This window comes from Ylistrum balloti, unplaced genomic scaffold (assembly GCF_031769215.1).
Source record: "Ylistrum balloti isolate Yb309-2 unplaced genomic scaffold, AGI_CSIRO_Ybal_v1 Utg370432, whole genome shotgun sequence".
NCBI lineage: Eukaryota > Metazoa > Mollusca > Bivalvia > Pectinida > Pectinidae > Ylistrum > Ylistrum balloti.
In genome coordinates, this window is record NW_026782290.1 from 309,600 (window position 1) to 381,688 (window position 72,089).

The 72,089-nt window shown below is 33.8% G+C and overlaps 3 protein-coding genes across 4 annotated transcripts in view; 1 reads left to right on the forward strand and 2 right to left on the reverse strand.

The window, feature by feature from the left end:
- LOC132554710 (interleukin-17 receptor D-like) overlaps positions 1 to 4,705 on the forward strand; it is a 7,569-nt gene extending 2,864 nt beyond the window's left edge. Inside the window, exons 3-6 of the mRNA XM_060219022.1 lie at positions 334 to 399; positions 1,495 to 1,659; positions 1,920 to 1,961; positions 2,469 to 4,705. Of these exons, the coding sequence (XP_060075005.1) occupies positions 348 to 399; positions 1,495 to 1,659; positions 1,920 to 1,961; positions 2,469 to 3,973 (1,764 nt within the window). The 5' untranslated portion in view covers positions 334 to 347 and the 3' untranslated portion in view covers positions 3,974 to 4,705. The remainder of the gene's footprint in view (positions 1 to 333; positions 400 to 1,494; positions 1,660 to 1,919; positions 1,962 to 2,468) is intronic.
- Positions 4,706 to 15,304: 10,599 nt separating this feature from the next.
- LOC132554703 (uncharacterized) lies at positions 15,305 to 16,225 on the reverse strand. The gene has a single exon (XM_060219013.1). It carries the CDS (start codon positions 16,223 to 16,225, stop codon positions 15,305 to 15,307), a length of 921 nt encoding a protein of 306 aa, XP_060074996.1.
- A 4,226-nt stretch (positions 16,226 to 20,451) lies between these two features.
- On the reverse strand, positions 20,452 to 49,404 carry LOC132554707 (protein rolling stone-like). Of its 2 annotated transcripts, XM_060219018.1 has the most exons (5): positions 49,155 to 49,404; positions 30,921 to 31,149; positions 25,112 to 25,150; positions 23,052 to 23,180; positions 20,452 to 22,706 (listed from the first exon to the last, which is right to left on the reverse strand). In XM_060219018.1, the coding sequence occupies exons 1-5, from the start codon at positions 49,245 to 49,247 to the stop codon at positions 22,261 to 22,263; spliced, it is 936 nt and encodes a 311-aa protein (XP_060075001.1). In that variant the 5' UTR covers positions 49,248 to 49,404; the 3' UTR covers positions 20,452 to 22,260. The 2 variants fall into 2 exon arrangements, with proteins under 2 accessions (XP_060075001.1, XP_060075002.1); XM_060219019.1 differs by lacking the exon at positions 25,112 to 25,150.
- Positions 49,405 to 72,089: the final 22,685 nt, after the last annotated feature.

Sequence of the window (72,089 nt, forward strand, 5' to 3'; positions counted from 1 at the left end):
ATTTCTTGCTTTTTAATGTTATATTTGTTATATGATGACAATATCTAAATGCCCTCTCCTCTCTCAATCATCCCACTCCCCTTTAATTTCTACTTATATTGTAATTTAATCACTTGTACCAGCATTTGATTTGTCTATAGAAAATTACATTAACAAAAGTTCCCTCTTACAAGACAAAAAAATTGGGAGTGTGAACATGATAATTAAGTAAAATGTGAGTTTATAATTCAATTATAAATAAAATTGCAGAGATATATTGCATAGTATACATTCATGTATTAATCATACATTTCGATGTCAAATACTTGAATTGTTTTCTTATATCTAACTCAGGAAAAAGTACTGGGATGTCAACACCAACTTTACCAATGAGTGGAGGCGGTGGTCACACAGGGGGAGGTAATTAAAATTGATTTCGTGTTAATTAATTAAGAAACAAGTGATATGTTAATAATATCAAAGAAAATCTATTTTTATGATTTTCCCGACTCATAGAGGTAAGGGCAACTGTACAGTTTTAGAGGTAAAACACTGTAATTGTGCTGAGGCAAGAAAGTCATTACATTAAAAAAAACAGACCGTTAACTGACATATTCAAAATGCAACAAGTTCTCGCCAATAAACAATAAGCTGAGGTTGCTGAGCATTCTGAGATGAAGGGCTACAAATTTTGTTCAAATGAATAACTGTGACAGATTTTCAAAGTCACATGGCTTAATGTGTTGGAGCTTTCAATCTCCTTCTTTTCAATAACCTATTAGCCGTTGGTCATGATATTTGTGAAGTGGTAGGTTTAGGGAAAGTGATTTTAAGTTAACAGAAATCAACTTTATTAATGAACTGGTAGTCTTCTTGATAAACTGCAGAACAGTGAGAGATTTTTAGGCCCATTGGACCTATTTTGGTACATTCAAAATTTCTTATTTAATGAAGAAAATGTAATTAAATGAAAGCCATATATAGTGAAGTATTTCTGTTTCATTTTACTTAATGAATAATTCTTTCTTTTTTTGAATAAAAATACTGACATTTTGTTTCGTAAATACAAATGATTAAAGCCCCATATATACAATGCATCTTTAGCAAATTAACCTGATTAGAAAGTTTCGGAGAAAAATCTGCCTGATAATTATGCAAAGATAACACTAAAACATACGTAATCCGAGTGGCATCTATTGAAAAGAAAATTCATGGGGATATTGAAAAAAAACATAAATAAAAGTTGGTCCCACTGGAAATTCAAAAAGTGATGTTTTACAGAGCTCCCAAGGCTGCCAAAACAAAAAGAAATGTGACCAATTTGCATACTTGGTATGAACAGAAATAAATTTACATGTGTTTGTAGTGAGGGTGTTAACAGGTGAACTGCAATGTCACACATGCTGTGCACATTTCGTGACATCATATCACAGTAGAACTTGGGTCATTTTAGGGCATTCCGTGTGGTCTGACTAGAGCCTATACATGTTTATAGCAAATACTATTGTTTTCTAGCGGATGACGTGAGTGTTAAGGAACCAGACAATTCTGAATACCAGAAGTCTGTACAGATTGTCCTAGGGACTGTGTGTGGTGTTTTTGGGTTCCTTGGCCTCCTACTGGTTATATCCCTTCTCTATCGCCTCTACAAACGACGCCGGGCACAGAACTATACCACAGGTACAGTATTTGGGGACATTTTTAGTACTCTTGTGACAAATTAAACTATAAAACTAAAGTGTGTAGTCATGAGATCACATTCACAATATATTACACAACAAAGAAATATTTGAAATGAATTTGCCTAGCTAATTTTTTAACCAATTATTGTCATATAAACACACATTGTTAATCTTTATTTATGTGTTAAAAATCTTTGAATTTAAAACACATGTAGATTTTAAGAAAAATGCACTCATATTCAGATCACTTTTTTTCAGGATCAAGGGAACAGAATGAACTGAACAGTTCTATAACCCTAGGTATGTAGCTTATATAAGACTGAGAATCATTACAAAGCACACAGAGGCTATAGCAAATTTATACTTTCAGCTGTAACAGAGATTTAAATTCAAAAGATACTTTAGTGGACTGATAAAGTTGGACATCAAGTTATATTCACAGCAAGGAAATCAAACATGATACATTATTCTATATCTATTAATATAAAAAATAGATTGTCTGAATTTATTTTTAGAAAATGATTAAATTAGTTACTTCTGAATAAATATCTTTATTAGATATCAAGATAAACTTTACTTACTTGTAGTTATAAGTTGATGTTTCCAATGTTTAACAAAAAATGTTAATTTTTCTTGCTTTCAAATAACATATGTAACTGAAACTTAATAGAACATATGTACTTATTAGTTTGTATTGATTCTACTAGGCTTAACAATGACATTTAATTGTTAGGTAAATTTCTTTTCTAAACTTTAAAAATCACAGTGATTTCTCTCCACTTATGATTGTTTTTTGGATGTTTACAGATCTTGAACAGAAGCAGATACCATCTGTGCTACTCCTGTATGCCTATGACTGTGCGGCCCATGAGAAAGTTGTGTCTGCACTAGCAGGCTACCTCATAGAGACTTGTAATTGTAACGTCCATCTTGATCTATTTGAGGATCAGATAATTTTTGAGCGTGGTTTAGACGACTGGCTGGTAGATCGTCTACAGGAAGTAGATTACATCATTGTGTTGTGTTCAGTGGGTGCAAGACTCAGGTGCACAAAAAAACGTGTGAGATTCAAATTTGATCCATGCAGAAAGATTCCAGATTATTTTGCAGTGGCTGTAGACTATGTAGCGGAGAAGATGAGAGTAGAGCGATCTAAAGGCCTAGCCATGTCTAAATATGCTGTGGTTTACATGGACTATTCCACAGCAAGTGACATTCCTCATCAGTTGGAGACTGGTGCAAAGTTTTGTCTGATGAGGGACATCTTACCACTGTTCTGCCATTTACATGGGACAAGTACAGAGCAAACAAAAAATGGAAATGTATGCCTTGGAATATCAGACAAAACTTATGACAGCTCAGAACTGGGAACAGAACTTAGAGTTGCTATTGAATCTGCAAAAGAATTTTTTCGTTGTAATCCCAATTGGGTGGAGGATAGCATGGAATTCATTCCTCCACCAAGTAAGTCAAAATCTCGCCACACACGCAAAAGCTCCTTGGAACCTTTATTAGGGGATCTGAAAGTGGGTATTCCAGAGACTGATGACCTTCAGCAAGCGAATACATTGGTTGACATTCACAGCCAAACCTTGCCACGTAGCACCAAACAAACACATTTGAACATGGTGGGAACTTTACAGAATCGTCAGAATTCACTGCCCTCTTCACTTTCCAGCCATCAGACTTTGTCTACTCCACCAAACCACACTTCCAAGTCATGTGACAGCTTCCAGTCACCATCGCTTTACAGTGGCCTAGAACAGATGTCGTGCCTAGTTTGTGGAAAAGAAGGGGATCACCTCCCCAGCACACGCTGTAAGGGACGACGGCTTGCTCGGCAGCCTACACAAGACAGTGAGGATGATATGTCTACTTATAGGAACAAGAGTAAGTCAATGCCTACTGTGTGTGATTCTAGCATCCACAGCTCTCAGACAGTGTTCCAAGCAGATGTTCACAAGGAATGGGATGAGCATGGGGCCAAAATGTCTGGCTCTGATTCACAAGATTCTGGGTCAAACAAAGACTTTGCAATGGAGGACCTTGAAAAAGATCTGCAGTCCATAAGGATGCCCTCTAGTCTAAAAATGGGTTCTTTTCATTACGACATCCCACCTATTGGAGTTCGACCCATTCCTAAGGTTACCCACAGCATACAGACTTCTTCCCCCTCATCCCACCTACCGACTGCGACTGATGCAGCCTTGCTCCTTCAGCCGCTCAAACAAACATTCCCCAATGTTGACAAGTCGTCCAGTGTGATGTCTCTGGAAGAGCAAATTTTTCAACTGCAGGATATCAGGTTGTGATTTTGTGATCTTCTGATCTTCGTTACAGATGGAACACAACTTTGTGACCCTGTGTATTAAAGGGAACACAAGTTAATTACCCTCTGTATAAATGGGAGCTCCAGTGTGTAGATTTGACCTGATCAATCCATTTCTTTAAGCATGCTATATTTTACAAATACATGCATTAAATCTAGGATGATTCTGAAACTTTGTCTTTTTTATACAAGGTAAAACATTTGCAAAACATTTTCCAATTTGTGACATGCTGGAGATCATTTAACCATTGTTAATATAATGTAAAATATTCATTTAAATTGTTTGAATTGCAAACATGTGAAAACAGGAGTTTGGTATAGACATAGGTTTTGTTCATATTACGGACAACATGTATTTAAGAAAATTGCACAATGAACTTTTCCATATTGGGAAAAATCGTCTCAAGGTTTGTGACCACCATTTCTACATAGGCATTCAATGTCGGTAAGATACCATCAAATTATGATATTTTATGTAGCATATACCAAACGCAATGCAATTTAAAGAGTTACAATGACTTGAAATTGGAGTAATTAAAACAAAAATGATACAGCTAAGGAGAGTTTCAAATTACTCCCTGGATACCTGTTGAATAGTTGTGTTTCGTTTATTGACCTTTCAAAAAAATAAAGAAGAAAAATGGATCTGACCAAGTCATAGTACATACTGGTGTCTTCTATATACAGCAGGAAATCTCTCTTACAAATAGTTAAAGGTGCTTTGCATTTTGTGAATATAAAACTCATTATATATATATATATACATATACATATATATATATATATATATGTAGTTCTACCTTTATATATATATATATCAGTTATTGCTATAGAAAACCCAAATTGTGATATCCATCCATTATGTATTGTCATTAGTATTTTCTAACCAGACTTTGCTTGATAACATTATTTTGTAAGTGTTTCACTTGTACATATAAACTAAACTCATCATGGTCAGTCGACTGAGATGTCAGTGTTGTATTTGTACCCCCCCAAAAAAAGTAAATTGATCAATTTCAGTAAAACAAAATGTCTGTTGTACATATATTTATCAATACATTGTTTTCGCAAGTCAAAAACTTACTGTATATTCAAAATTGTGATATTTGTATACATATGTTGTCATGTTTATTTCATACCTTCTGTTGTCTGATTTCTCTGCCATTCAAATGAAGTTATTACAGTGTGTACATAATAATTAGATAACTGTTGTAAATATTTTGAAAACAGTTAAGTATCCCTGTGATATATTATTGGACTACGATAATTTGTATTAAATCTGTGTTTGATTTCTGACTGAAAGATAGTTTTTCTAGAGTTTCAATATTTCAGGATTTGATTGAATTTTTCATGCATTTGTTTTGCTATATATTAATATCATATACGTATATTTAGCTATGTTTGTATGTAGGTATATTGTAACTGATTGTGGATAGATCTTGTCTGAGAAGTAAATTGGTTACTAATGATTTGGTAACAGGGCGATATCAGTGATTATAAAGATGTTTTTGTGCAATATCAATGAGTTTTGAATAATTATTAATTTCTCTGGTGAATCATGAATAAGTCATGCCTTTTCAGGACATTTCAATAGTGTTAGGTTGATTTATTGTATGTGTTATCTTGGACTTAGATTTAAATTCAAGTGAAATTTTTTTTGGCAATAAATAATGTTATTAATAATCAAAATACCAATGTACATTTTAGTTTTAATTCAGATAAGTTGATACATTTTTTCAGTTTTAAATTCTACTTATTGAAAATGTGGTATTATATGTTTTTGAAGCTTTGTCGTCAGTTTTGATAAAATTTATATAGTTTAAATCAGAAAGAAATGATCCTATTATTTGTTTTGATTATCAAATGAAGGTGTGTACTCATATCATATAATTGGAACAAGATTTTTATTTTGTTTATATAAAGTGAGTATTCTGGTATAATATAAAGGTCAGGTCAATTAAGGGAATGGTTCGGTCCTTTATTTCTACAAAGATTGGATAGAAGGTCCCAATTGTTTACTAACATCAGCTGGTAATGTATTATCCATCAATATACATTGTTGTACTCGATAACATCATAAAATGTGAGAAATTCTGAATTTCTGGTAAAATGAATTTATATTCAAATTAATTTTCACAGTATCAAAGTAAATTGTGTCTGAATTTTTTTTTTTTTTATCGAAGAGAGACCTGCTTAACTCAATTTAATTTGTTGGCAGACAATTATTAAAAATTCATCCCACTTTAACCTGCTCAGTGATAATTCTTACATGACCCAAAGCATTTTGTTTAATAGATATAAGGGCCATTATCTTGCTTATAACACCTCATCCTTGATTGGTTGATGTGGAGAAAGTGTGCAGGGATTTGTATGGTATTTCTTTAGTGTTGTTGTGTAATCCTATGTAATGATTAATGATAGTGTGAATTTTTAATGTACATGAAGCGAATAATGACTCATTAGTGCTTTATCATCATGATTTCTATTGTTTAATTATCTGCATTGTATACATGATTATAAATAGGATGTCCATAGAGTTGATATTGTTTGATATGTGTACTTAATGATGATGCCAATGATATTACAAATTAATGTTTTGTGTTTATATTTATAAGCTAATGCTTCAACTTAAGCTGTCAATTTTGTATGTTTCTTTAATTGTGATCTCATAATTATGAACTCTGTTACTAATCATAAATGAAAAAATACACACAGGATTAATGTAAGAAGGGAAGTAACTCATGTACTTGTTAATCCAGGGGGCCCCATGATAGATATAGAAGAATTATTTAAATTTTACTTTTTTTTTTGCAGTTCTGTATCAAAATATATATTACATAAATGTTTTTCTACTTAAGATTAAGATTCTTGAAATAACTTTTTTCAATCTGTGTTTTAAACATTGACTTATGGCATGACAATATTACCTAAATATTTTTCTACTTAAGATTGTTGAGACAAGTTTTTTGTAATCATCAATTTAAATTTGGACATTTGGCATAATTCTTTTGTGATCAGGATAAAGATAGGAATCAATTTTGTCTGAAATCAAGCTTCTTATGAATTACTGCATGAAATATGTTGAAAAATTATATGGGTCTTTTAAAAGCATGGACATATCTATAAGGTTGTTTCCGAGATGTAACATCTGTTTTTTTGAAGATGTTATATATGAAGTTGTCAGTAAAGTGTTGTCTGATCTGAGTTCAATGGTATATTACATGTACTTAACAGGAACTATGATTCTCATCCCATTGATGGTTTTCAGTTATATGGGGAAAAGCTTGTATGGACACTTCATTCTGTGTGGTAGAAATGACATCTGTTTGCCAGTTATTAACAGTAAGGAAGTAGTGCAATATGGCTGGTCATTCAGCAAGTTAACATTTTGGCTTTAGCACATGTACTTATTTCAGCTAAACATTTTCTTAATCAAGATTTGTAACTAAACGAGAAAGTTTGATTACAATGTAATACAGATCAAATCTTGAATATGATTAAATGATGGGTATGTGATAAAATAAACATGGAGATTTCTAGTTCATAGGATTAAGTTGCAATAACATGTATGGATTAGACATCAGATAGAGAATCCAATCAGGCATCACATTCCTGTATCAATTAAGTATTTGGACTTTACATTGGTTCCTTCTGGATAGTCATCTCGTGTAAATTGTGGATCAAAATGACTGATTCTAGTGTAGGAGTCAAATGAAAGTGCTAACAATTGATCACTGGATGCTGTCTTTGTTTGACTGTAATCAATATACATCAGATTGTAAAGAAAATATATTTGTATGATAGATGTACAGTCAACATATAACTTAATGTAAAGTTTCTGTGTTATTGCATACCCATTTGATGTTTGAAATGCAATAAGATTTTATTTTATTGTCTATTTACCTGAAGTTACCAACATAATTTTTTGAAGTGAAATATCACTGTGGTGATTTAGGGAACTACTCTCTATTCTATAGTTGACTTGACGTACTGAAAACAAAACTATTTCACTTCTTTCTCTTTATAACCTTACATACTTCTCTAAACACATAGCATAAGAGAGGAAGTGTAACTAGGGGTAACCCAAAGGAAAAGACAATAAAACTATAGAATAAGAGAGGAAGTGTAACTAGGGGTAACCCAAAGGAAAAGACAATAAAACTATAGAATAAGAGAGGAAGTGTAACTAGGGGTAACCCAAAGGAAAGACAATAAAACTATAGAATGAGAGAGGAAGTGTAACTAGGGGTAACCCAAAGGAAAAGACAATAAAACTATAGAATGAGAGAGGAAGTGTAGCTAGGGGTAACCCAAAGGAAAAGACAATAAAACTATAGAATGAGAGAGGAAGTGTAACTAGGGGTAACCCAAAGGAAAAGACAATAAAACTATAGAATGAGAGAGGAAGTGTAGCTAGGGGTAACCCAAAGGAAAAGACAATAAAACTATAGAATGAGAGAGGAAGTGTAGCTAGGGGTAACCCAAAGGAAAGACCATGTTTTATTGATATGTGATCGAACAATCAGTTAAGGGTAAAATAAAAATATGATAATAATTAACATGTGATGTTAATTAACATGACAGCGAAATCCAAATGATTAAAACAATCTGAATACAAATGTATATTTGTTTAACTACACAGCCTACTGCATACCTATGATATTTTAGTCCTTAAAGGAAATTTCCAGGGCCAGAGATATACAAAGCCATAGAAAGATCAATTCATTAACCTTTGTAACGGGGAAAATTAATTTTTAAAGAGAAAAAAAGATAAGTTTACTTCAACAGTTAAATGACAAATGGATATTCAGGATGCCTTTAACTATGGCTTAACAGGGGACTGAATTTTGATTTAAACATAATCCTTTCTGTTTCTTTATGTATGATTTCAAATATTATCTTTACAACCCCCACCCCGCAAAAAAGGCAAAAAGCATGCATATTTTCATTTTGTTGTATTTTTACGCAGCAGCAGACTTATTTTATATTTGTTTTTCTACAATTTCAACTAAAATTGATATATATATATATATTCTTCAAGGTACTGTATGTATAAAGTGTCATGCTGTCTATGACTAGGAATTCGGTTGTATCAAATGTCAGCATCCTAAGGGCTCATTTATAGATAACAAAATATGTGTGTATTTCAGTGTCTCTCTAAAGGGGAGACTATATGTTGGTATTCTGGACTTACTGCATTATCTATTTACCAACAGAATTGCTGAGAAATAAGGCTTTGTATGCTTCAGTGTATTTCCTTGTACAAAGTTCTATCCTTGAACATTATCATAAAAACATCACTGAATTAAAATGTACATGTCTTGGAAGTTAGAAATGCAAATTTATCATTTGAATGTTTCACGTGAAGATAATTATTGGAATTTGAACCTACATTCCGTTTTGTCACCTTAAGGTATACAATACAACGTTAATACCTGTTCATTTATAAGACGCTTTAAAATATATTAAAGGAAAGATTCAGGATCATTTCTTTATATTGCAGGAACTTTAAATTAGTACTGGTTTTTGAGGAGAAACTTTTTGAATCCATACACACATGTATATGTACGTGTGTTTGGTATAAGTTATAATCCCATGATATGTTATCGAATGGTTGACCATTGCTACAGCTGAGTCCAGACAGGAAGACACAGTAAATGGTTTGTGTGATAATTGTTAAAGGTAGTAAGCTATTCTGATATCGAATGGTTGACCATTGCTATATCTGAGTCCAGACAGGAAGACACAGTTAATGGTTTGTGTGATAATTGTTTAACTCTGTAATAAGCTATTCTGATTTGTACACGGGTGGTATGTACCCGGGCATTAATCTCTACTCCACATATCAATGACATTCTCAGAAATTTCACCGATACAAAGGGACTGAGTATTCAAATAAATATCTTTACAAGTATTTCTTACTTGTTTGTGTTCATTTGGTGGATGTTATTTTCTTATTCATGAACTTCTTTAAGAATTCATGTCACCTTTGGTATTTAAACGATCAGTATTAAATTCGAGCAATTAACGAGTTGCAACATGTTTTAATCAATCGTGATCTTGTAAATAAAGTAGATGTTTTGAATTCAACTGGATAAGCTGTATTTTATAATCAGTGCACGGTTGCCACAACATCAGAAAACTAACAGAATTAAAACATTCAAATGTTTTGAGAAAGATTTTTACATGTTGCTTATCACAATCGACAGTATAACGGTCTTGCTTTTGTAATATCTATATTTGAGTGTAGTATTTACATTAAGATAATTGTTTGTTCAGATTGAAAGCTGCTTCGCTCTTCACTCCGTTATCCAACAGCTTACTGATCACGATAGTACATATTTTCAGATGTGTTGCCTGTCAACACAATTAGTATACCCACCTGGATAGTCTTTGGCCATCTCAAGTCATCACACAGAAATGGCACTAATGCCATTTACATAGTTTCTGTAATAAATATCCTGGTTGTCAAAGGCAATATACAACACTCTTTTCCTATGGGATCTCTTGTTACTAAACATCGCCACTATTAGTAATGAACGACTAAACAGATCTTGGATGAATTTGGTAAGACGCATCCTTTTTATAAATACTGGTTCTCAGCTCCATGTTGCCTGAGGGTCAGGGCCCAAAAGGGGAAATTGTGCTAGTTCTTTTAAATCCTACTTCATCTGTAGAAATGAATAGATATTGCCCAAATATTGTTTGAAACAACTGTGAGGTGAAGGGGAATAGATTTTGTATAAACGTTAGGTCTCGCCCCTTCCGAAACTTCCTTGTGTGAAGGGAAATAAATTTAATGTAAACGATAGGTCTCTACCACATGGCGCGGACGGAGCAGGACCAGATATTGGAAATAGTGGAAATTATTTAAAATTATACTTTCCTGCCGGAATGATTGTATATTGTTCAAATTTGGTCTGACGCATTCTGCGGTGATGGGTAATCATTTTTTTATAGATGGATGGTCTTGGGTAGGAGGGGCATATCGAAATAGGACAAAAAGAGCAAAGTCACAAAAATCCTACTGCTGTTAGAAACATAAATGTTTTACCTTTTTGGTCTAAAGCATCCTTGGGTGAACAGGAATCATTTTTTTATAGATGGTGGACATTGGCTCCCTGGGGAAGTGTGGGCGACCCCAAACAAGGGAAATAGACCAAATTCTTAAAAATTATCTTGTGGAAAAACCTGGATAATGTCTTGATTTTGTCTGAAGCGTTCTTGGTTGAAGAGGAATCAATTTTGTATAAACGGTGGATCTAACCCCTTGGGGAGGAGGGGCGGAGCCTACGAGAGGAATTAGATACAGGTGATTTAACCACTTTTCCTTTAGTATAAATTAATCAATTTCAGCAAACTAAATAAGGTGAACTATAAGGCCCTTTGGGCCTCTTGTCCAATGTTCATATATTGGTGTCCGTGTATACAGGCATGTAGCATATGTTTCTTATTTTTTGATCGATGTAAAATCAATTTTACGCTATCTTTAGCTAATATGGCAAATGAAATCTTCCGCAATATAACCAAATATGCAATAGATTTCGGATACTGTGGTAATCACTACGATGTCACAAAATATATACGTAGATAATTTCTCCTCGAAATACATAACGAGAGAAATATGCAACATTTATATCATAATAAACGTATCTTAAATTAATTTACACAAACGGTGAATTAATTGATGATTTAAAAACAAGAGAACTACATCTGCCCGGAACATCAAAACTTGTTCAAAACATTTCACATTTATCAAGACAAGTTACATTTATATTGTTAATCTGATAACGTTGATTTGACGTCTTATGTTTATCTCGTTAATCTTCACCTGTTCACTTTACCTCGTAAATCTTAACTGTTCGCTTTACCTTGTTAATCTTCACCTGTTCACTTTACCTCGTTAATCTTCACCTTTACCTCGTAAATTTTAACTGTTCGCTTTACCTCGTTAATCTTCACCTGTTCGCTTTACCTCGTTAATCTTCACCTGTTCGCTTTACCTCGTTAATTTTCACCTGTTCGCTTTTACCTCGTTAATCTTCACCTGATCGCTTTACCTTGTTAATCTTGACTTGTTTGGTTTACCTTGTTAATCTTGACTTGTTTGGTTTACCTTGTTAATCTTGACCTGTTCGCTTTACCTCGTTAATCTTGAACTGTTCGCTTTACCTCGTTAATCTTCACCTGTTCGCTTTACCTCGTTAATCTTCACCTGTTCGCTTTACCTCGTTAATCTTCACCTGATCGCTTTACCTTGTTAATCTTGACTTGTTTGGTTTACCTTGTTAATCTTGACCTGTTCGCTTTACCTCGTTAATCTTCACCTGATCGCTTTACCTCGTTAATCTTCACCTGTTCGCTTTACCTCGTTAATCTTCACCTGATCGCTTTACCTTGTTAATCTTGACTTGTTTGGTTTACCTTGTTAATCTTGACCTGTTCGCTTTACCTCGTTAATCTTCACCTGTTCGCTTTACCTCGTTAATCTTCACCTGTTCGCTTTACCTCGTTAATCTTCACCTGTTCGCTTTACCTCGTTAATCTTCACCTGATCGCTTTCCCTTGTTAATCTTGACTTGTTTGGTTTACCTTGTTAATCTTGACCTGTTCGCTTTACCTCGTTAATCTTAACATGTTCGCGTTACCTCGTTAATCTTTACCTGCTCGCGTTACCTCGTTAGTCTTGACTTGTTCGTTTTACCTCGTTAACCTTTAACTGTTCGCTTTACCTCGTTAACCTTTACCTATTCGCTTTACCTCGTTAACCTTTACCTATTCGTTTTACCTCGTTTATCTTGTCAATTTTGGACTTGTTACATTTCCTCGTTGATTTTAACCTGTTATTTTACCTCGGTAGTTTTAACCTGTTATGTTAACCTCGTTAATTTTAAATTATTATATTTACCTTGTTGATTTAAATGGTTGTATGATTAATTATTGTCTTATTACTCTGAATCTAGGAATAACAAACGGCAGAATAAAACAGAATTGATTATGTAAGAAACTACATGCTTATTTTTGGAGTCGGTTTGTTTTCAAGTTTTATAAGGTTAGTAACCTGGTTGAGTTTGATATGTTGACCACATCAGTCTTGTCTTGCTATGTTGATCTCTTTAATTCTGACTTATGTTGACCTCATTAATTTTGACTTGATGTTTACCTCATTAATTTTAACTTGTGTTTACCTCATTGATTTTTACACGCGTTTACCTCATTAATTTTTTACACGTGTTTACCTCATTAATTCTCACTTAATGTTAACTTTATCGATGTTCATATATTCCCTCGTTAACCCAGGCTTATCATGTTTACCTAGTTGATGGTGACTTTGTCAGCACGCTGATAGTAACTTGCCGATGTTTTACCTCTTTGACCAAAGATCATATGACTCGAATGTCATACTGAACTTTAACCATCCATTGCATTCCGTCCGTCATCACTTCATGTTTCAAACTTCTCTGAGGTTAAAGAGTGAGATTTCATTGAAACTACGTGTACACATACTTTTCAAATTTTACATATAACTAGAATCACACGGCGATTAAGCTACGAAGGAGATAAAGACTAGAAACTTCACTTTTGTCCTCGCTGACTTCAGAAATATACAACCAATATATTGTAGAAAATGTTGGTTGTATTTATACGCCTTTATGTCATCTTTATTATATACGATACGAATTCCTAAATCAAAATCAGTATAAATATATATCATTTATTAAATGTACTGTGTTGAAATGCTTGCATTGAAACATTTATTTCCTTTCTTTTGTCCATTTTCACCAAATAGCGTTATGTGATTTTTAACATGACCTTTTACTTAAGGCGGACAAAGAGATGATTTATTATAAAACCAACATAGAAAAACTATCCCTGTGGTGGTATATTGTGAAATTTCAAAATTAAACGGAAATGATCAATACTTTAATAGCCGTTGTGAGGCGTTAGTTGACTCATGTTGTCCTCGTGGATATTTACTCAACAAGCTGACGTCACAATGCTATTGTCCAATTGTGTAAATATGTTTCGTTTTAAATTGTTTTGTGGTCAAAGTTTTATATGATAATATACGTTCTTAATTAATAGTTTATATGTACAAGCTAAAGCAATGGTTCTGTTTCATCAGACAAAATAAAATAAACTTGTCGTCAATCTAGCTTGTACAACATTTTACTTTTTTCACTCTTTTGTAACTATATGGTGACTTATAATATTAAAATAAGTCTAAATTGGAATTTTTGTTCTTTATGTAACGTGCTTCCTTATATATCAAGATCCCCCAACACCAATCAACATCCTCCTCCTCGTTGTTCTATTATAGCTATTATTGTTAACGCACCGATTCACTTACTTTCTTCTCTTTTATGTTAAAAAAAACGTCTGATTATAGCATGAAACAATTCTGTAAGATTATTTGAGTTAATCTAAGAGACAGATGAACAGACATGAGTTAAACAACTTCAGATGCTACTTAATTTGAAAGTTTCACATAGCCATTCGGACATCATTATCCTGCTAGCAACACTGCAATAAAAGAGACAGGAAGCTGTCCTGCGATCCTAGAATCTGACATTGTATTTGAGAACTGTAATGGAAAGGTATAGGGTCTTTATCTTATGCACATATGTAACACATAATTTTGTGTTTATACTTTTTTTATTTTCATAATACAAAATGCTAAGTTTGTACAAAAGGTATTCACGTGAGCAGCACCTTCTTTTCAAAGTTCAGTATGAAGGACGTGTTGAATATGTCTAAGTATGATACCCTTTCAAGTACAAATATCTTTCATCCTTGACAAAACGCGTTCAATGTTAAATACGTGTATTGTAGTATAGGAGATGAATTTAAATATAAGAATGTTCCTGTCATTCGTTGTAGTGATATACATATTTGTAGGGGGCAATGTTTAGGTCTACTCAGAATGACACCTCCTTTCGTTTGAGGACGAGACAATCCCATGTCATGAAAGGATAGACTCGTTATACAAAAGACAGGTAAATAACACTCTTCAACATAAACTCATTAATAGGTGCTGTATGTAACACACAATGCATAAAACTGCATCAGACAGATGTTTTATCCATATAGGATTCGTCATCAGAGATGGCAGTGTCATTTGGTATAGAAATCTATCAAACTGGGTCATTAGGAAAATCAAGATATTCCTAAAACAGCTCAGATATAGATAAGAAGGTGTCTCTTTCCTCTCGAAACTGATATAATCACTGTACGATTCTATATTTGCCTTTCATTCGTTTTTATGGCTGTACAGAATATTATAGCTTCTTCCCATGACTGTACGAGATGGTGACTAAACAGGTTCTAAAAGAGGCCTGTTGGATTTGTACTCCCTGTAGTGTCGCAGTATAGCTGAAGTCGACTTTGTTCGATCTACAAAAGGTGGAAGTTGTACCTCTCGTTTTAGCTTGTCGATCTGAGCCTGCCGTCTACCCTCAGCTGAGAATGAATATATAAAATCTGTTGCTTCTTTTGCCATGAATTTCCTCATCTCATAAGTCGATTTGCATTCTCCCGGAAATATGGTCCTATCTCGACTCATGATAATAGTCTTAGCTTTTCGTTTGATCCTTTTGTACGAATATTCTTTCACGCGAAGCTGTTCACTCTTAATGCTGGCTTGGTCAGTGAACCGCGACGATGCAGAAACCGCACGGTCTCTGCGAACGGCTAAATCAACTGAACTACTCATAGAAGACCGTCTCAATCCTATCATGCTGGACTGATCAAGCGGATGAATTAACGACTCGCGACGGTTTCCCATCGAAACAACACCACTTTCTTCGGGGATAGGTGCAAGGTCATTGAAGGGTCGCTCAAACATACGACCTTTAGCGATCATGTTTGCGAGTCGGATGTTCTTAGTTGCCTTCTTTATGTCCTTGAACTTGTCCACTACTACAGTCCTGTGCTCTTTTATATCCTTCAGATATGGATCATATTTCTCAAATCGATGTTTTCTATAGACTTGTCCAGAAGCGATGATTTTGATAAAGTCGTCTTTCGTCTCTCTTATGTCCCTGTTTGCTATGTCTTCAGTTTTTTGTTTACTTTTCCGGATGTGACGTAATTTCATCGACAAACGATTTCCTTCCTGTTCATTTTTCACTCTTGTAGAAAACATGCTTGACTTACTCATCCTCAATGCAGCATTAAAACGAGACTCCCATCCTGACCAGCCTTTGTGAGAATCAGAAAGTATTCGCCGAGGCATCTAGAAACACGAGAAACAATTTTGTGGTGATGTATATTTGCAACTATGAAACAGGCGTTGATCCTTTGAATTTATCATCCTTTTAAACAAAAAAAAATGATAAAAATTTAACTAAATTAATCTAACTTAGAATCGTAGACAACAAATAATATTCACACTTGCAAGGGTTCTTGAATTGAATAACAATGATATGACTTCGTAGATATATCTCATTGAAATCAATATACAACACCATCAGTTGCATGGTAATTTATCATTTGTTGTTTTGCTTGATCTTATAACTTTCTATAGATTTTACTGATATTTCGATTATTGAAAATGTTTAATTACGTATGCTAGTTTTTTGGTTGTTTATGATTACTTTGAGATATATATATGCAGCCAACGATTTTTTTTTAATCTGAAGATTCTTATGTTTTGCAAACTTAACAAAAACTACAGATTCCGAGCTTTGCCATATTTGATGTTTTGATATTCTACATTTTCCCTGTATGTTTTAGATTGTCAATTCTAATTTTCCATTGATTTGTGGCACTAATGAGTCAATCAATGTATTAAACTGTTGAAAATTTTACAAAAGACATAAAAGTGAATAGTACTTACATGTATTGTCCATTCATGTAATTTTAATTATTTTTCACTCAATAATTTTTAACTTACCACTTTCTTGAAATGTTCTTGCTTCAATCCGGATAGGCCACTTAATCTTAAACTCAAATTATTACTAAAACTAAATATTCACCTGTTATGCCCATGACTGCAGCTGCTCCAGTGTGTTTGATGTTCGGTATTAGGTACAGTTGCTGGTGGTGATGTGTTTATGTAGACCAAGGGTAGAACAGCACTCTAACCTTGCGAAGAAACCGTCTGGTATAGTGTACATTTAAACAGTAACTAAATATCACTATTGTTAATTTATCGACTTTCGCCTTTAAATTTGCCTAACGCGAAGTTCAATATCCTGTTGGTATGAATTTATCTTAACTAAAACAGGTAAAAGGAATATTATGAGTTATGGATTATTTAGAGGATCTAAAAATTATTAACAAAAGCCTTAGAGTTACGACCAACGATTACATAGCATTGTGACAATGTATTTTTCCCGTTGATTGATAAAGGAAAGCATGGATAAAGGAAAGCAAAAGCCTGCCCTAGACACTTTTTGCATATTATGCTGTATCAATATTAGTTTAACCCTTCATTCTTTAAATATTCATATTAAATACAAAATATTATATCGAGGCAGACGACACTATAATCAGAACATCTATAAACGTGGTTTCTTTTCAAGAATGATACAATGCCTTAGAATAGCCGAAGGCTCAAAGGTTGGTGTCGTGCTTTAAAGGTAAAACCTTGTTTGAATTTTTTTTATTCATCGACAATTTTACTTATAAAAACACGACTTAGATTTATCGACATAGCTACAGGTACCTTTTTTTACTTACAAAATGTACAAGGATCAATTAAATCGTTCGAACTTCGATGTTTCGTTTTCAAGTATTGAACCAAGAAAACGGGACATTCTTATCCAAAGCGACAAGTAAGTTTATGAACTTATCAATTTATTCATGTACATTTTCATACTTTATAACAACATGTTTCATGAAGATGGACACACAACAAATTTAATAATAAATGATTGTGGGATAAATTTTCGATTTTATCATTTTTACAATAGCTTCGTTAAAAAGGCAGTAAATAGTTGCATAGGAGATGCAATGTTTCATATGTTAAAAGTTCATACTATTACCAATTCAAAATTTGGAAAAAAGTCATACAAACAAGATACGCGTTTTCTACTGGGTCTCATTGTATACTAAAAAGATATCATAATCTGTGTCTTTGATGCATTTCCGACTCACAGAATGCTCAAGAAACGACACTGTCTAGTTGATACTATGCAGGATTAAAGAAAATTGACACATAAAAAGTGAAATATAACAAAATAAAAAAATATGCTATGACAATGTCGAAATGGTGATAACTATACAGCAAGCTTTGCATTGTCAAATATTACAATATCGGATAGGTGATCGAGGGATTTTAATGTTCATGTGAAATTAGACTTAGAAATTAGAATTTCTCCGTCGATAAAATGGAAACGAATGATACATTCTGTTTATCACATACCTTAATATATTTGTAAATATCAGTTTTGAAAAATAACATTATTTTTTAAGACTGTATCTGGTTTCTCTTTCAAATATATCGCCATGGTAACGTCAATTGTTATCTTCAAGTGTTTGAGGTAACTCTAGTATCTTATCATGAATTCACAAAAAGTCGTATGATTTTTCTTCATCCAGAAAAAAGGACAGTGGTATATTTTTCAAAAATTATCACTATAACACCACGGTAGGTATATGAAAACAATGATCAAGCTGCATTATTTTCCTTTCGACGCCCTGTCCTTCGTCATTACAAAGTGCCCGATGGATATTTACATTGCGTCCAGTACGAATTAAGCTTTAAGCATGCATACATGTAGTTTTCTTAACTCATTTTAAAGCCTCAGTCGGAAAATGTCTGAATATATAACTAAAATGGATCGTAAATGATTTACTGACCAGAAACCTCTCTTGTCGTTACTGTCGTTAGAAATACATTAGACGGTTGATGGATTTTTCAAGCAGGTTGTACCTCTAGGGAATACAACACTGATTACACTAACAGCATGCATTTCCTGCAGTAAGGTCGATTGGTACTTGAGTACGGTATACATGCATTTTCCAAACACTCTCCTAGTTTTTGTACATTGGTGAGTACTCTGTGACCTCTAAGCAATATATCTTCTGAAAAATTGCTAATCGAAATTCTTAGAAGTAATCAGAATAGATTTTGCTTAAGAAATAAAAATAACATTTTGCGATCCTTGTAGATATATATCCGGGAACCATGAAAAGCATTTGATTAATAACAAATCTTACAGATCTTATCTAATTATAGCTTTGAAATGACTCGCTTAACATTCTTAACTGCTATAGTTGTAAAAGAGGTCATACCATACACAGTTTGGATAACTGTTTTAAATCTAAACCCTTGATATATGAATGTCGAAAATATTTTGAAGATGAATGATGTTACTAAACATACCTTTTGGTAAATATTTTTTTTGTTATCCCGTTTTAATTCATGAGAATAGTGGCACGTTTCAGAGTACACACAAGTGCTTGACGCTCCTCTACAGTTATCAGATATATGGTGTTGACGAAGTGACTTAATTATAGGGTGGTACACCTCTCTATCTAGATTTTGACATTTTTTTTTTCTTTTGATAACTTTGGATTTTTTTGGGTCGTCTTCTAGTTTCAAAATTAAGATCCTTAGCATCACTGACGAGTCGTAAAAGGACAAAACAGCTGTGTGGTGCAGTTTAATCAATGGTTTGACTCTACTGCATCTTATCTGAACTTGTATTGAAAGGCGCTACTTGTTTGTGTGTCTTTTGTATAGTCTTATAGAATGATCCTTATTAATCAATAAATCAATAAAATTGTGATCAAGTATCCAGCAACTGTACATTATTCGAATATGTTCTTTCTTTATGATTGACAGGTGTAGATAATACACCTATTTGAATACGTATCTATGTTTACATGGAATATATTTATTTTAGATATTGATTCCTTATATATATATAATTATATATCGTCGTTAGTCTCCGGTATAACTTCCTTTTTACCTGTAATTATTTCAATGCAAATACCATGTACAAGTACGGTATTGATTGTTAATCTTTGTCAACATTGCTGTTCTCACAAGGAACTGGGCCCTAATTATTATCGATACATATTTATTTTTTTAATTCTCAATGTATATTTTTATTTAAATGTTCCCCTATTTGTGACATCTTCAATATGTCATACTAGTAATTTTCTTGAATCTTGACTTGTCACTCGAATTATTGTAGAATGTGATATATTGTGAACAAGACAACATATTTCATCTCTTTGTAATAAATTACTATTTCCATCATCTTTTGATTAAGTGATTGTAGCGTAAGAAAATAATTGCTTCAGATGGCATTGTCAACCGTAAGGTTATGATTTAAACCCAATTACCACAAAACGTTTATCTCTGTTGACTTTTTGAATATATATATATATGTGTGTGTGTGTGTGTGATCTATATGTACATATTGAGTTTTGAATTTATTTAGTAATGAAAAACATGACAAAATATCAGAAGAATGATTCAACTTTTTAATAATATGAGAGGGAAAAATAAAACACCACAGAAATGTCATATGATTTGAATATTTCTGAAAATATACATCTCTAGGAATTCAATGATTGTCAAACATTATATGTTTGTTTATCATAATATATAACTTTCATAGCATGCATAAACAATGAATTAACGAGGGTAAACTCCCGGCATATAGAAACTTTCAAAACAGAAATAGACGAGGATTATTATCCTATTCTAGATATAATGAACCAGGAACTGCACATGAAACTAAGGCTCCAAATTGCCAATCACTTTTGGAACGCGAGTTATCTCCCATGTTGTGGCTGGAACGTTCCTTATTGGATAATGCCAATACGCCTTTCCACAATATAGCTGGATGATCAATCATCATATATCCAGAACGATAACTTGTCCATTTTCTCTCCATCTTAGCACTTCTAAACAGGATTTCAATCTGTTATCCAGCGTTTAAGGTTCGAACTTTCAAATGGCAATCAGATTCATCAATCAAAGCAGAAAAGCCATGCTCTTTAAAAACTGTTACATAATTGAAATAGTGTTCTGTAATGTTCCATTAATGTTGAAGCAATGTATTTTCTATAGTCTTCTCGAAGTTCCTTAAAACTTTATAGAAGCTTGCTATTTGATGAAGGAAATGACGCACATGTACGTGTTTCCGATTAGTAGTGACAATACATTTGCAGCCGACTATAACTTGTATATGAACAAATTATGAACTGCTTATGACAATATGTATATCATGCAGCTAAGCCAGATTTTTCTTCTCTTTACATAAACCGACGTAAATATTCATAACTTTAACCACAGAAAGCTGATTTAACCTGATTCATATCTCACAATAAATAATAATAAAAAAAATACAAATCTGAAAACAAAAGGTCTTAGAAACATTATGTATAAGACCAAATGTGAAGAGTTGTTATAATCTTTTCTGTGTACAATTTACACACCTTTTTTAATCGCTGATCTGTATTCAAGGAGGCAGTGTTAATCTAGCAATTTTGCGATTTGAAACAAATCTGTCTTAAACGAAACCACTAAAGGATTTGATCGATATGGTATGTTTTGGTGTGCGCGCATCTCAGGTTTATCTAAATTGAATTAAGAGCTGTAGTTATACTAAATTAACACAAAGTCATCAAAAATACTATTATACTGTCACATGCAACGGGAAGGAATACTTGTTTGAGACATTAAAGGAAACTTTAATGAATGATTTGGAGAATGGCACAACATTTATCAGATTTATGGTTCTTGATTATGGATAAAAACCGTGGTTTATTTTTGGAACGTGAGATTAACAAATAGTTACAGGAAGATATAGATGAAACTTTCGATGAATAATGCTTTCAATGTTAAGAAATATCACACAAAATTTATTTTAATTTCACACATTTCAATAATTTTGTAGGTTTTGCTGCAATGCTGTGTGGTTAAAAATCAACTTAAATAAAAGAGAGTATTCTTTTCTATTTTGTAACTGATGTTGTAGAATTAGAAAAATAACCGATTTTATGCAAGATAACAATTTTTTAGCACCGCTATGAAAATAATGCTTCCTTTATAATTTAGCCGCTTTTTCATCTAAAGTATAGACTTAGGATAGTGAAAACGCTGTCTTACACATTACAGTAGGAATAATTCACATATGTTTCTTCCTCAAATGCATCAAGTTTCTTTATTCGCTTTAACTATAAAGACCAAATAAAGACGACTCTTCAGGACTTAGAAACGAATCCATTCAATATATATATATGTATGAGTATGTATATACCAAGATGGATATCTATTGATTATGACATCAGCGAATGACTGTGACATCATTGTGTCACGTGCTCTTCTGCATCTCTCTTCTCATCTAGGGTCATATATTTTGGACTGTCGGCCATGATACTCTGCATTTCCGAACCGTCTCGACTCGCCGCCATGTCGAAGTATGTTTTACTGAATATCCATGATCTGAGCTTGTAAATTTCATAGAGAATAAATTGGCTAAGAATTGCCTGGACAATGCATAACACACATGTTACGATGGCCTCAGCAGGATTCTCCCAGTTCAATACGTTATAGGCGTAATGGCGTCCCTGCAAAATGGTGCCGTCATTCAGGAAGTAAATGGCGTTGAATAACGAGTAGATGGAGCCGAGCATGATGGCGAACAGCATATGGAGTAGGCGTATTGGAGAGGCGCTTATTAGGAGGTCTAGGACAACATAGGTGGTGTTCAGTGTGTGTTTGAGGCGGCTCATGTCGGACGTCAGGATCTCTGAAGATATATCGTTAATTCTTGATAAGTAAAGTGATTTCTTTTAAACAACACGAAAATATCAATATATTTACAAAATTGTAAAGACAAGAATGGTTAATGAGGATATTTCAAAATAGAGAAAGTTGTATTTGTCGTTGTTATTAATATGAAGTTGACGTAAAATAAATGTTTTTTATTGACAGTGGAATATCTGGTGAGTTATCCGAGAAGACATACGTACAAATGACGGTCTACAATAGATCCTTTCTACCTCCGAGATAAAAAAAATCATCGTGTTGTTTATTTGTCTGAAATATCTATTGATCATTATATTTTTCAATTTACAACTCGGTTACCACATACTAGATGTATCAAGGAAGGTCAGGAACCCCCAATAGGAAATGGTCACCACCACAGCAGAGTTGTAACTTAGGTTCTGTAGTCCCCACTGGAACTTCAACGATCGAGGCATCCTCTCAAATGTCTGACGATCTGCAGTATACAAGACGGGTTGGATAATATTATTTTTATGCACTAAACATGCCTTATTTTAACCATGCACATATGAAATTTTTCTTTTCTTACGAATGCGAAATAAAATACTTCTTGGATAAGATCGTGCTAAGAAATCTGTTAATTTCTCTTACATTGTACAAAAGTCACACAAGTGAAGAGCACCTCCTTACAAATTTAGAATTACATGTAGAAAAGACATCTTTTGAATTATACTGCGCCATGCAGCTCTCTCGTCACTAATGATTATTTCCTGCTTCAGTATTATGATAAGCACTGTAGTACATAAAGGTTACACATTATATCGAATTAATTTACCAATACAAAATACAAATATATATATATATGTTGACAGAATGATGACCAAACTATAGCTAAAGATAGAATATTGGCAATAGTCGCCATACCTGGAAGACAAGCTTATAGAAATATATCTATCAACATTTTAAATATGATAGAGAAAAATAGTTTAAACACATTTGACACTACACATAAATGTATCAACGATTGATATCATTAAACAGTGTTCACTTTACAGAAGTACAGTTGATAATCAGCACACCATATAAAAGAGAACTTCGCCATCACTGAAGTAGCACTATGACGTCATGCGTTACGTAGTTACCGTGATAACTAACGGAAGTACAGTCATCTGTTTGCCGAGAAAATCGGGCCGCGACAGCTTCAGAAAGAAAATCATTTTAGACTTAACGAAGAAATGAGAAAATAGTGGCAAAACCGTTTTGGGCGCGTAACAAGATGGATGCAACATAAAGGACATAAGGATATTGTAACTACATACAAAGTATAGAGTATTATATAATTTATTACATATATTATAAATAACATGTTAAAGCACAATCTGACTGTACAAAATTCAAAAACCTATTTTACATTTTAAAAAACCCGTGATAAATATGCAAATTGACTTGTTTCTCAACCAACAGATTTATCTCAAACTTATCTTTAAAGTTTAATCTATCTGTATTAGCTTATGTTTTTATATTAAATGTTAATTGATTTTCCTTAATTGTAAGTTAAAATGAAATCGAAGAAACAAATCAATAGGAAATTGAAGAGAAAAATATATATCCTGTCAAATGCAATAATCTGGCAAATTTGAACCATTGGAAAAATAACTATTAAAGTATACTGAGTAAATCCTGTACCAATATCTACAATGTATAATTCATGTCTCACTTTTATGACAATTTGCTGGAGTAGCCATTTCGTTACATCAATTAAATTAAGTATACGAGGAACGATGTCGTCGGTAGGAAAGTGAATTTCATTGAGTAATAAATACGTTAAATCTATAAATAGATATGAAGACAAAGAAAATAGATAGATGTAAAAGGAACCCATTAAAGTAAAGAGGATTGACTTATATCAACCCGCATGCATTAATGATGGTGCTACGTGTTGTATATACTGAGGTACATTGAAATAAGCCATTATTGTATAAGTACGTGAGGATATATAACAATAAAGGTAAGTTAATTGATGAATTGTTGAATACAGCAAAGCAGGAATGTTTTTTTTTATGAGTTAAGTCTTGAATGTTCCTTTAGTAAACTTACGATGCATTGACTTTTTTTCACGGTTTGTTATACTTCCAAACAACGTCTCATTTCGTCAAATTTTGCAAATGTATAAAGTGTTTTATTTATAATTTGGATTTAAAGAAATTAAATTCAAATTTATTTCTCAATGTTTAAAACCATCTAATAAATGTTATTTTTAAAAAAAGATATGTAAGTATTTTGTGCTGTTACGAAGAGTTTTGTATTTGTTCAATGGCAATGAATGAGTTTGTATATTATCTATTTCTTTTGAAGCAATCCCATGAAGATATATTTCTCAAGCCGTAATCCTAACCATTCCATCTCTATGCTCCCAAACACACCTACCTTGGACGCCGGAATTTGTAGAATTGTTGGAGGCAGTGTCTGATAATGAAGAAATAAACTCCTTAAAAATAAATACTTCAAGCAATACATAATGTCTTGCTCATGGAACGTTTACGACTAAAGACAGGAAAAATATTCTAATTGTCAAATGATTAAGACTGATTCCTTTATCGTCGTATTATGAAAGATCTTATCTTTGAAAGTTCACAGCATTTCTTGCAAGGAGAGGCATTTTTTGCTTTTCTTAAACCAGTTCTGCTACCAATCACTAGACTCCGTTTATCTCTAGTGATGGTTGTCTTTTATCTACCGATATTCCATGGATAACACTTGTTATTTGTACCCTACACCTGCTATTTGTACCCTACACCTGCTATCTGTACCCTACACTTGCTATTTGTACCCTACACCTGCTATTTGTACCCAATACTTGTTATTTGTACCCTACACCTGCTATTTGTACCATACACCTGCTATTTGTACCCTACACCTGTTATTTGTATCCTACATCTGCTATTTGTACCCAATACTTGTTATTTGTACCCTACACCTGCTATTTGTACCCTACACCTGCTATCTGTACCCTACACTTGCTATTTGTACCCTACACCTGCTATTTGTACCCAATACTTGTTATTTGTACCCTACACCTGCTATTTGTACCATACACCTGCTATTTGTACCCTACACCTGTTATTTGTATCCTACATCTGCTATTTGTACCCAATACTTGTTATTTGTACCATACACCTGCTATTTGTACCCAATATTTGTTATTTGTACCCTACACCTGTTATTTGTACCCTACACCTGCTATTTGTACCCTACACCTGCTATTTGTACCCAGTACCTGTTATTTGTATCCTACACCTGCTATTTGTACCCAATACCTGTTATTTGTACCCTATACCTGTTATTTGTACCTTACATCTGTTATCTTAAACCTACACTTGTTACTTGGCGCGAAAATTAAGGTTAATTTGGTTTAAGAGAGTACCGCTGGGATGTTCTTACATCAAAAGAGATGTATCATAGATATCCATGGAGTAAATTCCAAATCTTCAATCAAGGCAATCAAGTTGATTTAGAAGTAAGCGTTCTATGTATTCTTCAATTTTCTTCACAATAGAAGACCATTGCTATTTCCCTTGTTACGTTTGATTTCTAAAATATTCATACTCTCCTGGACACGGTTATTCAGGGCTTCAGATCACAGAATAATAACAGACATCATGCCACTGAAAAAACATATGACAGTTACAGAAAACGTATGTTTCGCAATGTAAAATTTCAAAAATTATATTCCTTGTTAATTTAAGCATTGTTCTTATAAGAAAAGTAATTTCTGTTACAGGTACAGTAACTTGTATAATAACAACCAAACAAGACACAATTTATAGTAAAGCTATGTTTAACTATGTGCAAAAACTTTTAAAATTAATTCCAATGGGACATCTGTTACAATTATTTTACACTTTCATATGGTTTATAATGTTGATGAGACACACATATATATGTCACGTATTTTTCGAAAAAGGTAGCCTTTCATCAACTGTAAACCACATCCAAAGCATTGCAAACGCGTTTCGTATTTCATTTGCTAAAAGAATTGTAAAATAGGACAAAATTGTCCATGTGGAGTTTTTTCTCATATTGTAAGCTTGATCTTTTTGAAATCGATCCACTTTTATAGATGTCTATATCATCGCAACTGGTTTCGTTTTTAACTTATATTCATACTTCCCTCGGGTCACATTTTATCATCTACAAAGGTATTACGTATCAGCGGTATAGATAAAATCGTACTGAGAAATATGGCACCATGCTTTGTGGCAGTGATATGGACGCAGATAATTCAGTCAGATCCTCTGATACTTTCTATATAGGATATTCTCAATCGGTAAAGTTCGTGTTCGTGTGTAATAAGAATCTGGTAAACACTGCGTGCCAGTAGCCAGTGAATCAATCTATGATATCAATAGTAAAAGTGATTTGTGAAATATCATGAGATCAAACGTAACGATATATTTTTACGATATCGTAGATGAAATGTTTTTTTCCTGGCAGAATCATTTTTCATTGAAGATATATTCATCAAAAATGTCACAGATATATTTATGTAAACTAGTGTTGAGCAAGCAAAAATCATACTATTCATTATCAAATAAGCAAATTAATTTGGATGAGGTAATGATTTTATCATCATTGATAGACAAATATGCTAATGAACATATCTCAATTTCAAAACAAATTTTAGAAGTAATGTAACTGAAATAGAATTTCCCAAAACGAAATGGCACTGTGCCAAACCAGATTTCAATAAAAATTGATTAGTCTTACCCTAAACTCTTTCGAACATTGTTCATAAGTTCATTTCAGAGCCGACATATGAAACTAGTAAATTTAGATATGATGATGTTGTAAGACTTTTGAAGACGTTATTGGTGATTGCCCGAGCTATGTCAGATGGATAACACACCATTAGTGAGTCAGTAAAAACAACGAAACAAGTAAACAAACACGCTGTATACAAAACCAATACACTGTTAATACCTTGCGTTTTTGTGATCGATATTAATATTTTCTACCGAAATAAACGCGATATTAAACGGCTATTTTATCGTCATATAAACACAACTGTCACCAAACCGTATAAAATCGTTTTATGTTGATTAAACACGTATACTTGCTTAATCGATTCCATTTAATTATATTATGTGACGACAACTGCAGAGCTCCTACAGATTTTCCAGAGTTTTCTTGTTTCTCTCTAGGACGTTGATCTATCTGCTTCTCTGCTGGAAACAACAATTCTTTTTTCTTGTAACCCAGATAGATGTTGCGAATTGCGGAAAGAATGTAGCAAAATTAACAACAAGTGGAAACGTCGTTGGCGTTAATTTCGCAATTTCTCGCCTGAACATTTCCAAAGTGTATGGTTAGATAGATATAGTTAATGTTCAGCAAAGCTATCGACTGCAAACCAACAAGTACACGCTCAGTAATATTCCTTCATATCCTGCCTACTATAAATCCATTAAGATAATTATGTCCTTAAAATTATTCTATAACATGCTATATACGAATCGTATGCATATATCTCCTGCATAATTTAGCTTGGGGACCACCCAATAGTAAAACCGTATTTGTATTTTTCCTATGTATTGTTTTCTGTACCAGTATTCAGTTTATTACAACTGAAATTTTTCTCTACATTTAAAGTGAAGTCCGTCGTTTCCTGGAGTACACTCTAAATAACCAAAAGGGCCAGTGTCACGGCTTCGAACATTGTACCAATATAAATTTCCCTGTAGTGGAATATGCTAAATATTTAAATGCAAATTTCTTAGGAATCAAAATGCTAATGGTAACGGTATTGAGTCATTAGCATGCTGGAAGCGAGGCAGACCAAGTTTGTTCAAATGAATGACCATGACTAAATTCCAACGCCATAAGGGTCAAATACGCTAAAAGTGATCTCTATAATAAAGAAGCCCAGGAACATGACCGTTGATTAGCAATATACTGGGCCTCTTTGTTTTTACTTGATATTCTAAAGTAAATGAGATGCCGAGGCTTCCAAAAGGAATAATACTCCTATATGATTTTTCATATGAACGTCTTTCAGGCCCCGAATAAAGAATCTTTTAGATATAAATCTTCTCAACACTTACACTCTCAAGAATCACTGATAAGTTACAGAAGAAGGAGAAGAAGAAGCTGTACAATGTGGTATTAATTACTATGTTTCTATTCTCATTATATATTGTGGGCTTTTACACATTTCTTTGTCGTTACACCTCATATCATGTTTTGGTTCCTCTGAATATTGTCATGGTATTGAATATACACATGAAGATATTTTGAAATAAAAGAGCATTGAAAATGATCAAATTTATTACCATTCATTCACAGTGACAATTATTTTAGTGGACACTTTTCATTAGTCCATCGCATAACACATATTGTCGAAAGTAGTTATCGACCGTTTAATTTGATCATAGCGTTCCGTCATCACAGACAACACAATAATAAATCCCATAATAATAATTTCTTACCACCACCAAATTAATAAATAAACAAAAAATAAATCAATAATAAACACAAACAAAGGAAAAAATGATAAAATAACTTCTTTTCTGACCAATACGTTGAACAGTAACTTATTTATTGCTTACATTTCCTTTATGATGTGATTTATTGTTATTGTTTATTATTTACTTTGGTTGGTCCTATCAACCCAGTTGACTTAGTTTATAAGCAAATTGGAAAGTAGACCTGGAGCTATAGAAACAATTAAATTCTTGACTAAATTACTCCTTATTTAGCCAGACTTCACTGCTTCAGATATTGCATAAAGAGGAAACCAAGACGATATTAAACTGACTGATTTGCTTACGCCTCAAAAAATCACTGACAGAATGTTTGACTGTGAGGCGTTATTGAAAGAAAGAAATAACACCAGACCATTTGCATATAAAGCATTATCGCAAAGGTTTTTCTGACAGAAAATCAAATGTTTTGGAATTTCATTTCGATGTTGTGTTAACTTGACTAGCGTGTCTGCCGGATTACCATGGTAATGGTATCCGCTCATAGAACTCAATATTCTCTTAACTTCCGTGCTTTGCATGCTTCCAATACTATTCTCTGAAATTATAACATAAAATGCATTTTTTTACTTCCTCATTCCGGAAACAGTCCTTCTGTTGAATGATTTATTTTGTATTTTAACACTAAAGGAACTTTCTTGCCTGTTGCCAGTAATAAACAATTGTGCCGTATTGACTAGTACCTAAGAGGTTATTTTCTCTACCGACCTTCCTCGTCAAAAAAAAAAAACAAAAACAAAAAACAAAACTCTGTGATGCCATTATAGGTCGACTTCCCTGCCTTTTGTTCTTTCGCTTCACTCCATTTCAAAACATGTAATAAAGAGCTGTCAAATGAAGGAACAGGCACGTGATCTAAGATGCTTGCAAAAAACAATCGAATTATCGATGGCAGATCGATACTTTAAGTCAATAAATACAAAAATAGGATAAATGCAAAAATAGTATTTGAAATTTTAATTTTGCTTGGTTATTCACTGATTTCGTGTGGCCAGAAATTATCTCTTCAAATTTAATTTTCGCAAAAACACATGAATCGTTACTCTGCTTCCATGTTGTCTTGTGCAAATCTATTAATGTTATACAATGCATATAATAGCCAACTTCTAGAAATCGTCTATTTTGTCTGAAAGGTATCATTTCTGTAATTGTACTCAACTTCTAGTTTCTTAATAATCTTCTTTTCTGTAGTTTTTGTCAACTTCAAGAAATTGCCTATTTGTTCTTAAAATCACCTTTTCTGATCTTTGCTATAGTTGTAATAAACTTCTAGAAATGGACAATTTTCTTTAGTTTTAACCTACTTTTACATATCGTCTACTTTTTCTTTATACCAGTACCTTTTGCAGTTGTAGCCAATTTCTAAAATCATCTCTTTTCTAAATATTCCACTTTTATGGAGTTGCAGTTAACTTCTATTAATCGTCTTGATAATGATGATAAATACAATTTGTCCATACCTTAACCTATTTCAGTTAATGCGTATCTTTACTAAACTGTGTAATCCATCAAACCCCATAGACGTATATGATGATTTAGTATCTCAACTATATACTACATGTATAAATGTAAAAATAAATCACCATCAGACTTAATGATCAGTATGATAATAGTTACTTCACTTGTCCTACAGTACTTGTATAATCCGTTATTGATTTCGCCAACTATTCCTGTTTTATAGTAAATGCGATACGTACCAAGTGTCCAGTCAGTCCGACAAGAGTAGAAGGTCACGCAAATCGCCTGGACAATAGCTGTCAGCCCAAGGAGGATGAAACTCCAGTTGGTGGCGTAGATAAGGTAAAGCCATCTCCTGTCACTATAGAACACTTCTGTCTCGTACATGACGTCAGAAATAATCCAGCCCACCATTCCTGCGGCTATAATTAGTCGGTATGCCACGTATATCTTCTGGTTTATTGGCCACTGAAAGTATATTTTGAATATCGTATTAATATATAGTGTAGAACTTCTATCACAATATTGGCAAATGTGATTCAGTTCCTACCTTTCCTAGGATAGTCTAGTTATTATATGTTGATGAAGAATATATTAACTAGTAAGCCATTAAAAAGGTAAATATCTTTATTTTATGAGACTCGATTTGTTCGTTATTTTCGAGGTTGTGAGTAAATTGGCCAGGATTAATTGTTTGCATGAAAACTTAAAGACAACCGCTGTCCATGTCAAGAGTTGATGAAACCGCGAAGATTTTAACCATCAAAACTGACACCATATACCTAATATAGCCAGAACCCTCAATGAAGAAGCATCATAAATGAAAATTTCAATAAGGTTCTATGTTAAGGATAGAACAATGTATACGAAGCCGATACAAAGTGTCACCGTGACGGACGAGACATTTCAGCAATACACCACAAATCTAATGAGAATTACCTTGTTGTCATGAAGACAAACAATTAGTAATATCCCATTTCTTAAGTACTGAACTATAGCGTAAGATCTTATCAACTATGTGATAACACATTGTGATCACACTATTCAGTAGCAAGCATCTTTATTTACAATATTGCACCGTTGCCTACGATAGGAAATTGTAACTTGTATAAAATGTAATATTATATTGTGAAACAATGATAATAGATAAAACAGCTTCCGCATTTTATCAAAATTCCTAAATTTTAATTCCATGAAGTTAGACAAAATATAAACAGAATGAAGATTTTCACGAGGAACCTGATATAACAGAAAACAATTAGAAATCAATAAATAGTATGACATAGAAAGAATGGAACCTATAGACGGTACCAATGATATTACATTAGGATGGCAGCTTAGCCATCTAAGATGATTTAAGCAGGCATACACCTTAATGAGGCGTGTCAGCAATAAACAGTACTAGTTACTCGTGAAATTACAACACTACCTTGTCATATATAATATGGGTTCTATCAACATCTGTGATATATCAGGGTGGCACTTTTATGACCTAACTTGACAAAGTCATATATCTACAATATTGGTAGAAAACAAGTTTTGAAATAGAATAGAGAAAACAAACATGACATTGTAGGATCAGTAGAAGTGGATTACAGACATAGTGACAGACAGACAGACAGACAGACAGATAAACAGCATTATATGCAAACGTGTAAAACAGCTTTGATATCAGGCCACAAACATTGCAATGGTTACAAAGATGAATATTCATAAGCAGATGCTTTAGATTAGGACGGTGCCATGAATGAATATTTCATACCAAGGCTTTGCCTAATATTCAAACCTCACCTACACACACTGGATATTTGCATCAAGCGAACATTTCAATCTAGGAAAATGGAATATTGCGTCTTTTTTCACAATGCTCGTTGGCTATAAACTAAATAAGCACAATTCAGTCGTGTGATGAATACCAAAACAGATTTTATCATTCATGATGATTTAGATACATACCTATTTCTATGCCTTGATTTTATAACACATTCATTGAAAATCTCTTGTATTTAGAATGTATTACAACCAGTGTAACTTCACTTATTTTGGCTGGAGTGCAGTGTTTCGGCTTTCCACGAATAGAAATGATATGTACATATTCAAATTTGTATTTCATATTGTGTTGCATAGGTATTGTTGTCGTCATCATCCTGATCATATTACACGTACACAATTTTTAAAAAGTATATTTTTTATTAATTAGTCGAAATATAAGAAGCTAATATTATGAATAATGAGAATTTAAGGAAAATCTAGCGAAAGAGAAATACAGAGTTTTGAAAGATGGAAACTGAATCTCGATGAAAGGTATATAGCAATATGACCCTTGATGAGGTTGATGCTTTTTTGTGACCGATTTTGTCGTTGACATGCATTTATAAGCATAATGACCATCGCATAATATTTTGGTCAGTTATACTTTTTCAGTAACATCTGCTTGAATTTGACCAAATTTGGTTGTTAAGGATTATACATCCTTGCAGCAGTTACGGTTATTTGACTTATGGTCTGTACAGATAATCTAGCCTCTTGGATTCGAACACGCTTTGGAGAATTGATCTTTCATTATTCTTCGAAATGTCAGCGTTTATTATTGCCTTGACATCTGTTCGGTAGACTGGTTTTAAGTGTTGACAACTGTCGAGATTCGTAATTCAAAAATCGCTTTGTGTCAGTTCTTATCCTGCTACAAAGAGTCAATCTTCAATCAAGATTTTGCTGCTATCAATTATCGCATTGAAAGAACAGCCAACAAGTTGATGGGGTAATGTGGACGTGTCTCCAAAGGCAAGACACGTGCTTAACCAAATCTCTAAGCGAAGACAAGGGAAGCATCTGTAATGAAGCAATGGCATTGGTATAATCAATCCCGTTTACATTCCACATAGGCTAACATCACACAGAAGTGTTCCCTATTTATTTTGTATTCAATGACGTGCAATTATCGCCTGTCTTTAATGTGTTGCCCAGACGACCTACAGCTATAATTAGTTGTAAAATTCCGCTTTAACAACTAAAGACATTTGTTGGACAGCTTCAATCGAAATAGTCAATGCTTCAATAGACACGCATGGTGTTCGTATATCATAATATTGGAAGGATTGCATAAAAACCAAATATTAAAACACTAATTTGGGATTTAACTAGGTAGAATCAAATGATAAATTAAACTGTATGATTTTCGCTTTCTTGAACTCGTCAGTGATGTTTGGAGTCTTAAGGGTAAAAGATTGTACAAAAGACAAAAGTGGAAAGCACCTTTCAATTAATCTTTAAGATAGAATACCATAATTAATCAAATTGCATCTTACAAGTGCTCCGTCCTAGTTACAATTCATTCGAATAGTGGCACGGTTCAGAATATACACATGCACGTGCTTTTGGTCTGATATATCAGATATAAGAGATTCATGAAATTTATTTGATTTACCGAATTAAAGAGCTAGTGCATTTTTGACTTTTTATTTGATCACTTTGGATTATCTTCAGTCACCGTCAAGATTTCAAATTTAGGCCCTTAGAAGAACGAAACAGGTGTGTGATGCAATTAATTTCAAGGTTTGGCATCACTGTTTCTTATGTAGTTCGTATATAAAGGTGCTATTCACTAATGTGTCTTTTCCACAATTTTCTAAGGTCCTAAATTTGGAGAGCGAGAATTTGTCAAAATAGATATTAAAATGATACCTATTTTCAGGTCGCAAGATGTAAAAACATCTTTGGGCCACAGTATCTATTTTATAAATCAACTCGTCCATCGACTATATTGGCTCATGCAATTCAGCAGCCGGAGCCAAAACAGGCGCGTGCCGCCAACGCAGCTGATCAATGTCGGGAGTGTAATTTTGTAAGAGCTCTTCAGCTGAATAATTCCTATTATCAAGCAATCAACTATGCGCCGTGATCGATGGTTGGGATTTTGAACAAACGAACCAACACACAGCAAACACAAAACCTGTTTTCAACTTCTCTCAAGCAACACGTAATGCTATGAAAATGAGCTACTTTAGATAACGTGTTATTGTTAATAATCACAAAGTACAATTAAACAAGAAATAGGGAAATGTGTATTCAATGACTTGAAAAAAAAACGTAATCATGTCCAATTTCATGGTGATGGTGTAACGAAACATAATATCACCCTTTATTCTTAAACTGTCACCTGGCCGCAATTATGCTTTCATTTGCGTCCACTATATTTACCCCGTAACATTAGCGGTTTTGGCTACACCCACTGCTGTACTTCCACTGTTGTAACTTAGTAACCATGATGGGAATGAATACAATATGCGTGTTCATATATATATTCATAATTATTCTGGATTTGTTATCTGAGTCAACTAGATGTATATTTCACAATGATTCCTCATTTTATCATAGTTAATAAATAGGGTCTTTTAAGGGAGTTTGTTTATTCTGTCCAATTTGTCATACTCATACCGTACACGCGATTGTAGATTTAGGAAAGCAAATCATAAGATTTAGGTTTTAGAGGTTAAGCTTTCTTTGCACTTATATCAAACCAATACTCTCGATAAATATTACCTAAACATGAAGTTTCAGATATTTCCCTAAAAAATCACATTGGTAGTAATCAATACTGTACTGCTCTCTGTCGTGCTAATTGCCTTATTTCATTTATGAATTATTTCATTGAATTTGTATATGTGTTAAGGCTTTTTGATCTAGAAGTATGAAACATTATTATGATTATGATATTGAATTACGTATCAGCGCATTTTTAGCAGCTTTTGCTAGCTAGTTTATAATTTGATCAGTCTTAATGTCTTTGTTTTTGGTCATTTATTTGTTTTTGTTTATTTCAGCTTCCCTTCAACATTGAATTATTCTTCAAATTTCAACACTAGATGATATCTTATTACTGTTCTTCATTTCTATGGAGATTATAAAGAAAGATATTTCACTTCCACGTTGCTCTGAATTATCGTGTATGAACTCTGAAGTGACACATGTATTAAAATAGAATCCGTGTTGATGAATTGGTTCTGCTGTTATCGTGAAATGGTGCTGAAATAATTCTTTCAATCCATTCACCGTGGTGATTACTTGTCACGTGCTTTTCACTGCAGTCAAAGCAGACGACATTGGATTCCTCAATGACATGACCCGCCGAGGCTTCAGAGAGATGAGGTGTAGTTTGCATGTAACAAATATCCAGATGACGTAAAACGAGTTTATCAAAATTCCGTCTGTTTCAGAGATTTATATATATATATGTCAGAATGCGATGGTTTATTATATATTTGAGTAGTGTTTTCTACTTCTATTATATATAGACATTCTTGCTCACCGCAAAACATCTATTCCCGCTTGATTGAAAGCGAATCTTGAAACAATATTGCAAATTCGTCAGTTAGAAATAAGAAATTTCAAATCCACTTAAACATAAAAAAATGATCAAGGTACAAAATTTGTCACGTTTTCTGCTCAGTTGTTATAATGATATATTTGAACGAAAATGAAGAAAACTGATAATTTAACCCACCAGACAATGCATGAAATGTTTAATTGTGACGATATGCAAATTAACTATACCAAGCTAGTCCAAAGTCTAAACTATGTTTCGGAGTAAGTGACTCTGATCAAGCTAACCAAAACTGTGAAATTAGACCAGATCAAGTCAACAGACAATGGATGACGAAAAATTAAGACAAAAGTTCAGATCAAATCGACAGACAATGGCAGACGTAATATTCTGACAATTGACCAGATCAACAGATAATTGAAAACAAAGCTTTATGCCGATATACCAAACCATATCGACAGATAATTGAAGACGTAAGATTCAGACAATAGACCAATTCAAATCAACATATAATTGAAGGCATAAGATTGAGACAATAGACAAGATCAAAACAACAGACAATGCAAGACGTAAGATTGAGACAAAGGCTAGTTCGAATAAAACGATAATGGAAATTCTGTAGCTTTATAATTAGACGAGATGAACATATGTATTCTTTTGTTTTCCAACAGTACCAAGTCTCGTAAAAGTTTCTGTGTTCGAGTTCTCGAATTTGGAAGTAGTGCTGGAAAGAAAACACTTCACGTACTCATGTCAAGTCTTAGGATATACATATCTGTTTCTTACTATTAAGAAACATTCTCTGTTACATGGTTCTTAATACAACGACTGTATAATGAGACACTGAGTGCCGACTTAACGTCTATGTACTTTTCGTATTAAAGAGAGCATAGTAATACATGATAAAAACTACACTTTTAAGGTAGAATGACTATATTGGTAGTCTTCCACCACACAGAGTGGTGTGAATGAAGCTTGTAGTGTCGTTGATTGAATTATTTGGAATGAAGATTTAATCAAACATTTCTGTATTGTACAGATATATATACGTGTCATGAAGCTCGTGGAAGTACAGCACATGTCACCATTTTACATATATTACTGGAATTGGGGAAGTAGTATTGATCGTAACCTAACTGCCCTCTTCACGACGTTTAACTTCTGTGGTAGGCGATAACCTATTAGCAATGAATATAGATTATATTGAAACGAGAATAGAGTTGGGGTAAAACTGATAAATACGAACACAATCTGAGTAATCAAAGCCTCCCAGTCAGATAACATATATCATCTGCATATATAGTGAAAAAAAGATAAATATATCTTTTTTTTGTTCAACGAGAGACTATTTTTACCAATTTGATTCGATAAAGAACAGCGAAAAGAAGCCGTTTTTAAGTTTTGTCTGCTTTTAAAATAGTTTTTTCCATTACATGTTACTTTCAAGACAACAAAGAAAAATACCAAATGTCCATAGAATTTCTATTCAGTATCAGAATCTCTGAGGGAAAATATGAACTAAAGAAAGATTTAATCAGGAAGAAGCATAAAAAGTACCAGGAGAATAAGACCATGTGTTCCAAAAGAGTAGGTGTCGTCTGCTTAATCCACGCCACCTCTGTACAAATTGGTCAATCCAAGTACGTAATATCACGTTTCAAAATGAAAACAATGTAAACAACAACTGAACCACCAAGAATACAAACGAGCATCAAACACGTCCAATTTTGTTTCTCACCAGTAAATAGAATATTTCTAATGATGTACGTAATTATTATCATAAACATTTCCCTATAATAATCATTAATATCGTTTCAACAATTTATCTGTCAGACATCTTCCGCAGAAATCGTGATAATTGGAATATGTCCTTGAACATTTGAATTAATCACGATATGCAAACAACATAGGCTGGGGAAATATCTTTCGTAACAAAAAATCAAATTAGATAAGAACACTTTTTTGGAATAAATAATTGAACAAAACACACACATACATACACACCCACACACACGCCATCCACCCCTTCTTCCCTCTTTTATAAGAACAATACTTTTGCTATTCATTTATGTTGCCCCGCTTAGGGAAAGAGAGAGAGAGAGAGAGAGAGAGAGAGAGAGAGAGAGAGAGAGAGAGAGAGAGAGAGAGAGAGAGAGAGAGAGAGAGAGAGAGAGAGAGAGAGAGAGAGAGAGAGAGAGAGAGAGAGAGAGAGAGAGAGAGAGAGAGAGAGAGAGAGAGAGAGAGAGAGAGAGAGAGAGAGAGAGAGAGAGAGAGAGAGAGAGAGAGAGAGAGAGAGAGAGGGGGAGAGAGAGAGAGAGAGAGACAGAGACAGAGACAGAGAGAGACAGAGACAGAGACAGACAGAGAGACAGAGAGACAGAGAGACAGAGAGAGAGAGATTTCGAATATATTAATATATCAATGCATTTTTAAACAGATTTCTTTCATTGCAAAAAAGAATCCAGGATTGTCCAAAATTTAAGTTTCCACGGCATGTTTCTCGATTCGTAAAGTAACATATGATTTCAATTATTGTTTATGAGCTCAAAGTTTTCATAGTAATTAGAATACCGATGATTATTTTACAAAGTTAAGAGGACTACGTATCAACAACTGCAACTAAAATGACAACAAAGTAAAGCTGGTGAATGGTAATCGATCAGGTTAATAAAATTAATTCAGGAAACATCATTCTGAACAATGTTTAGTCACACCTTAGGTATGCATGTCACAGTTGTCACTATTCTGATTTCCCTTTATCATATCGTATGTGTACAGATTCTCTCCAATGTGTTTACTTACAGCTGTTGTTACACCACGTAACAGCTATGTATGTTGCGGTGCATTGAGCACATGAAGGTGAGAAATCTGTAAATACATAACTCGATAACTAGAAACCAGTTTAAGGTTATTTTCAGATTCGTTATTCTTTGCAAACTATAGACGACAAATATTACACATTAAAACCTGGGAAATTATCCTCCATTTTTATGCCCAACATTTTATTTTTACATTTTTGTTTTACATCGTATTCCCAGCAATCTTTCATACTTTACGTCTATGATGGAACTAGTCTCTGTAAGTTATAAATAATAATAAAAAAACAAACAAAACAAAAACAACAGAAAATACCGTATAAACAGTATCACAATGTTAAATCCAATTCAATAAAGCTAGGGAAAATAGGAGGACCACAAACCATTAACAAACACCAAATTTAAGAAAATATCTTTTACAAAATGAAGTCTCTCTCCCATGCTTAAAGCAACAGATCCAAGTACTCTATTTTATAACATTCGCCACGAAAATCAATGAACAAGGAGGGCAATCATTTAAAAGATAGAATCCAAGAACAGGTATTTTTTATGATGCCTGTAAGAACTTCGTTGTCACAACCTTTCAGCTGTTTCACTTTGTTGGTATGAATAATGAAAGACTGACTACGTACATTTGTTGCCTTGGCGAGATTCCATCGAGAATTCCGCCCACACCGTATGACAAAAAACAATTTAGTGATGTCTACAGGTCACGAACTATTGACAAAGACATTTGTTGGGGTACAAGTTCGCGTACAAGTTTGTTTTGACGGAAAAGCTTGCTTAATAATGCATGGTTCACTGAAGAGAAACGGTAACAGATGGTGTACTAGAGAAATTGTATTTGCCATTCATATCTTCATTAGTTGTGTAAAAATGTGATTGTCACAAAGATAGTAATCGGAAGGAGTCAACAAGCCAGCAACTATACGATATCTTGCTACCAAGGTCATTTTAGAGAAATCCAGCTCTTCTGCGACTAACCATAGATATGTTAAACTAAATATTTTTCAAAACCTGTGTGACGCTACAATTCAAATGGCCTTGGTTGCGAGATAATAATGATGTTTTATTCAATTTACAAGCGGATTTTGAATTATGCCGTTTATTTAAATAAAACGTGCACGAAAATTGCTTTGTCGTGCCAGCAAGTCAATATTTTGAGTTGTTTAGAAAATTTCAACAAAATTGGCATCTGTAGCTACGATAAGAAAAGCAGTTCGATTTTTAAGCATATTTCGTTTCAATCATTTTGAGGAGAATTTTCGTTTGAATCATCCAAAGTGACATATGATACTAGTATATGAATACTGAGTCTTCCATTAGTTGACGCCTGATGTCAGATGCCAGGCAGACCAACAGGTGGATAATGGACTGTGTCGTTAGTGTTTTAGTTATAAAATGTCTTCAAAATTTCCATAGCTATAAATACCATACAACGGAAGTAATGTAGTGGTGAAATTGACGTCTGGCGCCGATAAGAATCTGTCTTATGAACTCAAGTAATATACAAGAGAGATCATTTCAGAGTCTACATTCCAAGATTCATTAAAATAATGTGTTTACTATAGCTATATGACAAAATACAAAACGACAACATGCAAACAAGAAGTAATGCATAGCAATATTTCTCGAACTTGGTCTAATGACAATGATTCATATAGAACAGAGGTGATTCCCATAACAATAAGAAAAACATCCAACGTATGTGGTTACTGCTTGAATATCTGATGTCAGATTCTAAACACCTTGTCAAACGGCAAAGAAAGGTACAACATGCCCTGATTCTATAAACGCCTGAGACCCAAACGTTGCCAAAGAGCTGATGAAGAAGATGTATTAAAATATCTTCAGTACAAATTGATCCCCGCTAGTTGGTGTAACAATGACAATTTTGTAATTCAGAAACGTTGGACACACGATAGTCTAGTGACGTCTACCAGGCTGTTATTTAAGAAATCCCCATTGTTCAAACAAAGATTCTTAAAATCAATACATCTCTGTAGGTCTAAGAGCAAAACAATACACTAGACGGTGTACGATTTGTGGTGACTTATGCTAGACTTGTGGCTATAAAGCTTATTCTGTTTCCCCTTAAACAAGGAAAGCAAATAAAATTTATCTGATGATACCTCTGTGGTTTGGAAAATACCCATTATGTTGCCTTAATCTGAATTTCCTCGCGTGAAACAAGGTCTATATGATTATCCAGTTTAAGAATACCACGTGGCTAGTCTACCTTCGTTCATCATCTATTACTGTATAAAATTTGAGAGTCGTTACTTGTGAATCGATGTTAGAATATGATAATATCAATTTATTATACTCTACAGCAAATGAAATTTCTTCAGTAGTTCGAAGTTTTGCCAAATACTTGAAGCAAACATATTACGAAAGTAATTAAACAAAACTGGGATTTCGATATCTAGTATCGAAGATTGTTTTCTTGGCAGTTTCATCATAACATTGAAAATAACGAAAGTTAGAACCCATCATTATTTAGCTTTACTCTACTTAACGGTGCTTTTCGCTTATATGCCTTTTGTACAATCTTTAAAGCATTCGAACGTAGAGAGCTTCAAATCAATAAACATATGTAATTGTAATAGTAAGTAAAATAATGCTTTACGATATATTTGCAATATTTTACCAACGTTTTGTTTTCTAACGGTAAGTGTTATTGTAGCGTACGATACATTACTTCTGAGATGACTAAGCCTATTATGATAGGTAATCTCTTCACTTCCGTTACTACATTATCGACGTTGTAGGTCGATTATAAGTAAAAGGTACTTATGGGGTATTCAGGTTAGCATTAAAACATTCATTTGTCTCAGTCAGTTAAGAGTTATGTAATTTCCTTTTTTAATCATAAACCCCAAACTCAGGGTCAAACCCACAAGCAAAATAGATTCATTTCATTGCAAACTTTCTTATGACAGTCAAGTTGACCCTATTTACGTTTACAGATCACTATTTGAATAAATGAAAGTATCAAGTTAAAGATTTCAATTCAAGATGAAATTCAGCTGTACCGTTTTAGAATGGTATTGATAAAATATCAACATGTTAATTAAACGATAGTTCTGACTAAAACGTGATGAAAAGGGGAAAGGGAAAAATAGATATCAGACCAGGTGTTACATTCCAATCTCATTTCATTGTCAAAAATATAATAATGTCACTTTCTAAAATTAGTAGCATACGTAGTGACATTAGATGCAGCATATCCCAAAATGAAAATAAGATGCTGAGGGTGGTGCAAGACTTGCCAATCGCCTTCGTTAATCTGCATTCCTAGAAAATTTATGTAATGTCCATCGGCCAGCAATCAAAATCTGTTTTGAAATATTGATACGTTCACAAAGTTTTAAATGTTTAAACCATAGGTAGGAGCAGTTAGATGGAGATAATGAAGTGAAAATGAATTGATATGTCAATGAATTACTGTTAACTTGTTTATGGTGGTTTTCGATATATATAAACAAGATAATATGTCAATCAGCTGTTCTTTATTGTTAATTATTTATGTCCAATTTACAGCCAGGGTCATTTAAGAACATGCCATGTTTGGGTGGTGGAGGAAAGCAGGAGTTCCTGGAGAAAAACCATCGACATACGGCCAGAACCTGGCGGCTGTCCCATGTAGTGTAGGCCTTGAACTCGCAACCTAGAGGTGGAGGGTTATACTGATAAAGACGGTCAGAGGCCTAAACCACTTGGCAACCGTGGACCCACGTGAACAGTATGGGGAACTTTATCTATAAAATCATCATTTGAATAAGTATCATGGTTTAAATAGAGTAAGATCTATCATTATAGATATAATCTTGTAAATGCCGGGTTTAGTATATAAAGAATACATGGTCAGTGTCTTAAAAATAAGCCGTATTTTGGCTCGGGACAGAAAGATCAACGTGGCTAGCCAGATGCTCGCCCCTTTTGTCTTTCTTCACCCTCGCCAAAATATATTTGTATATACAGCTTATGTTTTAAGATGCTGACCATGTATTCTATTTATCCTGCAACATTGATTGAAAATCAGACAAACAAAACTTCAGCAGTGTTGAAGCACAATCTTTGTTTACCTGTCGTTCATGTTATGCTGAATTTTGCCTAATGACGTACGTCGACATAATTGCTCCGCGCTGAAAAGAAGTTTCAAACTTCAACGGATATGACAGCGATATTATGAATTTTCGTTAATAACCTTATTCGTTTCAACATATAGAATAAGTTATTTCAACAGTTATTTATATCATTGAATGCAATTTTAAAGTAAATTCAGAAAGTAATTCTGCCGAATTATCACACGTGCTAAAATAAGCTGTTTTCCGTCACTACCGAATACAGCAAAACTATATGTGGCAGGTGTATTCCAACAATGGCAGCGCCATAATGGTTGATATTAGATCTGAGAATAAAGGTGTACAGTTTGTAACTAGATGAATCTACAGGGACACGAATGGTCGTATATCATGATTTACAAAACGAAAAATACCTATCGTCCAAATTACATATATATTTATCTATAACTTTAAAATATAGGACTACACGTGTCCTTGTGGTAAATAAGTAGATGTTACAAATTAAGGTAGATATCAAGAGTGTCTATACATTATACAAATGAATTAAACATAGACATTAATGACAGGTGATACAAAAGCAATGTTTAGATATTCATTTCCTTCGTTTCTGCTGTTTCAGCAATATGGGATATTTATCATGATTTGAGTAATACAGTGGATCTTCTTTTTTAATGCAGTTATTGATTGTGTCACCGGTCGGTAAGTATCCCATAGCTCTGACGAACCTTTTAGTGTATCAGTCTATATGCCAACTGTAAGGCATTATAAAACCGCTTCTATAATTGGCGTAACCTTTAAGGACATACGCTTTTTTACTGCATCTCCTTCCCAAAAGAGTTCCACATTTTCTTGTAAATGTTAGTAAGATCGGAATTAGGGAAGGCTTGATGTTAGTAAGACTGCTAGTTTTGAGACACTTGAGGTCAGAACAAAAATACACGGATTTATCTTTCCTTTGTCCCTGGAATCTCTCAAAAGAATAAATTGTAATAAATAATATGTACTTGACGCTGTTCTTAAACTGTCTGATATATGGCTGGTGTACATGTGAATTTTGAGTTTTGGTATGGATGTCAAGGTCATCTTGTGATAGTATAAGTAGGCTGAACTATATCCTTAATTATGCGGCGTTACGGCGTTAAATCGACACGATTAATTGTGACAGTATATGCAGAGAAGATACGTCGAAACAGTATATTCACAGACGATTCATTGTAACGACTGAAACAACTCATAGTCACTCTATACAGAGACGATTCATTGTAACCTTATATACGGAGACGACTCATTGTGACAATGTATACAGAGGCGATTCATTGAGACGTATATACAGAGACGACTCATTTCTACAGTATTTACAGTAACGTTTCAGTGTGACAATTTATACAGAGACGTTTCATTGTGACAGTATTCACAGAGACGATTCTCTTATGACAGTATACACAGAGACGATTCGCGTATGACAGTTTACACAGAGACGATTCATTGTGACGTATATACAGAGACGATTCACTGATGACAGTATATATAGAGACGATTCGCGTATGACAGTATATATAGAGATAATTCACTTATGACGGTATATATAGATACGATTCATTGTGACATTAAATACAGAGACGATTCATTATGAACGTGTATAAATGCTGAACTCCAAATATATTTCTAACAATAAAGAAAGATGTCAAGACGTTTTATTGACAGAATGATAAAGCATTCTTATACTGGTGCTTAAGAAGTTTCACTACATAATAACAACAGATCACGGTTTTGTGATATAAGAATTATACAGGGAACATAACTTCCTCCTCCTTGATAGATAGCACCTACAGCCTGCTATGTAAGACCTGCGCTGTATCAGGAATGGTAAGTGCTAAATCTGCCTTCAAGTGAATTTTATGTAGAGAAAACGTCTCTGATATGATTCCTATGGGACTTTCCACACAAAACATCAGCTTGAAATACCGACATCTTTCCAGGCATTTCGTTTGTAGTAGGCAGTAAGGGCGAATTACAGAGACTCCAGACGCGTCAGGGGATACGTTTGATTTACCAGATGAACGTAAACCCAGCTTTTCATGTCATAAAAAAATCTTCCTCTTTATGAATAAAAGTAAATTCTGTCATAACTATTGAACAGTATTTTGAAGAAATTTCTCTTTATAAAAATTATTTTAAAGTATTCTTGATGTTGTTCTTGTTTTCCATTACGCAAATGTTTGACTTTGAATTATTGAAGAAAATGTCGAAGTAGTAAAAGAATTATATTGTTTCTGATACAAGCGGTTAACCAATATGAACAAAAAAACTATTAACATGATTCATTCATACTTTCATCACTGAACAAAAACCCATCAGGGCGAAAGTTTTGATGACGAGGAGTTATGATATTACAAGTGACTGTGACTGAAAAGGAAACAAAATGGACAAAGATGATGACGTTATAAAGATGAACCAATTACAGATGATATTGATTGTACCTTCATTGTCATTTTTGTTTGTCTAGTTCATACAGAAATGGGCGATCAACCATGAGTTTCCATTTATATAAAACAACAAAAAATATCAACATATGAAAAGAATCGTAATCCTAACAACTATTATAGCAAAATATGAACAAAAGAAAACTTTACATGGATATTCATGGAAAATGTACAAGAATAGGACCAGGTGTTCCAGAAGAGGAAGCGTCTTCAACTTCATCAAAAACTTCAGCAGTAGGTATGAGATTATGAAAATAATATACAATGGCAGTTACGCTTACCTCCCATAATCTGTACCTATAAGAACCAAGAAGGAGCGAAGCTTCCAGAAAATGCTTAATATAATTTTCTATATATTGCACCTAAACCGACTTTAAATAACTTCAATTATGTCTAAGTGATTTACGGTATTTCTATAATCGAATTTTATCGCTTTCTTAGTAGGGTTAAATGGCTTAAGCACATTTGATGATGGAAAACCCTTAGTGACACGCTAACTAGATAACATAACTGCGCGTTATATGCTCCCGGGCAGTCACACTGTGTGATTGAACCCACACTTGCAGGGATGATGTTATTTTAAGCATCCATATTTATGTGCAGATAAATTGATATGATTTCTTTGAATAATAGTTCTATGGAATGAGCAGAATATCTAACAATTAGATAATGACTTTTTACAAACACCTTCAGAGAAGCGTAATTTTCCATAAATTATATACACGTAACATTAACACCGGCATCTATATTTAAAATTTAACCATTAGTTATTGTCATGTAATGTAGTGAAAATCGGGAAATTACTTCCAAAAAGTGCTTCTTTTCCTTTGATGAAAACATCCCTTTCATTACTGTTACGTGATGTCATTTCCGATTTGTTCGGTAAGATTGATATCAACCTTTTACATTTTTTCTATTATCTTTTTGGAATAACACAGGACCCAATTTATCTGCAATCAGCCATGTGGTAGAAGACACAACCAGATATCGAATTCCAACACGGCAGTTTATCGATCTCAACAACAAGGCTTTGAGGTTTGAGGTATCGTGAAATCGTGTCAAATACTCGCTGCAGTTAAATATTCCAGAGTTTACTCGACTTGACGGTCACATTACAAATTATTCAATTACAAAAAAGGAATGTTACATCTTCTTGTTATTGTTTCAAGAAGATTCTTATTGTATCCATTAAGGCGACAAAAAATAATGACAAATGATAAGAAAACAAAACAGAAAATATAAGGAATTAACAGGACCTGGTTTAGTCACGTGATCAGTTATATTACATTACACAATTCTTCCTTCCTCGTATTAAGAGAAATCGAGTGTAATCCGTGTTGTCGTTAGCGGCGTCTGGTCTAGACTTGTTCTATTTATCCACTAGTGTCCTTTACTAAGGTAAATGATATTGATCTGTAACCGACATCAAATGGTGAAGGCACGTCAATCAATTAACTTTGGAATCTTAGAGCATTTAGTGATGCTTTTTTGTGACTTTTTGTCTTTCCTATTCAAAGAATGTCGATAAAATTTTGAAATACCAGACTCCAAATTCACGCCCGCGTCCTGTCTCACGTCAGTATAAACTGAAATGTTATTGTGTATGGTATTTCTTTCTCTCGAAATATTTAGCTTTGAAAAACATAGAAAAAACAAACTGTAATTTAATGATAACGAATTCCATTGTCTTTAACCACAACAGCTCATAAGATTTGATTAAAAATGAATCTTCTGTATATGTTTGTATCTGTTGCGCATTGTACCAGCTGTCATATTATATATCAACCTGCCAGCAATTCCCCATATACATGCTGTTTATCATAATGTACCGCGCTGCTTTGCTTTCTCGCCCGCATTCAATTTTTTCACTATTAAAAAAAACTTACATATGAATAATTTATTACATCGTGGGAGAAATTCTATATATTGTATAACAATTGATTTCTATGATAAAACAATTCCTTATTAAAATATGTCCTTCACTGTACGCAAAAGGATGAAGCAATATAAACATGAACGAGGAAGGTTTTTAACCTAACCCGAAAAACAAGATATATATGTGTTAATAGTGAAAATTAATGGCCACATAAAAGAGAAGATTTGATAGAAAGAGATAGTAGGTGTATATATAAGGTAAACAAGACACGGAAGGAATACAGATGAGGCAGTTTATAAACAGGATTAGAAAATTGTGAAAAGGATGAACAAGAGAAATCAGGTTCCAGTGATAACACATATTGATAGACAAGACAAGATGGCTTATAAACACAATAGTTTATGAATTAAGAAATAAAAAGGCATTTGTTTGGTATGTAACAGGCCCACGTTTTAGGCTTTGAGTGTGTAATAAACAGCATAGTTCATACATCAGTACACGCTGTGTTCATCTATGTTGTTATTATTAGAACAGATGAAGACAGTCAATTGTTCAAAGCAAATGAATTATATCTCATACTGATTTAAAAATAGATATAATTCAGCTCATCCCATGATATCATAATGATGCCAGTAGGAAAGAATGAAGACACAGGGAAAACATGATATAATAGATTATATACATCCTATAAAACTTAATGTTCTATGTTTGTAGTGTAACCTACAGTATACTATGATACAACTTATTTCACTCAGTCAGTGCAGAAACTACTGATTACATATATATACACAATACACACGTGATTGAAAAAATCCATTATGTACAGGTTTAACACAGCTGGAGAGAATTCAGAACACAGTGTGTATATATTGATTACACGACAACCTGTCTACCACATCGACCTGGCCTCTAGGGCTCCATCCTTGTTACTAAATGGCATGTCATCAACAGACATATAAGATTTCAGTACTGAACTAAACAGCTTTAATGCATTGAAATGCGTAACTGGTATGAAATTCCTATGCTGTAAACAAGCGCTGTTCAACGCTACCTACTTACCATAAACTGCATAATATGCTTAGCTCAAATAAGCTACAAGATCGAACGACATCAATTTACTGTTTCCCAATCCTAACAATACGATTACGTTCATCTTCTACAAAATCACTCAAACATCACAAACTATGCCATCAACTTAGGATTTCAATTACAGTATCTCACACAACCTGTCTTCAAATACAATAAACTGCCACTGCTAATAAAGGATTCCAGCACTATAAAGAACATCACACGCCTTTATAACTAACACTCCATTAGACTGGCATCGACAATTAGGATCAATTATACAAAATACTCAAGACTGTGTTTAAAGAACGTTGTGGTGTATGGAGACATTTTGTAGGAACCAAAGGACCAAAATATCCGATGAAATTAAAATTCTGAAAAGTGTCAATCAATATCAAAATCCAAAAGTATACACTATATCATGTATAGAAATATTAGAATATTTGCAGCATTCTGCAGCATTCATACACAGCATCCTGTACAAAACGCGTACTATAAACAGCTGTACTCCGCCATATACACATTACTTTACGCCCTCGTTATAGACTTTCAGATTGCTGGTGCAATTTGTTGAACGGCCATGCTCTTTCTCTGCCTAAACGTTATTTGTTATAAAATAGCAGGATAATGACACGCGTTGTTCGTTTGACACATAACCACGTTTTTGACATTTCTATGTAAATAATTGTGACTAGCGCTATATGTCGATATTGTCACCAAAACTAAAACACTCATTCAGGATGACTGCTCTGGATTGGGAAAAAGACAACAACGGAAGAAGCGATGGTGGGGAGAATATCAAATGTACATGATGGAACTTACCTGGGGTTTAACGAAGTCCGAGGGGTTGTCATGATTCAGGCCGAGACTCTCAGGTCTGAACTCCTGAACTAGACTTTCCGCACACGACTCCATTTTGGTTCTCTTATGTGACGCTCTCTCCTGTTCTACAGTTCGTCAACGAGAACGAATAAATCCGTTTACTTCAATCTCTCCATCTTGATTCCACAGCAGGCATATCCTAGAACTTCCAGATTGGTGAAGCTGTGGTCCTAGATGATGATGCTACGGGGGCCTTCCCGGCGCTGGATCACCGAGTAGTGCACAGAAGGACAGAGCTCCACACAAACAACCAAATCGATAGACTTGCGGTGTGTGTCGTCTCTCTTCCCGTATGAATGATTCAACCATACACAGAGAGGCAGCTGGCATATATAAATTTTAAGTGTAAATCATGGGTTGACAATATCTACTCAAAACATACTTATTCAATTCACGTGTATATTATTTGTAGATTTTGTTCTTTTTTAATGATCAATATTATGAGAGAAGGTTTCAATTCAAAGGTTGTTTATTGACTTACTTTGGCTGCAGTAGACGTTTGTATTAACAAGGTACTTCTGTTGATGATTTCACTGTTGTGTTCCGGTCCAATTATATTACTTCGTGAAGGTTTTTCATGACATCCTAGTAAGGTGGTTCCATATACACTACATGGGAAAGTTTTATGGTCGCCATAGTGACATCATGGAGAGATATTTTATTGTTTTGTGTGATATGAAGCTGGACGTGTTTGATGCTCGTTAATTTGCCTGTTGGTTCCGTTGTTTTAGACCTTCTTCTCATTTGATAACGTGAAATTACTTACTTAAATTGACTAAGGTTTACATGGCGGTGTCGTCGAAGTAGCAGACGCTTACTCTTTTGGAACGTTTCATAAGTCTCCGTGTAAACCTTTCGTTTGTTCATATTTTGGTCTAGTTTTGTGGGATTTTAGTTTGGATTATGATTATGTTGACATGTTGGTATTTCATTGATGTTTGTTTGTCATACACATACGATTTAAAATTTACACAGATATTCAGAAAAGAACATTTCTGTCATGATTCTATTTGATTGGACTGCTGTCGCGTACACAACTTAACATCTTCATTAAACTGTCTCCGCATGAGCTGCAAACAGTAGCTAAATAAAAACAGTGGTTGAAATTAAAGAGTTGTTAAAGTTAAACATTGTTTAAAGTCAAAGAGTTGTTTAAGTTGAACGGTGGTTAAAATTAATGAGTTGTTAAAGTTAAACATTGGTTAAAATTTAAAAGTGGTTAGCGAGAATTTTCAGACATGAATCAGAAGAATATTGGTAACATTCCTTATATTTTCACACTTACAAAAAAAATAGAACATGTTGGTGGTTGACGAGATATTAAAAATGAAAAGAGGTAACTATATTAAAGGACACTACGTCAAGTTTTGAAGTAAAGAAAGGAGGGTCATGATATCGAAATGTTCCCGTATATTATAGAGTATGGAAACTAGGAGCATTATGTATACCGAGGTTTAACTGTATATTAACAATGTTTTATTGTCACAATAACATTATTCATTAACAAGCTTTGTCAGATATTTGTCGGAGTGTGTTACTGCTATCATCATAAACAGAAAGAGAGGCCATTAACTGTGTCTGAATCCTGACTGTATTAATCATCACCAGCTGTAATAGCTGTTACAGGAGGATATTAAACATTCATATCACACACGCCATATATATTGATTTAGAATATTTATATCAATGGGAAACGTAACGTATATCTGTTGCCATCTATCGACTTATTCCTGTACTATCAAACGCAATCAATAGTAAGTGGAAATAACCTTGTTGGAACAAGTTCCTAACGTGATGTTACTGGTCATTTTACCCAACGTTTACAATGGATACTTTACATGTTGAATCATCTATGTCGAGATGATTAAGGGAGTAAAAAGTAGGAGATAAAACATAATCTAAAACTTTAAGTATCTAGAAAGTTTGTGGAAAGTTACCGATTTTTTCCTACGGAAGATATATAACCTTTATTCTTCTTAGCTTTTCTGTAAGTTTCTGTAAGTTTTTGTATCCTAGATGTAGTAGTTTCTCTGTATGTTTTTTTTTATCCTAGATGTATAAGCTTCTATGTAAGTTTTGTATCCTAGATGTATAAGCTTCTATGTAAGATTTTGTTTCCTAGATGTATAAGCTTCTCTGTAAGTTTTGTATCCTAGATGTATTAGCTTCTCTGTACGTTTTTGAATCCTAGATGTATTAGCTTCTCTGTATGTTTTTATCCTAGATGTATTAACTTCTATGTAAGATTTTGTATCCTAGCTTTATAAGCTTCTCTGTGAGATTTCGTATCCTAAATGTATAAGCTTCTCTGTGAGATTTCGTATCCTAAATGTATAAGCTTCTCTGTATGTTTTTGTATCCTAGATGTATTAGCTTCTCTGTATGTTTTTTATCCTAGATGTATTAACCTCTATGTAAGATTTTGTATCCTAGATGTATAAGCTTCTCTGTAAGAGTTTGTATCATAGATGTATAAGCTTCTCTGTAAGATTTTGTGTCCTAGATGTATTAGCCTCTCTGTAAGATTTTGTATCCTAAATGTTCCTATGTAAATTGGGCGTCTCAGAGAGATCGGGTGACCGTCCTAGGAGCGGACGCCCGCACGTAATATGGCAACGTCAAGATAGATATACGTTTCTCGCACTTTCGTAACCGATTTCAGACGGCGACAGAGACGGCACGCCAAATTGTCGGTACTCAAAGTCGACCAGTGTGTTCAAGAATGGCTAGGAACCGGTCGCTGGAGTTTCATTTAAGGCCACAACGTCCCTATGTTGGTCCGCCACTTACGCATAGACGACGCCAACGCCGAATGCAATTGCTGCTTGCACATGCACATGGAGACGCATGTTGTTCACTGACGAGTCTCGCTGCGCGCTTTTCACGTCAGATGGACGACAACGTGTCTATCGACGTCGTAATCAGCGATATTCTGACGCTTGCGTAACAGAAAGCGCGTGATTCGGGGAAGGTCCTGTCATGGTAAAGGCAAGGATATCTCATGGCGTGAAAGCACTTCTCGTAGGTATCCATTTGCTTCATAAACTTCACAAGAATCCATGAAAACAGCGTTTTATTGCTGGCTCATTTAAAACCATCGAGTTTCTGGTTGCCAACATCTTCGTTGAGTTTGTTGCTAAGATAATCAATCGGACAATTTGCATACACATGGAAATTAAGTGTACCTCTCTGCTGGCTGACTTCTTCTTTTGTTTTTGTACGAGGCTGAATTTGTCTAAGAGCTTGTCAAAACATGACAAAAAACAGGGTTGAAAATAGGGCAAAATAAGAACAAAGAATGATTTACACAAAGAATTATTTACACAAAGAATGATTTCCCCAGGCAATAATACAATGAAATAAGACCAGGTGTTCTTCATCGACGACACCCGCCATGTGTATATTGATCAATCCGAGTAAGCAATTTCACATTCTAAAATGATATCAAGGTATACAACAATGGAGCCAACTGGCAAAATTCACAATAGGGAAAATTGAAATCACAACGCTGATAATACAGCTTAGTGGAAATGTAACCGTTTTGTGTCCTTGATTTCCAATTCTAGTGGGTATATACGGTTGGCGAAGTCAATAAATTTCTGGTTATTTAAAGACAAGACGTCATCAATATAGCTGAGATTGAAATTAAACTTCTTTGCAAGGTCTTTATGACCTGTTTTGATAAGCTCTTAGATAAATCAACCTGGTCTGAAAACAAAAACAAGTAGGTCAACAGAGAGGCACAGTTTGTGTTTGGATATTGGTATTTTCTTATTGTTTATTGCTATGGGCTTGCATATTGAATGTGAACATTTGATTTTCCCTCATTAGAAAAAAAATCATTTCATCTATTTCTTTCTATCTGCTGTTAGCGTAATTGTCCTACAAGTTCATTCATAATACACTAACTTATTTGAACCAACGTTATTGAAATCAGCCAATTTCACTCGGGACTGAGTAGTCGTCACGTGGATAAGTATCACTGCTAACACGTGCTTGTTTTATTTCACCATCACGTGATGATCTACGCTTGTGTTTACGTGGTAACGTAAGATAAGCATTACTTGTTAAGCCTTAGCAGCTGTGACAATGTCTCTACAAAGACAGATTTCTGATATTGATACGACAGGTTCTTGCCCTCACAACAAGCGTGATAAAGACAGGCAGCACACCTCAAAAATATGACACCAGTATCTTTGGGACGTGGTATGGATCTATCTGGGATTTATTAAGTCATCTATAAAAAAAATCTTAAATAAGCATGCACGCACGACATATTGAAATGTAACACTACAGCCTTTTGAGTTTCTGGTTACAATTAATATTGTTGACTATTTCACTGATTTAAATATTGAAAAGTAACGTAGGTGGAAATCTGACGTAACCATAAGTAGGAAGGTAAATCTCATAAGCGAGTTTAAATACGAGCATGCGCAGGGAAGTTTGTAGAACACAAAAAAAATGACTGTCGGTGGCAATCAATTAATTCGTTGAAAGAGTTTATCCATACAAATATATTTAACTATATAGCAAAAATCTGAGTCAGCTAAGAAACAAAGAACAAAGAAATAATTTCAATGAGCGACGGAAATGTCTATTAAATAGCAGTAAACTTATTCGAAGACAGTACGGAGACTCTTAATTTCAGAGGAACAACAAAAATTGACTCTGATCCAGCTAGCCAACGGTCTGTATAGTGTACTCAAAGTTACATTCGCTACCATTCAGACATGAAGCCTTATATAACTTTTTTTATCACTGTATATAAGGGTATTATAAATAAATTAACCATCCTTCAATCTACATTTATGACTATATTTCAATTTCTGTTTACATGACATACGAGTGGGAAATCTCAAAATGTGTAATGTCTGATGTTATGTGATATCTCTATAAAACCGATGAATAAGTGCCGACACAGAAAGTGCTTCGTCATAACACATGTGTTTTCGTATTGTCTGTTCAAATCCAGCGTCATTGATCTATATATAGCATTTGAACAATGATAACGTACATGTTTCAGGGAATACCCCTTTAAACGCCATTCCGAAAATCACAGACATTAATCTGAGAAGTTGGTAAACGGCTGGCTGCTTAGAATCATATGTTCCATCTACACACAGAGAAGCATCTAAATTTGTAATTAACAGTCATGAAGCAAAAACATGGTAAATCGGCGGTTTTGTTAGGATTTTGACCTCATTCTAAGCCGAAATAAAAAAGTCACGTGATCAGAAACCAGTCATAGGCACCTACGTATCGATTTCATTGGCTGGGAACTTTGAATGTGCCCGGATAAGGATGGGCTGTAATGGTTTGTTAATATCCGGACAAAGAAACAACTCAAAATGGCCTAAGATAGTATGACAGTATTCTGTGTAGTACTGGCAATGGTTCCAAATATAACTAGGTCAAAGACGATTCGCGTTGACCTTGGGCGGTATGGGGGCATCAATGTCATGGAGGGCGAACAATAGACGGGGAGAAGCAATAAAGATAAAAATTTGCTAGCATGGTGTTAGATATGAAGGGAAACTGTAATATTTTCTTATATGAATTCCTTCATAAGGGATAAAGGGAGAACTGCAAAATTTGCTTTAGACTAAAACTCGGAGAAAAAGAAGCTGAAATGTTTTTGTCCCTGCAATTGATCAATATTTAGGTCATGGAAGTAAGATACTATTAGTCTGGCTATCAATGGGTGTAAAAAGTACTCAAACATGTAAAATTATGTTTGTTTTTAACCACTAAATATATGTAAATATGGCATCGAATAAATTATGATCAAATTTCGAATTTTAAACATACGAAAAATGTTTTGCTGATGAAATTGGGATATTACCGGTTTCACTTAAAAACATTACAGTATAGAATTTAGAAATGTGCCTGAAATCATCTGTATACTATCATGATTTACAGGAAGTCATTGTTGTACTGCGAAAGTTACAATTTAAATTAAAACACTAGTACATTGTATCTAATTCTACATTGAAAGGTGCCAGTGTAAAGTACATTGTATCAAATTCTGTATTGAGAGGTGCCAGTGTAAAGTACATTGCATCTAATTCTACATTGAAAGGTGCCCCTGTAAAGTACATTGTATCTAATTCTACATTGAAATGTGCCAGTGTAAAGTACATTGTATCTAATTCTACATTGAGAGGTACCGGTATAAAGTACATTGTATCTAATTCTACATTGAAAGGTGCCGGTGTATAGTACATATACATTGTATCTAATTCTACATTGAGAGGTGCCGGTATAAAGTACATTGTATCTAATTCTAGATTGAAAGGTGCCAAAGTACATTGTATCTAATTCTACATTGAAAGGTGCCAGTGTAAAGTACATTGTATCTAATTCTGTATTGAGAGGTACTGGTGTAAAGTACATTGTATCTAATTCTATATTGAGAGGTACTGGTGTAAAGTACATTGTATCTAATTCTACATTGAAATGTGCCAGTGTAAAGTACATTGTATCTAATTCTACATTGAAAGGTGCCGGTGTAAAGTACATTGTATCAAATTCTGTATTGAGAGGTGCCAGTGTAAAGTACATTGTATCTAATTCTACATTGAGAGGTACCAGTGTAAAGTACTTTGTATCTAATTCTACATTGAAATGTGCCAGTGTAAAGTACATTGTATCTAATTCTACATTGAAAGGTACCGGTGTAAAGTACATTGTATCTAATTCTACATTGAAAGGTGCCAGTGTAAAGTACATTGTATCAAATTCTGTATTGAGAGGTGCCAGTGTAAAGTACATTGTATCTAATTCTACATTGAAAGGTGCCAGTGTAAAGTACATTGTATCTAATTCTACATTGAAATGTGCCAGTGTAAAGTACATTGTATCTAATTCTACATTGAAAGGTGCCGGTGTAAAGTACATTGTATCAAGGTGCCAGTGTAAAGTACATTGTATCTAATTCTACATTGAAAGGTGCCAGTGTAAAGTACATTGTATCTAATTCTACATTGAGAGGTACCGGTATAAAGTACATTGTATCTAATTCTACATTGAAAAGGTGTGGTGTAAAGTACATTGTATCTAATTCTACATTGAAAGGTACCGGTATAAAGTACATTGTATCTAATTCTACAGTGAAAGGTGCCAGTGTAAAGTACATTGTATCAAATTCTGTATTGAGAGGTGCCTGTGTAAAGTACATTGTATCTGATTCTACATTGAAAGGTGCCAGTTTAAAGTACATTGTATCTAATTCTACATTGAAAGGTGCCAGTGTAAAGTACATTGTATCTAATTCTACATTGAAAGGTGCCAGTGTAAAGTACATTGTATCTAATTCTACATTGAAATGTGCCAGTGTAAAGTACATTGTATCTAATTCTACATTGAAATATGTCGGTGTAAAGTACATTGTATCTAATTCTACATTGAAAGGTGCCAGTGTAAAGTACATTGTATATAATTCTACATTGAAATGTGCCGGTGTAAAGTACATTGTATCTAATTCTACATTGAAAAGGTGCCGTGTAAAGTACATTGTATCTAATTCTACATTGAAAGGTGCCAGTGTAAAGTACATTGTATCTAATTCTACATTGAAATGTGCCAGTGTAAAGTACATTGTATCTAATTCTACATTGAAAGGTGCCAGTGTAAAGTACATTGTATCTAATTCTACATTGAGAGGTGCCGGTATAAAGTACATTGTATCTAATTCTACATTGAAAGGTGCCAGTGTAAAGTACATTGTATCTAATTCTACATTGAAATGTGCCAGTGTAAAGTACATTGTATCAAATTCTACATTGAAAGGTGCCAGTGTAAAGTACATTCTATCTAATTCTACATTGAGAGGCACCGGTGTAAAGTACATTGTATCTAATTCTACATTGAAAGGTGCCTGTGTAAAGTACATTGTATCTAATTCTACATTGAAAGGTGCCGGTGTAAAGTACATTGTATCTAATACTACATTGAAAGGTGCCGGTATAAAGTACATTGTATCTAATTCTACATTGAAAGGTGCCAGTGTAAAGTACATTGTATCTAATACTACATTGAGAGGCACCGGTGTAAAGTACATTGTATCTAATTCTACATTGAAAGGTGCCGGTATACATTGTATCTAATTCTACATTGAAAGGTGCCGGTATAAAGTACATTGTATCTAATTCTACATTGAAAGGTGCCGGTGTAAAGTACATTGTATCTAATTCTACATTGAAAGTACATTGTATCTAATTCTACATTGAAAGGTGCCAGTGTAAAGTACATTGTATCTAATTCTACATTGAAAGGTGCCAGTGTAAAGTACATTGTATCTAATTCTACATTGAAAGGTGTGGTGTAAAGTACATTGTATCTAATTCTTCATTGAAAGGTGCCGGTGTAAAGTACATTGTATCTAATTCTACATTGAAAGGTACCGGTGTAAAGCACATTGTATCAAATTCTACATTGAAAGGTGCCAGTGTAAAGTACATTGTATCTAATTCTACATTGAAAGGTGCCGGTGTATAGTACATATACATTGTATCTAATTCTACATTGAGAGGTGCCGGTATAAAGTACATTGTATCTAATTCTACATTGAAAGGTGCCAGTGTGTACATTGTATCTAATTCTACATTGAAAGGTGCCAGTGTAAAGTACATTGTATCTAATTCTACATTGAGAGGCAGTAAAGTACATTGTATCTAATTCTACATTGAAAGGTGCCGGTATAAAGTACATTGTATCTAATTCTACATTGAAAGGTGCCGGTATAAAGTACATTGTATCTAATTCTACATTGAAAGGTGCCAGTGTAAAGTACATTGTATCTAATTCTACATTGAAAGGTGCCAGTGTAAAGTACATTGTATCTAATTCTACATTGAAAGGTGCCGGTATAAAGTACATTGTATCTAATTCTACATTGAAAGGTGCCCATTGTGTAAAGTACATTGTATCTAATACTACATTGAAAGGTGCCGGTATAAAGTACATTGTATCTAATTCTACATTGAAAGGTGCCGGTATAAAGTACATTGTATCTAATTCTACATTGAAAGGTGCCGGTATAAAGTACATTGTATCTAATTCTACATTGAAAGGTGCCAGTGTAAAGTACATTGTATCTAATTCTACATTGAAAGGTGCCGGTATAAAGTACATTGTATCTAATTCTGCATTGAAAGGTGCCGGTATAAAGTACATTGTATCTAATTCTACATTGAAAGGTGCCGGTATAAAGTACATTGTATCTAATTCTACATTGAAAGGTACCGGTGTAAAGTACATTGTACTGGTGTAAAGTACATTATATCTAATTCTACATTGAGAGGTGCCGGTATAAAGTACATTGTATCTAATTCTACATTGAAATGTGCCAAAGTACATTGTATCTAATTCTACATTGAAAGGTGCCAGTGTAAAGTACATTGTATCTAATTCTACATTGAAATGTGCCAGTGTAAAGTACATTGTATCTAATTCTACATTGAGAGGTACCGGTATAAAGTACATTGTATCTAATTCTACATTGAGAAGTACCGGTATAAAGTACATTGTATCTAATTCTACATTGAAAGGTGCCAAAGTACATTGTATCTAATTCTACATTGAAAGGTGCCAGTGTAAAGTACATTGTATCTAATTCTACATTGAAAGGTGCCAGTGTAAAGTACATTGTATCTAATTCTACATTGAAATGTGCCAGTGTAAAGTACATTGTATCTAATTCTACATTGAGAGGTACCGGTATAAAGTACATTGTATCTAATTCTACATTGAAAGGTACCGGTGTAAAGTACATTGTATCTAATTCTACATTGAAAGGTACCGGTGTAAAGTACATTGTATCAAATTCTACATTGAAAGGTGCCAGTGTAAAGTACATTGTATCTAATTCTACATTGCAATGTGCCAGTGTAAAGTACATTGTATCTAATTCTACATTGAAATGTGTCGGTATAAAGTACATTGTATCTAATTCTACGGTATAAAGTACATTGTATCTAATTCTACATTGAAAAGGTGTGGTGTAATGTACATTGTATCTAATTCTACATTGAAAGGTACCGGTGTAAAGTACATTGTATCAAATTCTACATTGAAAGGTGCCAGTGTAAAGTACATTGTATCTAATTCTACATTTAAATGTGTCGGTATAAAGTACATTGTATCTAATTCTACATTGAAAGGTGCCGGTATAAAGTACATTGTATCTAATTCTGCATTGAAAGGTGCCGGTATAAAGTACATTGTATCTAATTCTGCATTGAAAGGTGCCAGTGTAAAGTACATTGTATCTAATACTACATTGAGAGGCACCGGTGTAAAGTACATTGTATCTAATTCTACATTGAAAGGTGCCGGTATAAAGTACATTGTATCTAATTCTACATTGAAAGGTGCCGGTATAAAGTACATTGTATCTAATTCTACATTGAAAGGAGCCGGTATAAAGTACATTGTATCTAATTCTACATTGAAAGGTGCCGGTATAAAGTACATTGTATCTAATTCTGCATTGAAAGGTGCCAGTGTAAAGTACATTGTATCTAATTCTACATTGAAAGGTGCCGGTATAAAGTACATTGTATCTAATTCTACATTGAAAGGTGCATTGGTATAAAGTACATTGTATGCATTGAAAGGTGCCAGTGTAAAGTACATTGTATCTAATTCTACATTGAAAGGTGCCGGTATAAAGTACATTGTATCTTATTCTACATTGAAAGGTGCCGGTTTAAAGTACATTGTATCTAATTCTGCATTGAAAGGTGCCAGTGTAAAGTACATTGTATCTAATTCTACATTGAAAGGTGCCAGTGTAAAGTACATTGTATCTAATTCTACATTGATAGGTGCCAGTGTAAAGTATATTGTATCTAATTCTACATTGAGAGGTACCGGTATAAAGTACATTGTATCTAATTCTACATTGAAAAGGTGTGGTGTAAAGTACATTGTATCTAATTCTACATTGAAAGGTACCGGTGTAAAGTACATTGTATCTAATTCTACATTGAAAGGTGCCAGTGTAAAGTACATTGTATCAAATTCTGTATTGAGAGGTGCCAGTGTAAAGTACATTGTATCTAATTCTACATTGAAAGGTGCCAGTTTAAAGTACATTGTATCTAATTCTACATTGAAATGTGCCAGTGTAAAGTACATTGTATCTAATTCTACATTGAAAGGTGCCAGTGTAAAGTACATTGTATCTAATTCTACATTGAAATGTGCCAGTGTAAAGTACATTGTATCTAATTCTACATTGAAATATGTCGGTGTAAAGTACATTGTATCTAATTCTACATTGAAATGTGCCAGTGTAAAGTACATTGTATCTAATTCTACATTGAAATGTGTCGGTGTAAAGTACATTGTATCTAATTCTACATTGAAAAGGTGTGGTGTAAAGTACATTGTATCTAATTCTGTATTGAAAGGTGCCAGTGTAAAGTACATTGTATCTAATTCTACATTGAAAGGTGCCAGTGTAAAGTACATTGTATCTAATACTACATTGAGAGGCACCGGTGTAAAGTACATTGTATCTAATTGTACATTGAAAGGTGCCAGTGTAAAGTACATTGTACCTAATTCTGTATTGAGAGGTACCGGTGTAAAGTACATTGTATCTAATTCTACATTGAAAGGTGCCAGTATAAAGTACATTGTATCAAATTCTACATTGAAATGTGCCAGTGTAAAGTACATTCTATCTAATACTACATTGAGAGGCACCGGTGTAAAGTACATTGTATCTAATTCTACATTGAAAGGTGCCGGTATAAAGTACATTGTATCTAATTCTACATTGAAAGGTGCCGGTATAAAGTACATTGTATCTAATTCTACATTGAAAGGTGCCGGTATAAAGTACATTGTATCTAATTCTGCATTGAAAGGTGCCGGTATAAAGTACATTGTATCTAATTCTGCATTGAAAGGTGCCAGTGTAAAGTACATTGTATCTAATACTACATTGAGAGGCACCGGTGTAAAGTACATTGTATCTAATTCTACATTGAAAGGTGCCGGTATAAAGTACATTGTATCTAATTCTACATTGAAAGGTGCCGGTATAAAGTACATTGTATCTAATTCTACATTGAAAGGTGCCGGTATAAAGTACATTGTATCTAATTCTACATTGAAAGGTGCCGGTATAAAGTACATTGTATCTAATTCTACATTGAAAGGTGCCGGTATAAAGTACATTGTATCTAATTCTACATTGAAAGGTGCCAGTGTAAAGTACATTGTATCTAATTCTACATTGAAAGGTACCGGTATAAAGTACATTGTATCTAATTCTTCATTGAAAGGTGCCGGTATAAAGTACATTGTATCTAATTCTGCATTGAAAGGTGCCAGTATAAAGTACATTGTATCTAATTCTGCATTGAAAGGTGCCAGTGTAAAGTACATTGTATCTAATACTACATTGAGAGGCACCGGTATAAAGTACATTGTATCTAATTCTGCATTGAAAGGTGCCGGTATAAAGTACATTGTATCTTATTCTACATTGAAAGGTGCCGGTTTAAAGTACATTGTATCAAATTCTGTATTGAAAGGTGCCAGTGTAAAGTACATTGTATCTAATTCTACATTGAAAGGTGCCAGTGTAAAGTACATTGTATCTAATTCTAGATTGAAAGGTGCCAAAGTACATTGTATCTAATTCTACATTGAAAGGTGCCACTGTAAAGTACATTGTATCTAATTCTACATTGAAAGGTGCCGGTATAAAGTACATTGTATCTAATTCTACATTGAAAGGTGCCGGTATAAAGTACATTGTATCTAATTCTACATTGAAAGGTGCCGTTATAAAGTACATTGTATCTAATTCTGCATTGAAAGGTGCCAGTGTAATGTACATTGTATCTAATTCTACATTGAAAGGTGCCAGTGTAAAGTACATTGTATCTAATACTACATTGAAAGGTGCCGGTGTAAAGTACATTGTATCTAATTCTACATTGAAAGGTGCCGGTATAAAGTACATGTACATTTATCTTATTCTACAGTGAGAGGTGCCGGTGTAAAGTACATGTACATTGTATCTAATTCTGCATTGAAATGTGCCGTTATAAAGTACATTGTATGTAAGTGGTAGCGCTCAATTGGCTTGTTATGACTTAAAGGTATTGTTTTACACTTGTTGAAGCTGGTGATTTGCGACGATAACATTGGAGCCCATCAGTACCAACCACGTTTTGATTTTTCTTTTCGTCGGGTTGTAATATTATTTATTTTTATTTCATTTTCGATCGTGAAACACAAAACAGAGTTAGTACATTATACCTTTAAAAACACAAATATAAATTATGTATGGAAGTATTATTTAAAATTGTAAATTTACTGAACGTTTGCTGGTTTTATCGACCTGTGAGTAGCTAGTGTCATTTTGAGGCAGAGTCTGTTGGTAGTAGCTAGTGACAAGGCTACCTGACTGAACAGCATACGGGAGACCGTTATAGGCCAACGTACTACCAACCGACTAATCTATCGCGACATAAGTATTTTATTAACCAATGACTAAGTATGGAAGTGTTGATCGGTGTCCGTATGGACCTGTTTGTACAAATGTTATAGATTTGTTTAGTGTTGGTATATCAAAGCCGCGCATCAAACTCCATGTTCTCCAAACCCCAAGGGTAAGGAAAGGCAACTATATTCCATAGCGTACTCCTAAGGGAGACAATCCAGTTCTGATCGATTTAGAACAGTGTTTATATTAGACACGACATACCGAGGTAGTATTAATACATTAAGTAATATGAATTATATATAACATATCAATACTATGTAGTATTATGTTTCATCAGTATCATATTTATTTCTCCCTACAGGAGCACGGCAACTTGCTACAAACATTTCTATATCGTGGAGTTTCTCATCAAATAACAGCGATTGACAGGCATGAATTTAAAGATTTCGTGAATAAGTTCCCAGTCATCTCAAAACAGTTGATTTGTAGCGGTGATATTCTCGAATTTAAAATCTTGAAAAAAAAAAAGAAAAAAAAAAAGAAGAAAATATGGTACTTTTGTATCTATACTACAAAAAATGTGTTTTATAATGCAGGTACATTTAGTTGTTAAGCACAAAATTGATTAAGAAAACGCTTGATATGCTTAATGTCTATTGTTCTTGTCTCATATTGAAGTTCGATGTCACATAACAAATAGAGCCATAATGATGTCCAATTTAGAATTTGAAAATCCTCTATGAAGAAGGTATTTTACTATTTGAGTTACTGCTAATGTTGTACATGATACATACATCCTCATTCCTGTTAGTACCAAGAGTATCATGCAAGTTTAAATAGCATTGTTACCGTTAAAAAGGATTCCGTGCCTTCCACCGCCCTAACTCGATCTACCAAAACCAAACCATGTATATAATTGATGACATCTCTGACGCGACAGACAGCAAGAGTGAGTGTGTTATATAATAAAAAGAATATGAGACGATGTTTTGCACATAGATTTTATCTCCTAGAAATCCTCGAATCATATCAGTAGAGTGCAGTCAGTAGAACGTGTACCAGAGCATACCCTGTCATTCGATCGCCACTCCCGTATATAACTGGCATGTACGGAGCTCCTTTATTCATGCTTTTGTATTTGAGCAAACAAAATCATATCAAAAGTTTTTTTGTGTGTTGGTTATGAAAATTATATTTGAATTCAATAAAATAGTATTTGGATTCTAAAATATACATTTGGCTTTAAGAATGATTAAAAAAGTGATTTGGATTTAAAAAGTGTCATGTTATATTAACCGATCAATGTAACTTACTGTACAGTAATGGTGATATTTGGCTGGATTTGCCCTTTTTTTTCTCAATATCCTTTTGTTTTGAAAATTGCAACACAACTGTCGGATAGACAATTTTTTGACTCGTACCATGTACCGGCCTCAAACTCACGATCTAATGCACCGAATCGGTTAGCAAAGAAATTCCAAGCTACCTAACCATTACACCAACACGACATCCCAAAAAAAGGGTGTTTGAAAGTTACACTAATCTAATTCTATGAGAATAGTAATGTTTGAATGTTTCCTTTTGAGAGAAGGGCACGCCTTCCATCCTCTTCTTTCTTTATCTTCTTCTTTCTTTTTAGGGCTTAACGTTCTTGTTCCAGTTATAACCGAGCTTAGGACACCCCCTTCCATCCTCCCTTTGGTGTATTTCTGATATGGGTTCCATAAAGACGACTGTAGGGTATACACTAATTTACATGGTACACAGTTTCACTCAAAATTCAATGCAACTAATAAAACTAACCTGTCGAGAGGTATTCGTGTTGAAAATAACAAATTACGTATCAAGATTTTCACGAAAAAGCTGAAATATGGTGAGATTTTGAAGCTATCGGGTTCGTTTGCGACTATAGCTATTTCTACAGGATACCACGGGTTATGTACCCTTAGCGCTTATTGAATCGTAAGCATGAGTGCGTATAGGAAGAATGGGATCAGTCATAGATGAGTGATTTTATCAGACCTGGACTCGGAGATCCGTGCAGCCATGGTTCTATTATATAGGTATCAGTTATGGCCTACATAGAGATTACACATCTACTACGAATCGTGCACATGGTTTTTTTTAAAGAAACGGAAATATTCAAAATCAGAAACTGTTAAAGAACTATATTCTCTGGGGAAAATTAACAATAATAAGCTAACCAATTTAGAAATAATACGCGATTATAATATATTGTTTCTTATTAACTTTCAAACATTTATGAGCCATAGTTCGTTGCAAGGGGAATAACCTCCATCAACCATGAGATAACTAACAAAGGGAGTGAACTGTGTAAGAATTGTACAAATTAATAACACGCACGTGAAGGACACCGCCAAATTTAAAAAAAAATAGAAAGCGTTCAAGGAAAAGCTAAATTGTTCGAAAAGTGTCAGTGCTCTAATGAGAAGGCGCATTAACGCCGTAATACAATCAATTTCATAGCTTTCTGTATTGATAGATAGAGATATATATATCATGTCTCTGAATGATATCAAAAGAACATCAAGTCCATGTGTATATTCTGAACAGTCGTTTATGTGTTAAGATTTTGTGTGTTTGTACGATAAGATTCATGAATCAGCAACATATGCAAATCACCTGCGTTGTATATAAAAATATATAAGAAATTAATTCAAACTGAAATAGATAAATCGAGGGCATAATATGGACAAAGACCGCTGACAAAGAGGTACAAGGGGGATAACCCCGGGTGTTCTCCCACACTAGACTGTGAAAGAAAGATTTGCTGTGAAGAGATAAACTCCGTCTTAAAAATAAAGGTCGCATGTGCTATTTTGTCATTAAGATACGGTGCGTTGACATTTGTTAAATTGAAATTATTTTTTTCATATGAATTCAATTATTGTTAATGTTATTACTTGCGTGTTATTGCGTTTATACCCACGTTGTGTGCTCCATTGACAAAAAACTGTGAAAACTCCCAGGAAACACAGTACTTGGTAGTTTTTATTCTGTCATGACATTCCCTAATCCTTTGTCTGTGACATTTTCCACGGAACCCAATCATTTCAGAAAATGAATCGTCTTCTATTTCATCGATAATACCCACCAATCTTAGTCAGTCGAAGTACTCAAATTAATGTCACATTCCGAAACCGAGATCAGGGAAAATAACAACAAACCAACACGCATATCAAAGAGCACCGACTTTTAAGTTTCAAATCAATAAATTAATAAATAAATGAATAATGCATACAATATGAAATACATGAACAAGACGTACTCAATTTCATGTGTAATGACTACTAGTAAATCTTTAATACTTTTATATTGCACATAAATTGATACACAAATAACTGTTTTGTCAGTTTCTAGGATATTTATACAAAAACAGCGCATTTTGCCATGCTGACTTCAATATTGCAGTCGCCAAATTGTTTTTAATCTTACTTCGTACATAATAATTATGTTTTCTGTTCTACATTGTATATAATGATTATGTTTTCTGTTCTACATTGTATATAATGATTATGTTTTCTGTTCTACATTGTATATAATGATTATGTTTTCTGTTCTACATTGTATATAATGATTATGTTTTCTGTTCTACGTTGTATATAATGATTATGTTTTCTGTTCTACATTGTATATAATGATTATGTTTTCATTACTACATTGTATATCATGATTATGTTTTCTGTTCTACATTGTATATAATGATTATGTTTTCTGTTCTACATTGTATATAATGATTATGTTTTCTGTTCTACATTGTATATAATGATTATGTTTTCTGTTCTACATTGTATATATAATGATTATATTTTCTGTTTTCATTAATACATTGTATATAATGATTATGTTTTCTGTTCTACATTGTATATAATGATTATGTTTTCTGTTTTACATTGTATATAATGATTATGTATCACTTTTTGTGTTATACATTCTATATACTTATTATATATTATACTTTGTGTGATACATTTTCATGATTATTATGTATTATGTTTTCTGTAATACTTTTTATATAATTATCATGAATAGTTTTCTCTGTGATACATTGTGTATGTTTACTACGTAATATGTTTTGTGTTATATTGTATATGTTTATTATGTATTATGTTTTTGTGACATACATTATGTATAATTATTATGTATTATGTTTTTGTGACATACATTAGGTATAATTATTATGTATTATGTGTTTGCGACATACATTAGGTATAATTATTATGTTTTTGTGACATACATTGTGTATAATTATTATGTTTTATGTTTTTGTGACATACATTAGGTATAATTATTATGTTTTTGTGACATACATTATGTATAATTATAATGTATTATGTGTTTGTACATATATTGTGTTTTTGTGACATACATTATGTATAATTATAATGTATTATGTGTTTGTGACATACATTAGGTATAATTATTATGTATTATGTTTTTGCGACATACATTATGTATAATTATTATGTTTTATGTTTTCTGTGAAACATTGTATATTGTTTTATGTATTCAATTTTCTTTCCTACATTTTACACGAGTACTCTATATTATGTTTTCCTCCCTATATTGTATATAATGTTTACCTATGTATATTTTGTGTTTCTGTTCTTTTAAGTGCAAATAGGTATCTTACCTGTAGCTTTCTATCAACATCTAAGGTTATTGATGCTGTATGGACGGCACACCTTTTATAAAACAATTAATCAGTACCTATAATTAATAAAATCATGACTAGTATGATTTCATTCGAAGTCATTAGCATTCATCCCAACCTATACACATCAATCAAATACTTCTAAAATAGAAATTTCACTATAAAGCTATATCAAACTTTTGACAGATTCCGTGGGTGTGTTTAAGTTTAAGAACAATCTTAGCGCGTTTAGATTTTTAAATGTAATATTTGTAATTACATAAAGGATTGTATAATTGGTAAGATTAGATTGATCACAGTATGATATATAAGAATTGTATTTTACAATGTTACAATGTATGTATTAAGACTATATTGTATTTTAAATGACGTAACTGCACTTCCTTTGTTGTTATCCTCGGATCACTGTATCAAAATCCCTCACAATAGGAGACAATGTCGAGCAATGATGGGACACTGGTCTCAGCAATCCATGCTCAATGAAACACTCGAATGGTTCTTTGTAAAAAATCCGTCGTTCATTTGGCGTTCAGTGACACATATTAGCCGTACAGTCCTACACATCAACTCCTGCACGACAAATCTACTATACAAACCAACCATTCTGCCTGTAACCACGTATAACTTCGTTATTTTGGGCATGCGACTGTTCCAATTAAAATGGCTGCTTCAAACCGTGCACTGACGATAATTAACTGAAGTCTTAGTTAAAAGGAACTATGAAAAATATACAAAGAAAACCAGACTTTCTGCATTAATAAGAAATTTTGTCTAATCGATACAAAGAAAATTGTGACGGATTTTAATCAATATTATGTATCAACCAAGAGTCAGCAAGTTCTATATCGTTCATCAAAATTTAAATGTCACACTTCAAAGACGTCGTTGTACATCTGCTATATCAGATATCAATAATTCACTGACAAAGACTTGTATAGAAAGCAACCATACAAATCCACTGCCATTTCCCCCTCCTATTGACTTCACACCAGTTTGATTGGGTTTTTTTCGCCCAATGGAAAAAAAGATCCCAACAATGTTACACGTTATAGCTTAATGATTCGATATAGAAGCATTTTTTTAGTTTATTTCGCCTATTGTCCGGCGCTGTGCGCTGTCCGTCCGGTGTACCTAGTGCGTCGTGTATCTTGCGCCGTAAAATTTTCGCGTTTTCAACTTCATCTCAAGTTCCGCATATTGGATTGATATTAAATTTAAGTCTCAATCCTGAGATAAACAAAATATTCTTATTTTTTGGAAAGGTCCAAAAGCCACCACGGCCGCCATGTATAAAACACATCTCAAACCTCTTCCAGTTTCACTAGTGACATTGAGCTGAAGATTTAGGGACTGTGAAGAATCACATTTGATCAGTGTAATTGTTTACCTCTACTGCTAAAACATCAAATTTGTTTCAATGATTTTATAATTATCTTCAATTGATATAGTCATAGCATTTAAAGGTCTTCATGGTCTGATGAACGTTAGGATCCACATTCCACTTCCTATTCTTATTTTCATTTCATTTGATTTTCCTGTTATCGAAAATTTTAGATCAACGCAACCACGGGTACCTGGGTCATACAACCTGTTCCCTTTTTGTATAAGGCTGCGTAGTCGTCATTAAAATATACTAGTTGAACGATTGGAATAGCCTTGGGTTTACACCGCCTTTCAGATGTAAACTTTTATGGTGAGAGAACAGCGTTAGATACCCTTCGTCATGTTTCTTATCTTGACGCATTGACTTAAGATTTGCGAAAAAAGGGGAAAGAAAAAAAATTCATACTTGAGAAAGTACAATTCTATTTCAAAACTTATTCAAACGTATAAAAATCAATAATTGCCAAGAAATATTCGAAAATATATGTAGATAATCGGACAACAACATATAGTGCCTCGAAAAGGAAAACGCTTTTTGATAGTTTAACATCCACAAACACGTTATGTTCTCAAAATGAGAACAGGGGTAGTTACACCGCAACGTTAGGTAACAAAACAAACATCGAACCCTTACATGAAGAAAACCGGAAAACTTATCCATGGTTCATCAACGTTTTCAACACCTCGCGAATCCTACACGCGTTTTTCCATGATAAGTATATAGATATGGTTATAATTGTTATGGTAACACAATTTTGCCCATACATTTTGCAATTTTCAGTCAGGAAAACATGTTTTCATTTACTGCCAGCATAATGAATTTTTAATGATACAAGTTAGCATAGATGTAAAGATGAATAACTACTGATTAACATAAATGTATATTTCGAATTTTCTCTTTAATCATAAGATGTAACATATAGATAGTAGCAGTAATGTATATAGCCATGTTTAACTAACGGTCGAGCATTAGGTTATACAGCTGATACTAAAGTCGAACAGCTTATGTCCGTGGAGATCGGAGATTAACGCCTACAGGCCCAGATCAATACAGTCAAGCTATAGGAAAGGCGTTAATACACAATATTATCACGGACGTTGTCTACACCTCAAAATAACCCTATGAGGCTATTACGTCGGGTATAGTTTCCTGTGTTGGTGATAAATGACCTTTTAGAGTCTATTTTGCCATAACTGAACATTCTCTGTGACGTTAGATGGATTAACCCCTTGAGGATCCGTCTAGGCATATCACGTGATATAATAAAGGTGTAATCAGTTTCAGTAACACTAACCGAATTCAAACAGAACAAATGTAAAACGACACATCGGAAGAAAACTTGAGATCTTAGGTTTCAAATACATGTATTAATGCGATAATTTTCCCGTCGGAGGAGATGGTTATGTGACGACAATCCAAGTTTTACGTAGAGTTAAAGGCAGGCGGTTATTGGCATAGAACGGTAGTCGAAGAGCTGACGCTTATCATTTACACGGATTGGCAGTCAAAGAGAGGACGCTTACTATAAACACGGATTGGCAGTCAAAGAGAGGACGCTTACTATAAACACGGATTGGCAGTCAAAGAGAGGACGCTCACTATAAACATAGAGCGGAAGTCGAAAAGAGGACGCTTACCGTAAACATGGATTGGCCATCAAAGAGAAGACGCTTACTATAAACACGGAGCTGAAGTCGAAGAGTGGACGCTTATCATGAACATGGAGAAGCAGTCTAAGAGGGAACGCTTACCATAAACATGGACTGATCATCAAAGAGAAGACGCTTACTATAAACACGGAGCGGAAGTCGAAAAGAGGACGCTAACCGTAAACATGAACTGGTCATCAAAGAGAAGACGCTTACTATAAACACGGAGCGGAAGTCTAAGAGTGGACGCTTATCATCAACACGGAGCAGAAGTCGAAGAGTGGACGCTTATTATTAACACGAAGCGGAAGTCGAAGAGTGGACGCTTATCATTAACACGGAGCGGAAGTCGAAGAGTGGACGCTTATCAACACGGAGCGGAAATCGAAGAGTGGACGCTTATCATTAACACGGAGCGGAAGTTGAAGAGTGGACGCTTACCGTAAATATGGAGCGGAAGTCAAGGAGAGGACGCTTACCATTAACAGAGTTATAAGGTTACACTTTTTCGATGTCCATGTCTGGTGGTTTCGTTGTTGTTAATTTTGACCGCATTTGAGAAATGACATTACATACTTGGATTGACCAAGACCCACGAGTTGGGTTTCGGCGATGAAGCATAAGACACTTAGCCTTCCGGAACACATGCTCGTGTTTAATTTTGATGATATTATATTTGATATGATACAAACCATTTCAAGACAAGACAGATATTGAGATATTTTATTCATTGTCTTGACTTGCGATGTTTGAAAACTGTGTAATTCATAAAAAGCTATGATGTAAGAACTGATGTAACTTATATGGTTTATCAACATGTCGACGTAACGTAGGTCAACATGGCCCCAAAATGACGTCATTATTACCATTGAATCTGATTACAATTTTCTCTCTTGTGAACGGTCTATTGTCATTAGTAATGTGGTCTTGGTGACAGATAGCTAGAATGACACGATAAAAAGTCTTTGTATCTTTGAAAACTTACTTTAAGATAGAAAAAACATGCTTGCGATTTAAGAAGACAGTAGGAAATGGCGTCGTCTCCTGTAGTAGAAACAACGGGGACTAGATTCAGCAATAGGGCTTGAAAAAATGTCTATCTGGCGTGAAAAAGATTATATCGGGCTGTCTTAACGGTCACGTTAGCTCCCCGCGCCTTCAAGAACTCTGCTGAGTCAATCTAAGCTTATAGCCCTTTTATGAACACTTGGGAATCAAGTACTATATATAAAAAAAAACTCCACGAACAAGCTTCATACGTAAAAGTATCTAAAACTTTCTGAACAAAAAACCAGTTTATGTGGACAGTGACTTTATGAGAAATAATAAACACTTTCTTTATCTATAAAGTGGTGCTGCTCACTTTGTTTATCTATACAGTGGTGATGCTCACTTTGTTTATGTATAAAGTGGCGATGCTCACTTTGTTTATTTATAAGCGGTGTTGCTCACTTTCTTTATGTATAAAGTGGTGATGCTCACTTTGTTTATTTATAAAGCGGTGCTGCTCACTTTGTTTATCTATAAAGTGGTGATGCTCACTTTGTTTATGTATAAAGTGGCGATGCTCACTTTGTTTATTTATAAGCGGTGTTGCTCACTTTCTTTATGTATAAAGTGGTGATGCTCACTTTGTTTATTTATAAAGCGGTGCTGCTCACTTTATTTATCTATAAAGCGGTGATGCTCACTTTGTTTA

Coding starts and splice junctions, on each gene's coding strand:
- LOC132554703 (XM_060219013.1), bottom strand. CDS start 16,225: ATGCCTCGGCGAATACTTTCTGATTCTCACAAAGGCTGGTCAGGATGG.
- LOC132554707 (XM_060219018.1), bottom strand. CDS start 49,247: ATGGAGTCGTGTGCGGAAAGTCTAGTTCAGGAGTTCAGACCTGAGAGT. Junction 25,151..30,920: donor TCGGACTGACTGGACACTTG/GTACGTATCGCA, acceptor CTTCATTATCAG/ACACTGCCTCCAACAATTCT. Junction 22,707..23,051: donor GACCTTCCTTGATACATCTA/GTATGTGGTAAC, acceptor ATATATCTTCAG/AGATCCTGACGTCCGACATG.